This window comes from Lactuca sativa, chromosome 9 (assembly GCF_002870075.4).
Source record: "Lactuca sativa cultivar Salinas chromosome 9, Lsat_Salinas_v11, whole genome shotgun sequence".
Lineage (NCBI taxonomy): Eukaryota > Viridiplantae > Streptophyta > Magnoliopsida > Asterales > Asteraceae > Lactuca > Lactuca sativa.
Genome location: NC_056631.2, coordinates 81007976 through 81080064, shown reverse-complemented (window position 1 = coordinate 81080064; position 72089 = coordinate 81007976). Strand labels below are relative to the sequence as shown.

Genomic DNA, 72089 nt, shown 5'->3' with positions numbered 1-72089 from the left:
TTCTTAAGCTTGGGGTGGGGCATTTCCCTTATCTTTTACTTTTTCATGCACTTTTAGCTAGGTTGCATAACATTATAGTATTAAGCTAATTTTCATTCATTTTTTTATTTATTTAAAATTCCAAAAAGATTTTATTTTCTTCTTTTTCACCTTTTATATTTTTGCATAACATTTAGCCTAAGGCATTAGCATTCATGCATTTTTGTTGTCTGTTTATACTCACCTCTCTTGGATACCATGGAACAGGTTCACAGTTATTGTATCATTATTGGTCCAGGATCTTGTTGCTATCTCACCCATCGAACCGGGACCATTGGCTGCAGTTTGGGATTTCATACTTGGGATCAGATGTTGGTAGCTTAAAGGAGTAAGTGATCATGACCAGGTAGTTTCATGAAAAATTATGCATACAATACTAACAACTGTAGGATATACTATAGCAATGGATGTTCTTAGCCTTGCGGTCACTACCGCCGAGAGGATCACACTTGATCATGTTTGAACTGTTAGGATGAAGCATTGGTGCTTGTCCCAGAGTATAATCCATATCCGGTCTCTTTACATCACCATATCTTTTTGCGATTTTCTTAGAAATTTAGAGAGTCTTTTAGTCCACATTTGGACATTTTCATTATCTTTGAAAAAACCACAAGTGTGAAAAGGAGCTTACATTACATCTTTATGCTCCACACATGGTTATTTTCACACTTAGGCCATTCGGATTATATCATTACCCTTTCGGTTACACTTACACACCTTTGGGAACCAAATTTTGAGTCAAAGGGTTTCTTGTTAAAAATTTCGATAGTTAATACATTACCTTAAAAAAAACAAAAACAAAAAGAAGCATGCAAATTTTCAGTTGCAACTATCTTAGATAGGTGGCCGGTTCAATTATTGAACAAATTTCCCAACATCTTGGTCACCCGGCGTTTGATATTCATTTGTATAGGTCTGTTTTATTGTATATAGATCGAGTTGTTCTTTTTTTCGCAAATTGGTGATGTTAGGGAGACTGTCGAGTCGGATACTACGGGAGGTTTGGGCCAACACTAAGTGAACCGATTCCTACAACGGTGCCCGAGCGATTAAACCAAGTTACACATGAGAGAAACCGACAGACGTGAGATCAGAGTGTGCACTTAAAGAAGAGCTCCACCCGAGCCCATCCAGTTGCTTTCTCCCTACTACAGATGTTATTCATTGTATGCATGTTCCATTGAGGCTGCGACTGCTCATCCCTCCTTACTCACCTAAAGGAGTTATCCCGGCTGTGGTTTATGGTCCCATTGTCATCGGATGAAAAAGTTGTGAGACAGCAGCGAGATCAATTCTGACCATGTTGACTAACATCGAACAGGTTCCATGGTTCTATCCATTCTTTTTTATTTCTAGGGTAGTTCGTCCCAAGTTCATTTAGTCTTCTCTTACTTGAGGACAAGTAAGGTTTAAGCTTGGGGTGATTTGATAGCTTCATTTTATTTACTTCTTTTTATAGTTTATTTTAGTACATTTCATTCGCATTTTAGTTAACTTCCATGCATATTTTCCCTTTTGTTATTTTTATGACCATTTCGGGGTACTTTCTAGTTTCTTGAGCATGATTGCAGATTTTCTTGGAAACTAGCGGAGCGGCACTCTTGGGAGGCGATTGGGCTTGAAGGGAATTGGGGATTTCGTGCTTGATGGCTATGAAGTTGACTCATGGGGTGGACTTGTCAATTGCTTGAAGTCTTGGAAGAATTGAGCTTTAAATTTGAAAGACGCGGGAGAATTCTTGAGTGTGCAAGATCAATATTTGGGAGTTTGCGGAAGTTTAGAGTGATGTGGATAAACAAATTGGGTTTTAATTGAAGAAATATTGAAGAAAAATGGGCTAGGAGTTGATTGGATTCGAACTGGGCCAATGGATTAGCTGTGGGGGCCCAAAACTTGAAGAAGCCCAAAAATACCCGTCAGAGCCCGCGGCCCGCGTAAGATTCCCCGCGGCCCGTGTGGGTTCCTGACTAGGGCAATTTCAGGATTTTGCTAAGAGCTCTATTTTGGGAAGTTTGGTGTGCCTCTTTAGCCTTATCTTGAAGGTCCGATTTTGAGACTTTCTCTCTGGAGTTTGGAGCATTTTTGGAGGCCAAGAACATTTGAAGAATATCTTCTTTTCATCTCTTGAATCTTGTCAAATGTTTGGTACAATCTCATCTAACTTTGTTCATTTGAATTTAGCCATGCTTGGCTAAGCAAATCTTGGTTGACTTTTTGTTGAATCTTTTGAACTTTTGTTGGATGTTGAAGAATCCAAGAACTTGATCTTAAATCTTTATGGAATTGTTTTGTGTTTTATCATATTATCACTACTAGTATGTTTTTATTCATGAGTTTAAATATGTTTGTGGTGATTAGTTGGCTAATTTCTTGATTAAGTAAATGATCCTCAAATTAGCAAGCAACAAATGATTTTTGTGTTGTTTTTGCTTCACACAATCATAAAAACATTTCCTCCAACATGGTGGTGAAAGCATTTGACCCCTCTTGGATTTGGTGACTTTTTGGTTCTTAAAGCTAGTTGACTTTCACTAATTACATGTTATTTGAAATTAGTGACTTTGACTAAGGAAATTGTTATGAGCTTCTCTAGCCATTTCAACAATTAAGAAAAGTCTAGGTAATCTCAAGCTCCTTGGATTGCTATAGCCAAATTAAGGATTTAAATCAAAGTATTGCACCATTGGATTCTAATGATATGTTCATCAAAAGTCAAGGTGAGGAAACTTTAAGTCAACCATCTCTCCTTTATTGATTTTACATCAAACTCTTATTTTTGTTGCATTTGTCTATTTAAATCATAGTTAACTCTAGTTTGTTTCAAGTATTTCAAAACACCAAACCCCCCCCCCCCCCCCATTTTATTTTTATTGTCATTTTACAAGTATTTTTACAAAGAGATTTTTCATAGAGTTATAAATTGAACCAATCTCCGTGGATTCGATCCTTTTACCACTATACACTATTTTAGTGTGTAATATTTAGGGTTATTATTTGTGTTGGCCTCGACGACCACCACATGTGTTTTTGTTTTCTTTTGATTTCTCATTTATTTTCAAATTTAGTTTTCCCGGGTTTACAAATCCGTGATTGTATTTGAAGATGCAAGTCAAATTTCATTTGCTGATAGTTATGCATGTTCTTAGAATTTGAATCTGAAATGAGTGTTGATGATTCTAATCTTAAGCCAAATTATAAAATTACTTAAATCCAATTTTACTGCTCAAGTATTTATCTTAAATCTGATTTCGTCTTATAGGGTATATAGTTAATTAATAACCACAAGATTATACTTGCAGGTATTGGATATCTCTATACATGATTTTAATCGGTTCTAATTACATGTTTTAATTACCTTTACATACCCATATCACTAGGGATGTGCTTCAGGCCGGAACTGACCCGAATAGCCCGAAACCCGAATTGGATGAAAAGTGGGAACCGAAACCCGGACCAATTATACTAATTCAGGACCGGTTCGGTTAGGGTAATACGAGTTTCGATTCGGGTAATACAGGTTTCGGTTTTGTTATAAACCCGAAAGGACCGAAATAACCAAAATAAAAATTTACACTATGCTTTTGAACTGAATAACCCAAATAAACCGAAATTACCCGAGTAACCTAAATAAACCGAAATGACCCGAATAACCCAAATAAGGAAATTTTATATCTAGTTCAAGAAAAAAAAATATATTAATTTCTTTATTCCTGAACTAGATGTATAATTTCTTTATTTGGGTTATTCGGGTTATTTCAGTTTATTTGGATTATTCATATCATTTTGGTTTATTTGGGTTATTCGGTTCAAATGACTAGTCACTTTCCGGGTCGGCCTTTTTGCCCCGATTAAAACTTTATTCGGGTAACCCGAACCGAATAACCCAAAACACAAACTGAAAAAAATAAATATTTGAGAACTGACCCAAATAACTTATTCAGTCCTAATTCGGGTCGGTCCGGTCCGAATTACGGTTTTAGTTTTGGCATTAGGTCCGAAAAGCACATCCCTACAGATCACAATCTCAACCAAACACACTTGAATATTTATAATATCAACTTCTAACAAAATCGGTAATTTAATATTGTAAAAAACATGGCAAATTTAAATCAACACTAACATGGTTTAGAATATTCATATTTTGTGATACAATAATGCAAATCATAATATAAATAAAAAATAAGGATGGTGCTAAAAAACCTCTTTGAGGATTTTAAGTGTATTGTTTTTTCATCAAATCTAAGCTCGTCTGTTATATCCACTACTAACCACTATAATGATAGGTATTACATCATCGCCACAATACCTACACACTAACCATTGGATACCTATCAATATATCCTCTTATTTTTTTAAAAAGTAATATATATATATATATATATATATATATATATATATATATATATATATATATATATATAGGGCTAGGTTATAATATGGATAACATTTATTGTGTAGTCGTAAAGAAAATTCTAGACCAACGGATGAGTAGAATGAATGACTATGATCTAAGGGTCTATGGTATTATAATGGGATAACATATACCATATAATCATCTAAATTTCAGCACAATGATATTTTGGTCAATTTAACTATATTTAAAAAAAGGAAAATTTCGAATTTAAAGGGATAATTATCTCTTAATTTAAAAAATGTGAATTTTTAAATTAATTTTATTTTAATTCCAACGTAATTTTTTATATAAACCGATTTTGTTCTGTCGGAATGACAAAATGTTAGCCATGAACTAGTAATGATATTTTTGATTCATTAAGAGGGTGTTTGGGAGTGCTTTTTTAACTAGAAAAGTGCTTTTAGATAAAAGTGTTTATTTGCTTATAGTGGTGGTAAAAAGAGTTTTTTTAAAAGTGTTTGGATAAGCTTTTATAGTGAAAAAGTCAATAAATCAATAAGTTAAAAAGTGCTTTTTGAAGTTATTTTGGCTGAAAAGCCATAAACAGTTTCAAAAAGCCATGTTTTGCATGCTTATTAAAAAGTGCTTATTGAAGCTTATGGAAAAGCTATTTTGAAAAGTGCTTTTGAGTTTGCCAAACACTTTTTTTGGCTTATTAGCTTTTCAAAAAGCCAATAAGCAAATAAGCACTTTTCAAATGCAATCCCAAACACCCCCTAATTCTTAAAGAATAAAACTATAAACAATAATTATATTCATTCTGGAAAAAAATATGACAAGTAATGGTTAAAAATTACATTATTCTTAATGATTAAAACTAAGAATGGTTAAAAAAGAGAAAAAAAAAGAACATCAAATTCTAACAAAGACACTAATCCATTTTGAAAGAATATTTTTGCTATGATTTTTGAAATCTTTTGCAAAAGAATATCGCTATTCTTGAAAGAATCCACATTCTCCTTCTTGGTTCGTTCGTAGATGACATTCTGTGAGAATGACATTCTCTAAGAATTGTCTAGATAATCGACTTGATTCCAACCATTCTTATGAGAATAACATTATGTGAGAATACAATTCTATTAGAATGATAGGAAGTTTTGTAAGAATACTATTCTCTTCGTATGATATAGAAGCAAATTTCAACCATTCTTATGAGAATGACATTCTATAAGAATACCATTCTATTAGAATGATAGGAAGTTTTGTTGGACCTTCAAAAACATAAAAAAAATCCAAATTAGGGTTTTAATAAGATAAAATAAAATAAAAATGAAATTTGTTTCTATATCATACAAAGATACAAGAATTAGAAGCTTTTATATATTAATTATTAACGTATGATGATAACAAAGTCTAAAAATTAACCTTTGGATTAAAAGCTTTTATATATTAGTTTCATCTGTACGACTTCAACCTTAGAATTTTCTACATTATCATAATTTTTTAATAGTCAATGATCTTAATTATGTAACTTGACTTGATATATTGGTAATTTTATCACAGTAGCTCCAGACGTTTAGAAGGCCAAGTCGCATACTGAAGAATCTATATGATTATTTGTTTCAAATGTTTAAGAACCTATAACATTACATATACCAAATTGTGTTTATATAAGCATTTCATGAGCTCATAGCATCAACAATGTACATACACATTAACAGGATTCATGCAAATAACTGAGTTAGAATGTCGATCATGGATGTTGTTTCTCACTGTATGTTATAAGAGTTAGAATAAGAAATTACATGTGTTTCTTCATTGGGAGAGTTCACCCAAATCTTGTTTGATATCAAAAAAATCAAATCATGGAATGTTGATCGATCAATGGTTGTTGATATTACGTGGAAGGAAGTCTTTGAACATTGGGTACACACCGAGGTTTTATTTTGTAAACGTAATCAGGTTATGAACGAAACGACGGCAAAGGGTTTTGGAGATGATGGCAAAGGTGTGATGATATAAAGGGAGACTCAATTATTTATCCAAGATTATAGGCATCTAATTTGGAATGTCATTTAATCCATGTTTAATATTACTAAAGTACCCTTATATATTAATTATTAATTAAATTTTTATTAAAATCCTATTGGTTCTTACAACCACACAGTAGATATCAATCCACATATGAACCTAACTCTCTCTCTCTCTCTCTCTATATATATATATATATATATATATATATATATATATATATATATATGTATACCGTTTGGTGCGGTTAGGCGGTTATTTTTGTGATGCGTTTTTTTTCGGTTATTAACCACATTGATTTGGTGTGGTTATTTTGTGTGATTTTTAACCTCAGTGTAGGGTTCAAACGGTTTTAAAAGTTCAAACATATTACTTGTAATAATAATAATAATAACAAGAATAATGTATGAGACAATTAACTTAAATCACAAACAACTACTATCTTAAAAACGTGAAATCACTAGTAATTAACAATAAATATCTTAAAATTGTGAAATTTCACCATTTTCCAAAGTTAAACATAACAAAAAACAACACTTTTGTCTTCTAAAGTTTTGTCCTTCTTTCATATATGAAACTTATCTTATTTTTAATATTTAATATAGTAATAATTACTAAAAAAAACTGTATATAATATATGTGGTGCGGTGTGCTTTTTTTTGCTGTTTTTGAAAACTAATAACTGCACCGCACCGCAAATTTACGGTTTTTGAAAAACTGAAAACCTCACCATCTATTTTTATTGCGGTTGCGGTTTATTGGTTGCGATTTTTGCGGTTAATTTTAGTTGCGGTGCGGTTTTTGCTCACCTCTAGAAAGAATTAGAGATAGATAGAAAGAAAAAGAATGTAATTGCATGTGGTCTTTCGTGGTATACACAACAATGCACCACGACCACTACCAACAACTAACCAGACATTTATATAAAGAGACATAGTTTTTAATTAGTGATATAAATCTTTAATGTTTTAACCTAAAGTAAATATTGAAGGCTACGATCCAAAATACAATTCACAACAAAGAAAAGTGATGCCATAATCTAATTATGATTTTATCAGGTAGGTAATACAAATTTACCAACTTCTAACCTGAAATTGCTAGATCATCTGAGATTTATTGAATCTTATCAATACCATGTTTAATCTCAGATTATGTTCTTCAAATTTGTGACTGTGATACCGATGATCAAAAATAAGATGTGAATAACCATGCAAACGTGCTTGACAAGCTCGATGTCATTTATCATCTCGAATTAATGTGTCTGTAAACCACACACGCTCCCTTAAAAATGATAATTTTTGATTTGTCCATCACTCAACTTTATAGTCCCAAATTAGTGTGTTGGTTAACCACACACGCTCCACTACTGACCTATAAAGAGTGATGTGTGTTTTAATGGATTAACATACATTTCACATTTTGTTATAAAGTAACTAGAGTTGAGATTTATTAAAAGGTTTTGTTACTTTATGGTAGACAAAATTGCAAAAATGGTCCCTGTGGTTTTTCATTTTATGTGGCTACGGTCCAAACGTTGTGTTTTAATGGATTAACATACATTTCATATTTTGTCCTAAAGTAACTAGAGTTGAGATTTATTAAAAGGTTTTGTTACTTTATGGTAGACAAAATTGCAAAAATGGTCCCTGTGGTTTTTCATTTTATGTGGCTACGGTCCAAACGTTTGAAAAGTTAAAGATTTGGTCCTTTTCAACAAATTTTGTTGTGGTTTTGGTCCCTCATCCGTTAAGTTTAACTGGTTGGCTGTTAACTTCCTTAAAATGACAATTTTACCCCAGGGACCATTTTCACAGTTTTGTCTTTTACGGTTTTACCATACTATAACGACCATTTTTGCATACATTCTTTTTTATTTTATTGAAGTATTATATATTAATAGATATTATTTTTAATATATAATCTTATATATTAATAAATATTGTTTTATTATATTATTAATGTATTTTAGTTGATTTTTTTTTAATTTTTTTTTTGTTGAAATAAATTTTTTTATTGAATTGTTATATATCAATACATATAGTTTTTAATATATGATATTTATATCATAATAAATTTATATTATTGGATTATAAATTTTTTAGTTAATTTTTGTAATTCCTTTTTTTAATTATTTTTTATTAGATTATTACTTTTAATTTATTATTTTCTTCATATACTAAATATTGTTTTATTGGATTATTTATTTATTTTAGTTAATTCAATTTTTTTTATCGAATTAATTCTTTTTTATTGAATTATTATATATCGGTAGATATAGTTTTTAATATTTAATATTTATATAATAATAAATATTATATTATGAGATTATTATATATTACAAAACATTATTTTATTGAATTATTAATTTCTGCTAGTTGATTCTTTTTATAATTTTTTTTGTAGATCAATTCTTTTTTATTAGATTATTATATATCAATAAATATTATTTTTAATATATAAGTGGTGGTGGTGGTATTTTTCTTATGGTTTCTCATTATAAGCTACATGAAATGAAGGTGTTTGGCAATGATCCTAATGATTTCGATGATGTGAGACGATGATTTTGCGTATCTCACAACTTTGTCGTGGAACCAATAAAAATAACAAGAACTATTATTATAATTTAAAAATAAATTAATAATCCAGTGAAATAATATTTAGTATATGAAGAAAATAATAAATTAAAAGTAAATATCCAATAAAAAGCAGTTTAAAAATAAGAAATTACGAAAATTAACTAAAAGAAAATAGTAATCCAAAAATATAATATTTATTATGATATAAATATTATATATTAAAAACTATATGTATTGACATATAGCAATTCAATAAAAAAGAATTACTTCAACAAAGTTTTTTCTTTAAAAAGAATAACTAAAATAAATTAATAATCCAATAAAACAATATTTAGTATATACAGAAAATAATAAATTAAAAGTAATAATCCAATAAAAAATAAATTTAAAAACAGAATTATAAATATTTAATAAATAAATATAATAATCCAATAATATAATATTTATTATGATATAAATATTATATATTAAAAACTATATGTATTGATATATAATAACTCAATAAAAAGAATTACTCCAACAGAAAAAAATTACAAGAATCAACTAAAATAAATTAATAATCCAACAAAGCAATACTTATTAATATATAATATTATACATTAAAAATAATATTTATTAATATTAACTATAATAAATGAAGATCCATTTTGCCACATGTCAATCTCTCATGAGTTTTGACACTTGTTATTTTGTGATATTTTTGAAATAAATAATATCTACATGTCAATTCTTAGGTTTTTCAAATTTTAAAATTAAAAAGCACATAATATTTATATATTTATATATGTAAAGTATTAAATGTCATAAATATTATATTAAATTACAATTAATAAATTTTTTTATTTTTTATTTTAAAATTTTATTTTAAAAAATATTTTATTTTTTACACTTTAATATTTAATTTCTTTGTTATTCAACCCGTGTAATACACGAGTTTTACACGTAGTATATAATACTTCAATAAAATAAAAAAGAATGTATGCAAAAATGGTCCTTATAGTATGGTAAACGAACTGCGAAAATGGTCCCTGAGAGTAAAATTGTCATTTTAAAAAAAGTTAACAGCTAACCAGTTAAACTTAACAGATGAAAGACAAAAACCACAACAAACTTGTTGAAAAGGACCAAATCTGCAACTTTTCAAATGTTTGAACCATAACCACATAAAATGAGAAATTGCAGGGACCATTTTTGCAGTTTTGTCTTTATGGTATCATACTTTTAGAGGTTATGTCCATCAAATCCGTTCGGATAACGACCGTCCACCATATAAGGGAGCGGTGGGTGAGAGTGTACACCTATTCAACGATTATGTTATAGGCCGTTATCCTTATACTAACCTTAGAGTATAACTTCGTGAATGAGGCATACTATTGATTTGACTGACTTGCTTGTACATATAATATATTAAACATTATATATATATATATATATATATATATATATATATATATATATATATATATATATATATATATATATATATATATATATATATAAGGTGTATATTAAACTTTTCAAAATACTAGGGTTTAAAATCAATTTTCGAATTAAACAGTTAATAATTAATTAATTTTAAACTAAATGATGATTTAATCTTTTTATCTTAATTAAACAAATTTAAATCATATTATTTACCAATTAAACAATTAATTAAATAAATTTAAATCATATGGATTAAATAATTATTTACCAATTAAACATTTAATTAAATAATTCACATTTAATCCTAATCCCTTAGCCTTCTAATTTTTAAAAAGGATAGGGTTCATCAAGTTTTAATTATTCGAATTTAAGTCATATTAAAATAATAATCAAGGAAACTAGAAACCCTAGGGATATGCATATCAATTTTCGAAAATAAGGGTGTAACGACCCATTTTACAAAGAAAAATTTTCATTTTTGATTAATCAAAACCAAGTGCATTAACCGTGGGTTCTCAAACATTTGTTTTCAAATCAACATTTATTACATCATTGTTTCCCTTTTTAAAACACCAGAGGGTCCCAAACACCAAAAGAAAAGAGATAGAGTGCACACCACGTCATCACGCCTTGCCCTTGACCTTAGGCTCAGAAGTACCTGAAACAAATCAACAACCTGTAAGCGAATGCTTAGTGAGTTTCCCAGAGCATACCACACACAATCACATACACACAACCTGATAGCTAATAGAGCTATACACATACCACATAAATCAAGCAATACGATCCAGCAAAAGTGTCATGGGTTACCCGCATGGTCTTTACCTAGGACTGCCATGGGTTACCCCAATGGCCTTACGTCCAATGCCATGGGCTACCCCACATGGACTTTACTTAGGAACGCCATGGGCTACCCCACATGGTCTTATATCCAATGCCTCGGGCTCCCCCCGGGGTCTTCCATTCCAACATAACAACACATAACATATCAATCCACAAATGAATAACATACACATAACATTTTCACATAATGGGTCAGCCTTGGTGCCTTAGACCCATAGGTATGATGAGAAGACCCACCTCCGTCCGATGAATACTAGTACTGTCCTACTCTCTAAAATAATAACAATAGTAACACAATCAATGATAGGTCATTAATTACCACAAGGAAGGCCCACCCTTCAAACATTACCCCCTAATGCCCAATTACCCTAATATTGCAAATGGGCCCCAAAGTCCAAGTCCAATTCCCTCAATGGGTCCTTTGGCCCAATAAGACCCCACCAATATGTCCTAGGCCCAAATGGATGAAAAGGCCTCTAACTCATTGAATCCAATCAAACCCAACAGCCAAATGAGGTCCAAAGGCCCAAAACAGTTTAGGGTCCGACTGGGCTGCGTACGCTCAACATACCACCCTGGTACGCACAGCATAATGGGATTTCAGAGACTACATGCTGCGTACATCCAGTTGCGCCCGGCGTACACCCATGTTAAGCACTTTTTCCATTAAATGCTTAATGCTCGAGTCATTCACGTCCAAAAGCTAGATCTAAGTCTGAAAAGATGTCCTAAGGCATAAAGTTGGCAACTTTATGCCCTTGCATGCCTCAAAAATGCCCAACAACCCCATTAAGACCTTTCCAAGGTCCGTAATCCATGCATGAGACCAATACATCCATCAAGATCTCATTTTTATGTCTCTAAATGACTAAGGGACCTCAGATCTGACCTTCCCACCTCATGGAGTAGCTTATCTCATCAAATGAGGTTTAAAATCAACCAAAAAGGGACAAACTAGACACCCTAGCTAGATCTAAAGGTTTAAATGGCAAAGTGCAAACTTTTTACCTTTAGAAGCCTTGAAAGATGTCCACAATACACATTCTTGAAGAATTAAATCGTCCCAAGCTAGTCTAGCAAATCACCTTCTTGAAAGAACTCCTAAAATGCTCACCAAAAGCCTCTTCTTAAGCTCAAACACTCAAACTCAGCTAAAATTGTAGCACCTGGTTCCTGGTACGTAAATCTTATTTGAGTATTTCTCTTCTTTTAGCCTTGGACTCGGCGAGTCATAGGTCCGACTCGCCGAGTAGATACGAGACCCGGGACACGTTTAAGTTGGTGACTCGGCGAGTCCATATTCCGGACTCGACGAGTCACCGCTGTTGGATGAAACCCTAAGTTTCAGGGGTTTGCACCTTATTTAAACTCTCTTTCCGCCCCAATCTCGCCCCCATTCACCCTCAGAGCCCTGTATCTCTCTCTAGCCTTGTTTCCTTGTGAGTTTGAAGTGTTTTTGTGGTGTTCTTGAAGCTTTTGAGGAGAAAGAAGAGTGAATCAAGAAGAGGAGAAGGAGGCCAAGCATCTCTATGCCATTCCAACATTTCCCCTGAGGTATAACTCGTTTCCCCTCTGTTTGTAAGCTTATTGTCCCTTATAGCTCCATTAAAGTCCTCTTTGAACCCTTTCCAAGATTGTGTATGTTTGAGGGTTTGTAATAAGCTGATTGACCTTTAGATCTAGGCATGGTTGAGCTCCAAGAGCACAGATCTACTGTCTTTTTGGAACCATATTGCATGAAAGCCCTAGATCTACCCCTTTTGGTGCATTTTGGACCTTAAAACCCTCATGGTTGTCTATTTACACGTAAAGTTGGAAACTTTACGTGATAACCAGGCCCTAGGAGCCCATATCTATGTATGACATAAACTGGATTCAAGCAGAATCGACCATATAATAATTGCATGGTAACGACTCGGCGAGTCGTTCATCTGACTCGGCGAGTCGGTTCGCAAGTCTCCGAGTTTGTCCCCTTTTCGTAGTGTCGAGTGAGCAGTGACTCATGGGGTGTGACTCTGTAAAGATAAGAAAAGCGTATCGCCCTTTCCTCTATCAACTACCATCGGAAACGCAGAAAGAGCCTATCTCTTACTCTTAAATCCAGTAAAGCTTAAGAAGCAGTTGAGTAGAAGAAACTAAGAATAAAACTTTGCTAGCTTTTGTTTTTTTGACACTTTTTATTAGAAAGAGTCCAGAGATCGGAAGGAACCTCACATAGGCAACTCCGATAGGCTCGCTTTTTCACTTCTTTTCGTTTGATTCAGCTGTATTAGTAGCTGATGATTCCTTTTTTCCCCATTATCAAGCTTTATAGCTTCAATCCTATTTCTCTTCCGTCTTGCACTAGCTAAAGAGTGGAAATACCGGGTATTACGATCTCCATGTTTATACCAATTGCAACGAGAATTATTATCTATGGAGGAACTCGGCGAGTTCAAGGCAATCTCCTTAGATCAAGAACGGACTCGGCGAGCTGTTCATACAACTCGGCGAGTCGCAACATAAGTGTTCATCGGATGAAGATGAACTCGACGAGTTGTTCATACAACTCGGCGAGTAGGATGAAGGATTTAAATATCAGTTTAGAAGGAGAACTCGTCGAGTCATCGCCTAACTCGACGAGTAGAAACGAGATTCAGGTCAATCGTTTGGGTAGGGACTCGGCGAGTTGGAGAGCTAACTCGGCGAGTCGGGTCAACTGAAAGTTGACTCTGACTTTGACTTAGGGCATGATCAGGGGTAAAATGGTCATTTTACCCAAAGGGCAGTTAGCAGTGTTTGATTGAGTATGTTGTGGGAATTTCAGCCGGAGGATTTCCGGAGCAGCAGTAGCAACAGTAGACAGTCAGTTCCCGATCAGATCAGCAGCTACTTCGAGGTGAGTTACCTTCCAGTAGCGGTGGGTCTACGGCCACAACGCCGGTCCACCAGTAGGAGTCGTATGTTAGATGATTGTCTTTGTGATATCATCTAGGTTTACTACTACCCGATGTGTTATATGCTAGCATGATCTGTTATATGTGATAGGAGTAGATATCGGTTGTTAGGACCGAAGAGTAGTTCGGACACCCGAGAAATGTCTGACAGTACGTGATGATATTTTGCATGCTGGCCTGTTATGTTATATGCGATAGGGGTAGTAGGAGGGGAATAGTCCCCGAGGATCGGTTGTTAGGACCGACGGGTAGTCAGCACCCCAGAATGGCTTGAAATAGGTAGTCAGCACCCCCAGAATGGCTTGACACGGGTAGGACGGCACCCCAGAATGGCCGTACGGGTAGTCGGCACCCCAGAATGGCCGTACCGGGTAGTCAGGCACCCCAGAATAGCCTGACAGTATGTATGTTATGTGTTTGTATGATATGTGGTACGATGGGGGAACTCACTAAGCTTTGTGCTTACAGTTTACAGTTTTGGTTTCAGGTACCTCTTCTTCAAAGGGGAAGGAGCTGGCGCGGTAGCGGCACATCATGCACACACACTGGTTTCCGCATTTACGAGATTTCTCTGGGATTTATACTCTGATATTTTGATTGGTTGTATGATGTGGCTTTTAGACATGGTTTACGTTGTGTTATGGTTTGATCAAACAATGTTTTTAATTATTAATGTTTTCTAAAGTAATGTTTTAAAACGAATTTTTGGACGTGAAAATTGGGTCGTTACAAAAATATACGAAATGGGGCTAAGGAGGTTGATAGGGTTTGGTCCAAGAGGTCATAACTTGTTTAAATAGGGTCTCAAGTCCGGATTTAGGGTTTTAGTCTTCACTGGCATACGCCCGACGTACCCTTTCGTACGTCCCGCGTACGCGAGATGCCCTCGCGATTAAAATGCAGAGTATGCTAAGCGTACTCATAAGTACGCCCCGCGTACTCCAAGGGACCATTTAGGACAAACTTAAAATTCTTCAAGGGTTTCTAAGCCATACCTGATTTAGAGTGTTACAAAGGGGATGGTGGCTAGGGTTTCAGAAAACCCTGGCCAAGTCAAAATTTTAAGCCTTAGAGTTTAATTTTCATAAACCCTAATTTTGATCAAAAAGACACTTTAAGGTTATTTTTAAGGAAAATGACTTAAAATGGCAACCCATAACCTTATATTTGCTCTTCATATCACTATACTTTTATTTGTATTTAGTAAGCAAACCAACTTTCTATTTTTGTTTTGAAATAACAATGATTACGATTTTTATCGATTAAAAGACTGTCATTTCTTTGCTACGTCTAACTAATAGCCTATTATATTCATTTTTTCAAACTACAACTTCAACTACATAAATTTTTAGTGATTAAAATGGAAATGTCTCGAAACAATATGGTGTTGCTAATGGTTATCGGCTGTGGTTTGAGAAAAATGATTACAAGAGGCTTTTAGTTAGATGTGGCAAGGACAATGACAATGTTCTTTGTCATTTTAATTGATACAAACCATTATCGTTGGTATTTTAGAACCAACATAAAAAGTTTGTTTCCTTCTGGATCCTTGGATCCACTTGGTCCAGCACCATCCTTGTTCACATTGCGAAGACGACAATCTTTCTTGAAGTGAACTGGTTTGTTACAATTCCAACAAACCAACTTAGCTTTCTTGTTTGAAGACTTGTCATCATTTCCTTTAAACTTCCTTTTTCCATTAGACTTCTTGGGATTCTTTGAACTTTCTCCTTCCACCATGTTCACAGAAGAGGAACCAACTTGGTTCTTGCCTTTAGGATTGTTATCAAGTTTTTAAGTCCTTATGGACTCTTCAATCCTTAAATGGCTTCCAAGTTCAGTTAAAGTCAATTCCTCTTTGTTATGTTTCAGATTGTGTTTAAAATCATTCCAGGAAGGGGACAGTTTGTCAATGATCACAACCACATAAATGGCTTCATCCATTTTTAGATTGTGCTGAGCAAACTGTCCCAAAATCTTTAACATTTCATGGAATTGTTCCATAACAAGCCTGGAGTCAATCATCTTGTAACCTATAAAGTTACTAACAAGAAACTTCTTATTATAAGCATCTTTAGCCATGTACTTGGATTCAAGAGAATCCCACAGTTCTTTTGCAGATTCGAAATTTTGATAGATATAAAAAAGAGAGTCAAACATACCATTGAGAATATGACCACGACATATGTAATCATCATTTTCCCATTTTGATCTTCTTCTTGTTGCCTCCAAAGGTTCATCTTCAACAAATTCTGGTAAGAATGGAATAGGTGTACTCATAACATACACCACTTTCAGAGTGGTAAGGAGAAACTTCATCTTCTTCTGCCATCTACGAAAAGCTTACCCTTCAAACTTGTTCAGTTTTTCAAACTTACTTGTCATTTCCTTCACAGAATCACCACTTGTCATGATCACATAATTGCTTTAATCTTTGTTAGAAATTGGGGTATAGTAAGGCTTGGAATTCTGAGAATTGTGTAAAACACTTTCAGATTAAAGCATTTGAGTGGTACTCCCAATATTCTTTAATCGGATACGACTCAAAGAGACAAGAATTTAAAATGTTTTGATGATAGTTTCTTGTGTACCAGAAATGAGACCAAAACCGACTTTATGATCTTAGTCTGAAAACTGTCATATGACAGTTTCAAACTGTCATAAAACTATAAAAACTGACATAAAAACGGAAGTTTGGATAAGGGTCAAACAATGGTGACCTGGCAGCTCGACCCCAGCCAGGGGCTGCCGCCCCTTAGACCTCGCTCCCAGGGGCGCTGCCCCCGAACCCCGTTCGTTTAGGGGCTTCGCCCCTAAATGACAGTGTATTTTGAAAACTTGATCAAACTTAAACAAGTGTGTACTCCACACCTTCCTTACTTGTTTAATATTTATCAAGATCACTTTTGGTCAACAAAATAATCCCATTACACTTAAATAATATTGATGATAACAAATCACCAACATTCCATCCAATTGTGTTCTTTTAATTTCTTTTGTTACGATCCTATTTTGTTCTAGTGACCAAACACTACCTTAAATAACAAAAACTAAAAGAAAGCAAAAAGAAAAAACTGGATAGTCTTTCTTTATAAAAGGGCGCCTATTTGGAGAAATTGGAACTTTATAAGAAGTTAAGGGACAGAATTCGTAGTTACTCTAGCTTAGAGGGGGTAAATTATAACTGAGGACCTCCGTCTTAATTCGAAACAGAAACTGGAATCCGAAAATGTGGGGTTTAAAAGGTTCTGAAAACAACTTTAAACAAGTGAACGTGGAATGCGTGTAGGGGATAAACTACAGTACGGTAACAATGGCGACTCTCTTCGAAACACCATGGTCGACCTCTCTCTTCTCCAATAATTCATCATCATATTCACGATCTCCATCTCAAGTCAAGCTACTTCATCATAATTTCTCTCCTGCACCAAAATTTGAGCAAACAATTCTTCTTCTACACTACTCTACATCCAAACACACATATACAGTGTGTGGCGCAGCAGTTGATCCACCGCCTCCGCCTGAGCAGAACCAGTCACCTCCGGGAGACGCTAACGTTTCCCTGGAAGTTGCCAGCACCACCAGAGACCGTCGGAAAATTGTCAAAGTCGCGTGGGAGAAGCTCGTCCGGTGGTCTCGTTCTTTGCGTTCCAAGGCCAAAACCGATGTTCTCGAACGCACGAACAAAGTAACATTCATTTTCTGATTTCATAGCTAAATTAGATGATTGCTATCTCGTTAATTTTCACCTAAGTCGAGATATTAAATTATGAGCGATTACACAACATTGCTATTTCGTTAATCTGTTATATTGATTGTGAATGTAGTTTTTAAGGTTAAATTTGATGAGAGTAAGTGTATAGAATTTCTCATAACACTTCTATATTGCATCCAGTATTCAATAGTTCAGAAAGAAGCCTAATGTTGCTGCTAGAAAGGAGATGATCAGTAAATCGATTTACACTAGGAAGATTGAGAAAACTTATTTATGTTCTATAATCTATAAGATAAAGAGGAAGTTTTAGGCAATGGAGTAAATGACTTTTGATAAAACTGAATGAGTAAGATGTCTGAATTATTTAAGTGACAAAAAGTTATCATTTTACTCACTATCTTAGGACAAACATTGCTTAATAAGATTCTGTATTCAGTCTCAAACACATTCTAAATAAGCCATTCTCATAACAAATTCAAGTGGTTTTCACTTTTCACATTTATATGTTATATATCTACTTTCTGAATGGATTTTAGGTAGTAGTTCTAGGTGGAGGATCTTTTGGAACAGCAATGGCTTCCCATGTTGCAGGTAGAAAGATGCAAATGGAAGTCAATATGCTCGTACGTGATCCTCAAATTTGTCAATCTATTAACCAGAATCATTGTAATGGGTGAGAATTGTATTTTGATTCTTCACTACACATAACTTTTTTGTCTCTTTTTTACTTGCTTCCTCTTTTACAATGTTTAGCTTAATCATAATAATAATATAATTCTCTGTTTGCAGAAAGTATTTTCCAGACCACAAGCTACCAGAAAATGTGATAGCAACAACCGATGCAAAGACTGCTTTCACTGGAGCTGACTTTTGCCTCCATGCTGTACCAGTACAGGTTTCAATTAACTGAATTTATAATATCAAATTACATAAATGTGATGAGAAATTGGATCTTAATGATGAAAATATGAGAAAATGAATATATATGTTGCATTGCAGTTCAGTTCTTCCTTCTTGGAGGGTGTTGCTGAGTATGTAGAGCCAGGACTTCCTTTCATATCCCTTAGTAAAGGATTAGAATTAAACACATTGAGAATGATGTCTCAGATAATTCCACAAACACTCAGAAACTCTCGACAACCATTTGTTGCACTTTCTGGACCTTCATTTGCACTTGAGTTAATGAACAAATTGCCTACAGGTTTATCATTGCCTTTCATTAAATCATATTTCCATTTTCCTTCCTTGTCCATTATAAGATTTTGTGGGTCCCATTTACTTCAAGAAAAGGCGGATTCGCCTCCTCATGGGTCAGTGTCTGTCACGGGTTGCTAGAAGAATAACCTTTTTGCAGAACCTATATAAATGGGACCTACAGAATAAAAAATATTAAATAGCTAAAATTAATATACCTTGAATTTGTTTTTGTGTTTTTAATTTTTTTATAGCAATGGTGGTTGCATCAAAAGACAAAAAGTTAGCAAACTCAGTCCAACAACTTCTAGCTTCTAGGAACTTGAGAATCAGCACAACAAGGTAAAATTGGTTTATCCAAAACATATTTTAATCATGAACTTTAATGTAATATTATTTTAATAAACTTTTTTTATTTATTAGTCATGTATCCCAAATTTGTAACTCTCCTGATGGCACAGTGATGTGACAGGGGTGGAGATTGCGGGTGCACTGAAGAATGTACTTGCAATAGCAGCAGGGATTGTAGAAGGTTTAAATCTTGGTAATAATTCCATGGCTGCCCTTGTTGCACAAGGTTGTTCTGAGATTCGATGGTTATCAACCAAGGTGCAAATAAGTAAATCCTATCCCACATTATAAAATAAATATTTAGACTAAATTACAAATTCGGTCTTTGTGCTTTACTGAAAATCTCAGGTTTAGTCTTTGTAAGTTACAATTTTGGTTTTTGTAAATTACAATTTTGGTCCCTGTGTCATTAGATTTAACTATTAGGCTGTTAAATTTAAAAAAAAATTGACAATTTTGCCCTTGGACCAAACTCCAACCCCGAAAAGACAATATACCACAGGGACCAAAATTGTAATTTATTCTTACAACAAATTCAGTCCTGGTACATTATTTTATTAATCATGTATCCCAAATTTGTAATTTACAGTTTTGGCCCCTAAGTCATTAGATTCAACTATTCAGCTGTTAAATTTTTCATAATGCCATTTTGCTCTTGGATCAAACCCCCAAAAGACAATTTACCACAGGGACCAAAATTGTAATTTATTCTTAAAACAAATTTGGCTTTGGTACATTGTTTTTTTGGGGTTTGGTCCAAGGGCAAAATGGTCATTTGAAAAATCTGAAGAGTTGAATGTAATGACTCAGGGACCAAAACCGCAACGAAATAGGACCAACAAACGTGTGTTTTTAAGTAAAGCACAGGGACCAAATTTGTAATTTACTCAAAATATTATTATGTTTTATATAATTAATTAATTTTTATTTATTTAAGATGGGAGCGAAATCAACAACGATCTCGGGGTTATCAGGAACGGGGGACATAATGCTTACATGCTTTGTCAGCCTGTCAAGAAACAGAACAGTTGGAGTTCGTTTAGGTTCTGGAGAAACACTTGAGGACATACTCTGCTCCATGAACCAGGTTACAATCTTAACTTGATATTTGTAGTTTTTAAGGTTTTTCTGAAAATTTAAGGTTTCTATGAAATAATAAGGTGGCTGAAGGTGTGGCAACTGCGGGAGCTGTGATTGCATTGGCACAAAAGTACAATGTTAAAATGCCGGTTTTGACAGCTGTGGCACGGATTATAGACAATGAGTTGACCCCACAAAAGGCTGTTTTTGAGTTGATGAATCTCCCACAGGTATATTATTATTATTATATACGTCTAAATAATTATTTATTTATAATACTTATTCAAATATCAAAATTAATATAATTTTAGGTCGAAGAAGTGTAGATATGGGAAACAAATACTTGTCCTTTCCCAGTTAGTTAGTAAGAGGAAAGGAATGTCCAGTTGTCACTATGCCATTGGTCGACACCCTTCTTGTGTCCACGGTGGTAAGAACACAAACCGTAAAAAAAGTGACACAATTGGATAATATTGCTAAGAAATTTAAGATTGTGAAATATTACACAATGATTATGAAACCACAAAATTTTAAGAGCAACAATTCAAAAGAGGCCATTTTGGTCTATCAGATCATATGCAAAATTGCAAAGCATCACCATTGATGTTCTTAACATGTTGGCTTATTTTTTGTATTTTTTTAGTATTTTATCACCGATGGTTGGTTATTTCTGTAATTAATCATAAAAAAATAGGAATAAGTAAAATGGGTTACACGATAATAAGATTAGAGGCATAAATGAAAATGTGTAAATTGAAGTAGTTGCAAACCTTAGAGGTAGTCTAAATCATTCCCTAAGAATTAAGAGTTGTTTTCTCTAATCTCTTGTATTTGTATTCTTGTACATCTTTTTGATCAATATACAAAAATACAATTGTTCTCATGGTATCAGAGCCAAGGTTCTAAATGACGTGAGGCGTGGCGTGGCGGCAAGGCCAAGCCTCAAGCTTAAAGAGCCAAGGCGAGCCATGGCGTTTTTCAAGGCGTGATGTAAGGCGGCGATTTCGTATTAATTTAAAATTATATTACCACATAAATATAAATTTAGATTAAATATAACTACTTTTTAGAAGTGTTAGATCAATAACTAATAACAAAAAGTTAACAAAAACCACAATACTTGTATCTCCGATTAGAAAAGACGTAATAAAGAGCAAAAAACCGTGTCTCAAACGAAAAAACACGCGCCATAACACGCTATGACACGCGCCACGCCTAACAGCAACGTTATGAGGCTTTTCGTAATGGCGACGTCACGCCTCATGCCATGGCGCGCCTTTTAGAACACTGATCAGAGCTAATCATCTCCTAATGCTATCATCAATATACAAAAATACAATTGTTCTCTTGGAATAATTATGCTTTATGGCGCATCATAATTGTTTTCGCCCTTGAAACCTTTGATCTTGAAGATTTATTCTTGGATCCACATCCACCTCCCACCATGATTGGCATACCAATCTATGAAGCTTCTTTAGCCATTGCCATTGATATGTCTCCAACAATTCTTGTTGCTCCTGCCACTATCGGCCCTGGAAAAAGCGTGATCGATTTGTGCTTTTATGGCTCAAGTCTACTCGATCGAGCTCTAGCTCTAGTTGCACGAGGCAGACCATTGAAAAAACTTTTCAAACCCAAACTTGGGTGTATGATGCGATTAAAAGCACAACTTCAAACTCTTACCAAAGGGTCTATGTCAATGATGGAATATATTGAACGTAAGCGTTCAGTTGCAGACTTCTTAGCTGCAAACTCCCATATAGTGTCTGATGAAGATCTTATTGGTCATATTTTGACAGAACTTGATTTGTCCTATGGTGCTTTTACCACCGCTTTCATGATGAAAACCGAAAACTTATCTATTGATGATCTTGTAGGCTTCTTGCTTCAAGAAGAAACACGATTGGAGCAGGAACATGTCCGCTTAGCTTCGGTTCGACAAATAACAACTGCACTCACGGTTAACAGATTTCATGCTCGCCCCTCCATCTTCTCCATTGGTTAGAGATCTACTTCATCTTCGCTCTCTCGCAATTATGATCCTCAACGTCGGTGCCCTATTTGTCAACTATGCAATAAACAGGGACATAAGACAATTGATTGTTGGCAAAGGGTAAATCAAACAGACTTCCTCTCGTTGGCCCAATCCCCAAAATCAGCCACGTCAAACCTATATGGCCCAACACAACCACCCGTCGACTGTTATTGATCCATTATTGTATTTTGATACTGAAACTACATATCAATGTCTCCCCTAACATCGCCAAACTCAACATTGTTGATGAATACAAAGGAGACAACAAGCTATAAGTAGGTAACGGTAACCATCTGTCTATTTTTCATGCCGGTTCATCTTATTTGCCTAATCTAAAATTGTCAAGTGTGTTTATTGTTCCTGATCTCACTAAAAACCTACTTAGTGTGTCGAAATTAACAAAAAATAATAATGTTTATATGGAATTTTGGCCTAAACATTGTAATGTTAAGATTTTTCTGGGACAAACAATCCTCTAAGAGGACATTAATGAGGGTCTCTACTGATTGCCACACACTCAAACCAAACCATCTTCTATGACATTCACCGGTATCCGCACATTTCTTTATGGGTCCTTCCGTTATGTTTTCGTTAAATGAAAATCGGTACTTTATGGGTCCTTCCCCTATGTTTTCGTTAAATGATAATCGGTACTGTGCGCTTGAAAGACGAAATTGCAACATCGTTGAAAAAGGTTTAACCTTATTAGCACAATCCTCTCTACCTTTATCTATATTGGGAACATGCCTTTAAACCATCCACTTATCTACACAATCATACCATCACTCCCCATCTCCACTATGAATCGCCTTATCAAAGACTTTATCATAAAATTTTGGATTATGATTTTCTCAAAACCATTGCTTTGATTGTGTGGCAGCCGATAGAGACCCTCATTTACGTCCCCTTGGAGGATTGTTTGTCCCTGAAATGTCTTAACATTATAATCTTTAGGCAAGAACTCCATATAAACATTATTATCTTCTATTAATTTCGACACACTAAGTAGATTTTTAGTGAGATCATGAACAATAAGCACACATGACAATTTTAGACAAGGTAAATAAGACGAACCAACATGAGAAATAGACAGATGGTTATAATTGCGTACTTGCAGTTTGACGCCTCCTTTATATTCGTCAACAATGTTAAGTTTGGTGATGTCAGGTGAGACATGATTTGTAGCTCCAATATCAAAATATCAGGATGGAGGATGGATCAATAACAGTCAACAGACCGTTGTGTTGATCTAGATAAGTTTGACATGGCTGATTTCGAGGATTAGGTTTATGAGACGGGAAGTTTGTTTGATTTTACCTTTGCCAACAATCAATTGCCATCATGTCCCTGTTTATTGCACAATTGACAAAACACAATTGACAAACAGGACGCCTACGTTGAAGATCAAAATTTTGGGAGACCAGAGATTGGAGTAGATCTCGGACCAGTGGAGAAGTTGGAGGGACAAGCATCAGACCGGTTAACTGTTAGTACAACTGTTGTTTGTTGAATCGAAGCTAAGCGAACATGTTCCCGCTCCAATTGTGCATCTTCTTGAATAAAGAAACCTACAAGATCTTCAATAGACAAGTTTTCGGTTTCATCATGAAAGTGGTGGTAAAAAGACCATATGCCGAATCAACTCCTGTCAAAATATGACCGATAAGATCTTCATCAGACATTGGATGAAGGTTTGCGGTTAAGGAGTCTGCAGTTGAATGCTTTCGTTTAGTATATTCCATTATGGACATGGACCATTTGGTAAGAGTCAGAAGTTGCGCTTTTAATTGCATCCTACAAGCCTGAGTTTGGGCTTGAAAAGTGTTCTCAATGGCCTGCCAAGCCATTTGAGACGAGGTGGATCGTGTAACCAAAGCTAAAGCTCGATCGGATAGAGTAGACTTGAGCCATAAAAGCAAAAATCGGTTACGCTTCTTGTACATAGTGTAATCAGGATTAGGTAGACTTGAGCCATAAAAGCAAAAATCGATTACTCTTCTTCTACATAGTGTAATCAGGATTATGGCATGTAGTGGCAAGAAGCAACGAAAATTACTGGAGGCGTATTAGTGGCTGAAGAAAAACTTCAACAGCTGGTATGTCAATCATGGTTGAAGGTGGATGTGGATCCACGATATAATCTTCAAGATCAAGGATGGAAACATTTGTGGTGCGACATAAAGCATAATTATCCTGGTCTAATTTGATTGTAATAAACGGGATTTGAAAATTAAGGGTAGAAGCAAGGGTGACTGCAAGTTAAGAGGGCTAGGAGTGCCTGTTGCCATAGTAGAAATCGGAAGAAGAAGATAATTTTTTTTTTTGGTATTGATGATGAAATTAGGAGATGATTAGCTCTGATACCATGAGAACAATTGTATTTCTATATATTGATCAACAAGATTTACAAGAGTATAAATACATAAGATTAGAACAAAGATCTCCTAATTCTTAAGAACTGATTTAAAATACTTCTAAGATATACAACTACTTTAATCTACACGTTTTCATTTAAGGGTTTATAATTTTTTTTTTATTATAAATGTTTATAAAGTGTAAAATGTATATAAAAGTTGGAAAAGTCTTTATATCAGATCATTTGGATCTGATAGACCAATTATTCATTTTGATATTTTAACGAATAATTGTAAATCAAGTATCAAATGAAGATCTTGATCTCCGGTTCTTTTAATCCAAATACATCAAACACTAAAGAAACATATAGGGATGATGATCCGAATTATTCGAAAGTATGGAATACTGATTTTTAGGGGTGAGCAAACCCAAACCGAGAAACCGACTAAAACAGACGAAACCGAAACCGAAGCAAAACCGACGGTTAGGGTTTGAGTTTTTTCAAAACCGAAAAATCGGGTTCAGTTTCGGTTTTTAACCAGAAACCGACCCATCCAACCCGAGAAACCGACCCATACTTAAAACTGACAAACCGACCCATACTTGATTGTTTTTTGGTTGTAATAGCTATTTCGGGCTTTGGTTGTAACTTGTAATAAACTATTTGTTGTAAGATTCATTTTTTTTTGAAGTATTTAATTTAAATTTGGTGGTTTTTGAAGTATTTAACATGTTGTTTCATTTATGGAAAATGGGTTAAAACTCAAAATCCATGGGTTTAACCCTAGAACCCGTGAATGTATGGGTTGAACCCAAGAAACCGAAAAACCGCCCAAACCGACCTTAGAACCCGAGAAACCGAATCGACCAGAAACCGATCCTATTGGGTTTTGAAAATCAGAAACCGACCACTTATGGGTTGGGTTGGGTTTGGGTCCAAAACCGACCCATGCACAGCCCTACTGATTTTACGTGATACACGATTCTACATACGACCAGGGCCGACTCTATGTAGAAATTTTTTAAGGTAGGGCTTAGGGCCCCCAATTCTAAGGGGCCCCATATTCTCCAAAGTCTAAACGTTTAGTCCATTAAAAAATTCAATTCGGTAACCACAAAATAAATGAAGCAGAAAAGTAAATCAACGGTTGTTGCACTCAAGAAACTTAAAGGACTTTGCATTCTTCTACCGATTCTAATTTCTGCGAAATATTAATCTCATCCGTTTTCGATTTCCGAGTATAGTAAAGGCCAAAGAGCCTCAAACTTCTGGCTTGTTTAGAGCCCCCAAAATGATTGAGCCTCTCATGCATACGACTAGTATTTGATATGGTGTAATAGTTTGAGAGTCAAACAATAAAGGCCAAGTTTCTTTTGAACAAGTAAGTGCGATCAAAATGACATTAATTTACATATGGTTCTTTCATTCATTTTGAAGGGCCATGTGAAAAGTAAAACTAAGACCTTAAACATAATTTTTTATATATAAACAAAATTTACTAATACCACGATAAACTTTGACACATAATAGACCATTGTGATTATATTAGCAGTGATTATGATGAAAAACATAAAATGTTCATTTACAAATAATCAACGATGGAGCAGCGATAGAAGCCACCCGATTCCAAAATGTTTTGCAGACAAGTTAATACACCTCTAATTTCCTCGCTGGTTACGTCACTGATTTGTTGCTATTGGTCCTTAGCAATGAATTTTCCAACGAAAATTCTTGTTGCTGATTTCAATATTTCTAATACGTGAAAAAAAATTCAGGCCCTTCCATGACATGACTCCTGTGTGTGCAATATTATAATAAATAATCATTAATAAACCTTGTCCATATTTTGATTTCTTTTGGGAAAATACAAGGATATAATCATATAATAAGTACAACCAAAAACCACCATAAGAGCATGTATTTGTGAAATTTTAGCTGACAACTTTTTCTATGTATATTTTTTTTGGCCAGCAATAGACGCATAAAATTAAAATTTGGAAAGAAACTATAAGAAAAAAAATTTACAATATCAAATCTTCTTTATAGAGCCAAAGTAGGATTTGTAAGCCACAACTATTTTTGAGACATGTATCCAAGAAAAGGAAAACGTCACAATGTTGTTTTGCGACTTGTGAGAGAAAAGCGGAAGGCTTAGGGCTGAGCAGGAGTTCGATTGCAATATAACATACATATTTACATTATAGCCCTCTAGACTATTGAGGGTTACACACTTTATGTTACATCACGAATAATATAATTGACACTTACCGACACTTTACATAGAAATATCCTACCGACACTTTTATAAATAAAATAACACTCCTAATTATTCTACCGACACTTTACATAATAATAAATATAATAATCCCTTCCACATTGAAAGGACAGGTGTCTTCAATTATGGATTTTTTCGTCATTGCTTACGTCAGAGGAATGACATAAGCAATGACGAAAAAAAATCCATAATTGAAGACATTATTGAAGACACCTGTCCTTTCAATGTGGAAGAGATTATTATATTTATCATTATGTAAAGTGTCGGTAGGATATTTTTATGTAAAGTGTCGGTAAGTGTCAATTATATTATTCGTGATGTAACATAAAGTGTGTAACCCTCAATAGTCTAGGGGGCTATAATGTAAATATGTATGTTATATTGCAATCGAACGATTGCAACAGTAATTGTAATCGGCTCTCTTGAGCCTATAAATAGGGCCTTTGCCCAAATGAAATAGAGAAGCAAAGTTTGAGTGTTTAAGACTTGAGTTGATCTCAATTGTCTTCTCTGTTGAAATAGTTGTTCTATTTCTGAATAGCAGAGTCCTATCCAAACATATCCATATAATCATCTAATCATTCCACATAATCCATCATCAAACTAATCCAACGCATCATTCAGGTATAACCTTCTGCATCATTCATGTATAATCTTCTTTTAATCTTTATTAATTCCGTCATGTTGTTAAACTTATCAAAGCAATTAATCCGTCATCATGTTATTTTAAATTTGTCAAATTTAATATAACAAGATGACGGATTAATTGTTGTGATAAATTTAACAACATGACGGAATTAATAAAGATTAAGAGAAGGTTATACCTGAATGATGCGTTGGATTAGTTTGATGATGGATTGTGTGGAATGATTAGATGATTATATGGATATGTTTGGATATGACTCTGCTATTCAGAAATGGAACAACTATTTCAACAGAGAAGACAATTGAGATCAACTCAAGTCTTAAACACTCAAACTTCGCTTCCTCATTTCATTTGGGCAAAGACCCTATTTATAGGCTCAAGAGAGCCGGTTACAATTATTGTTGCAATCGTTCGATTGCAATATAACATACATATTTACATTATAGCCCCCTAGACTATTGAGGGTTACACACTTTATGTTACATCACGAATAATATAATCGACACTTACCGACACTTTATAAAAATATCCTACCAACACTTTTATAAATAAAATAACACTCCTAATTATTTTACCGACACTATAATAATCTCTTCCACATTGAAAGGACAGGTGTCTTCAATAATGTTTTCAATTATGGATTTTTTCGTCATTGCTTACGTCAATTCCTCCCGCCTTCGAAAAAGCAGATATATTTTTTAGTTCTTGTGTTAGTCTTCCATGAAGAATGACGTAAGCAATGACGGAAAAAAAATCCATAATTGAAGACATTATTAAAGACACCTGTCCTTTCAATGTGGAAGGGATTATTATATTTATCATTATGTAAAGTGTCGGTAGGATATTTTTATGTAAAGTGTCGGTAAGTGTCAATTATATTATTCGTGATGTAACATAAAGTGTGTAACCCTCAATAGTCTAGGGGGCTATAATATAAATATGTATGTTATATTGCAATCGAACGATTGCAACAATAATTGTAATCGACTCTCTTGAGCCTATAAATAGGGCCTTTGCCCAAATGAAATAGAGAAGCGAAGTCCCCCCCCCCCCCCCCCCCCCCCCCCAAGGTACATCTCGCACCTATGGGCCGCTATAATTATCCAAGAATACACTCGAAACTGGAAGGATAAACAAACCCACCCGGTGGACTGCCGAGCTTAAATGTCGTAAATTTGCCAATTGACCATTAGGCTAACTGGAATGGAATGAATTCCACGTGTGAGAATCCTAGGTGGCACCCTAGGAGATGCGTGAACACCGTCCCCATGATCGGTGGGTTGGGTGTGGCGTGAGTGCTAGGACATAGGAAAATGGGGGTTTTGATTAACTCTCTCTCTCTCTCTCTCTCTCTCTCTCTATATATATATATATATATATATATATATATATATATATATATATATATATATATATATATATATATATATATATATATATATATATATATATATATATATATATATATAGAGAAAGAGAGAGAGAGAGCTAGGTTTCAAATGTGGATTGACATCTATTGTGTAGACGTGTTGATAATGCTATTCTGTGAGAATTACAAAGAAAATATGTTTTTTGATAATATGAATACGTTCAATCTTATATAATTATTTTAATTATTAAGCATTTTCACTAATTAAATCGTCTATAAGGTTATTATATATATATATATATATATATATATATATATATATATATATATATATATATATATATATATATATATATATATTTTTAATTATTCTCATTCTGTCAGAATGTTATCAGGATGTTTATTGAGTCGTATTCTGTAATAATTAAAATAAATAAAAAAACTATGAATTAGAACAAAAATGAATTAGAATGAGTGAAAATCCATTAAAATAACAATAGTTCTGTGAGATTGAACGTATTCACATTACTAAACAACATATTCTCTTAGTAATTTTTATAAAATAGCATTATCCACACGTCCACACACCAGTTGTCCATCCACATTATAACCTAGTCCTATATATATATATACACACACACACACACACACATTCATTATACATATTTTTTCAAAACAAGATACACACGTTCTTTCAAAACAAACACACACATTCAACAAAAAAATGGATAATTTTTTCGGTTCAATTTCTCAATGTTTTTTTTTCTTAATGTTTTAAAATTTTATGTTTTTTTTTAGTAATTTAGGTTTTAAATTTCTATGTTTTTAATTCATGAAATGTGGTTTTATTTTTCTATGTTTTTCAAATGTTTATTTATGTTTTAAATTATGTTTTTTTTATTTAATTTAATCATAGAAAAATAAAAAATAAAAAAGGAATAAAAAATAAAAAAAAAAAGGAAGATTGTGGAGTGGTAACCACTTCCAATGTTTAGTGTGTTGTTGGTGGAGTTGACATGACAATGTTTTTTCGATGGTTTAGTTATGACCGCTGCCCACAACTTTACAATCAAAAGATCCAATAGTCAACCGAATACAATCTACACGGTCTTAATTGATAAAACCAATGCATATGTACAAATACATCAACAATACCATAAATAATTTAATAGTTTGTTTATAAAATTCATGAATGCGAATTCTATAAAAGTAATTACTCAAAAAAATAATTTATTGAATCAAATCACTAAAAACTTAAATTATCAACAATATTAATGGTTTTTGAAAGTTTGATTTCCAATAAATCCATTAAAATTGGGTTTCAGAAAAACATTTTTTTTTCAAAGATTGTAATTTAAAAAGATTAATTTGCTCTGATACAACTCTTGTGAATTAGTTGGTTGAATACAGAAACGATTTAAACAAACAATTTATTAACACAACGAAAATAACAATGTAACAAAACTCAATTCCTAAAAGTCGGAAAACTTCGAATCAAATAAATTAACCTAAACCAACCATAACTATTTTACAAGAAGGGTTTGATGTAGAAAGTTTTTGGTCAAAGGTTTGATCATCTTTATCGATATTCATACGAGTATAATATGAACAACCACACAACCTTCTTAAACGAATAAGCAAGAGTACATTGTTCTTCTTTTGTGGTTGGCAAAATTTAACCAAAACCCCAAGGAGAGGAGGTGTCATTGACTTAGAGAGGCAATGAAGGATTAGATAATAACCATTGTTCCTCTTAAGCCATTGATTAAATAATAACCCAACCCATAAATAATTCATTGAATTATTTACTTTAGTTACATAATTGTTTTAACTCTTTTGAATAATAAATAAATACGTATTTTATTTACTTTAATAAATAAAATATTCTATTCATTTTTATATTTAATAAATATTAAATACTTCTTTTAATTAAAATATTTATTTGATTGAACAATATAAATGATATTAAAAAGGGTATACATATTATTTTACATGCATAAAAAATTACAAACATGACATTTTAATAGTAGTACTCATCATGCAAGTTTTGACAAAACACAGGGACCAATTGTGTAATTTTGTCTTAATCCTTTTATCTCCCGTTCAAATCGATTTCCGTCTCCTCCGTCTCCTCCCCGTCCACCGGATCTCTTCCCAGGAATCACAATATCCAGATCGGTCCGATCGCTATTTTCTAGAGCGAGAAAGGGGAAGTTAGGAGAGAGAATGTTCAAATTCTTGAAAGATGTCGTCGCCGGATCTGTTGCCGGCGTCAAAGATCTTCCTTACAACATCGGGGAACCTTATTCTTCCGCTTGGGGATCTTGGATTCACTCTCGCGGCACCTCTAAGGTAACATAGAAACATAAATGCTTGTACATGTATGTATATATATCTGGACTGATGTCAATACAATAATATACTTATTGCTTGCACCTTCGTGTTTTTCATCCGTTTCATCTTATCAAATTGTATGATCAAATGCATTAAATTCAATTGGCGTTGTTGTGTGATACTGTTCCTAGATGGCCTGTGCAAAATTCGAAATCTAGTAGGATCAATTGACTGCAATTCCAATTCGTAAGGTTTAGTGAATCATCTTGCTTCAGTATCATGAATTTTCGTTGAGGATCTAAGTTGATGCTCTATTTAGCTGGATTCTACATTCGTACATCAATCAAAAGTTCATATTAGTGTGAGATTTATAAATTATTGCATAATGTAGTCTAGAGTAGCTTGAGAAAGAGCTTGACATGGTTGGATTAGGATCAAAAGGATGCTATCTACAAACAGTATCGCATCATGTAGTTAAGTAGATATTCAGTGTACATGAAATGCTTGAAGGGATTGAGTATAACTGTGATTTTGTTTCTCCAGGTGGATGGATCCCCTGTATCAATATTTTCACTTACAGGAAGTAATTCTGGTGATGGACGCTTAGCTGCTGGACGCAATGGTGTCAAAAGGCTTCGAACAGTGAGTTATTTTATCAAGATCTAGATTTCTTGAGCTTCTTGTTAGTATACATATATTTGTTGGAAGTGAAATAAAAACATTAAATTTGTTTATTTCAGGTGAGGCATCCAAACATTTTATCATTTCTTCATAGCACAGAGGATGAAATAATTGATGGATCATCAACAAAAGTCACCATATATATAGTCACAGAACCTGTTATGCCACTAGCAGAAAAAATGAAGGAATTAGCATTACAAGGTACACAAAGGTACATAGGCTCATTTCCAGTCAATCTTTTTGTCCTTTTTATTCTGAAATGACAACAAGAAACATGAAACTTTCTCTTTTTTAATCCATCAATGCTATTGTTATATGTTATGTAATTTTTCAATTCATTATAACATCAGGGATGAATACTATGCGTGGGGCCTACACCGGATTGCAAAAGCTGTGAGCTTCCTGAACAATGATTGTGGACTTGTGAGTAGTACTAGTGTTTACATTTGTTATTTTAACAATTATAACCAATTCCAATTGAGAAATAACATTTCTCTCTTTTTTTTTTGGGTAAAGGTCCATGGTAATGTTTGTTTGGAAAGTGTGGTTGTTACTCAAACTTTGGACTGGAAATTACATGCTTTTGATGTTCTTTCTGAGTTTGATGGGAACAATGAAACAGCTTCAGGACCAATGCTGGTAGTTACATCATGACTTTTTTATATTTATTTATTTTCCATTTCCAATTTAAATGAAGTTTTAAATTCTTTTATTCATTCATCCAGCTATATGATTGGCTTGTTGGCACACAATACAAACCAGTGGAGTTGGCAAAATCAGACTGGACATCTATCAGAAAATCTCCACCATGGGCCATTGATTCTTGGGGCTTAGGTCAGCTTTTAATTTTATGCCTCATTTTCTTAAACCATGATATTTTGTTTTGGGTTAAATTTCATAAATGGGTTACAAAAGAAATCATTTGTTATGAAAAAAATACAAAGTTCCAGTTACTTTTTTGTAAAACAATGATGTTTTGTTTTGTAAAAAACAAATAATTCGTTACCCATTCATGATTTATTATATCAACCCATTTTTTTTTACTATAACTAATTTTAAAACAAATCTGATACTTTTTTTTCTCATTAGGGTGTCTGATTTATGAGATATTTTCGGGTTTAAAAATAAGCAAAACCGAAGAGCTACGCAATACATCATCATTACCAAAGGTCAGCATGCCTTTATAGCTGATGTGGCGGTAACTTCTTGATGTTTTATTCAATTAATTTTATTATTTAATGTTTTTAAAGTCATTTCCACAGAAAATTCATTTTTGATTTTCTTTCCTTTTTGTAGTCTCTTCTTCCAGATTATCAACGCCTCTTAAGTTCTACACCTTCCCGTAGATTAAATTCATCAAAGCTTGTGGAGAATTGTGGTTTGTTCTATTCCCATAAATTTTAATCCTATATTTTTTATGCAACTTGTTTTTACCTTTTTGTCCTTGTTATGTTTCAGAATATTTTCAAAACAAGCTGTTGGACACTATCCATTTTATGGAAATACTTAATTTGAAAGACAGTGTTGAGAAGGATACATTCTTCCGGAAGCTTCCAACTCTAACAGAGCAGTTGCCTCGTGAAATTGTTCTAAAAAAGGTATTATATTATTTTCAACTATTTTAATTTTTTTATTTAATTTATATTTGGATTTGCAGATACTTCCTTTACTTGGTTCTGCATTAGAATTTGGTTCAGCTGCTGCTCCTGCTTTGATTCCATTTTTGAAAATTGGTTCTTGGCTTTCACCAGAAGAGTTCAACATTAAGGTAATAAATAATTAAATATAAAATACTCTTCCATTATACATATCCTTTTTTTATATGTCTTATTTTATTTATTTAAAATTTAGGTTCTACCAACATTAGTGAAACTTTTTGCCTCCACTGATCGAGCTATTAGAGTTGGTCTCTTGCAACATATTGATCAATTTGGAGAATCATTTACTGCCCAAATTGTTGATGAGCAAGTAAGAATCAAATACTCTACTTTTTTAGAATGACCATTTTACCCTCATATTCTTTGTTCTGTTTATTCCCAGGTTTACCCTCATATCGCCACTGGATTTTCAGACACTTCTGCCTTTCTTCGTGAATTGACTCTTAAGTCCATGCTTGTTCTTGCTCCAAAGGTATCTTTTATTTCTCCTTTTTTCCATTTTATTTATTTGTTCAAAATTTTTTTATTTGTTTTATTATTTTAAATTGCAGTTATCTCAGCGCACTATATCAGGGTCACTTCTGAAATATCTTTCAAAGCTCCAGGTAATGAATTTTTCTTAGTTTTTATACCATTTAACTATTTGAATTTATTTTAATTATTTACTTACACAGGTGGATGAAGAACCAGCAATCAGAACAAACACCACCATACTACTTGGAAATTTGGCTACTCATCTTAATGAAGGGGTTAGTAAAGCTTTCCATAAATAGAAAATTTTGACTACATATACAAGAAATATAAATAATTAAAACTGATACATTCATTGGCTTATATTTATATTACATTGCAGACACGAAAAAGAGTTTTGATTAATGCATTCACTGTTCGTGCTTTGCGGGATACATTTCCTCCTGCTAGAGGAGCAGGTAAAATCATATATACATTTTTAAAAATTTCCTTGAAAGTGATTAAAATTTGTTAATTGTTTTATTTTCAAAACATTTTATTAAGTTTGATAAATTAAATATTTTGATTGGTGGCAGGTGTAATGGCTTTATCTGCTACTAGTTCTTATTATGATGCACAGGAGATTGCTGTTCGTATTTTGCCCAATGTTGTTGTACTTACCATAGATCCTGACAGGTCATTATTATTATTATTATTACTTTCCATAACCCAGTTATTTTTAATTTTATCAACTTTGACCGATATTTGACTTATTTTTTGCTACAGTGATGTTCGATCAAAGGCTTTTCAAGCAGTTGAACAGTTTTTGCAAATAGTGAAGCAGTATCATGAAAAGGTATGTGTGTGTGTTTTGCTACATTTCTTAAGAGATTTAAATAAACTTGAAATGGTTAATGTGTTAAGTTGTTGGATAAATCCAGAATTATAGTAATTGTAACAATGGTTGCTTTTTTAATATATATATATATATATATTTTTTTTGTAGGTAAGTAATGGAGATAACAGTGAGCTTACAGGCTCAGGAATTTCATCACTTCCAGGAAATTCAAGTATACTAGGGTATGTAGAATGCAACTTGTATTTGTATTGTATGATAGAAAAAAGAAAAGAAAAATAATTATATAGTCTTAAATAATTGACATGCATGCAGATGGGCTATGAGCTCTTTATCCATGAAAGGAAAACCATCTGAACATACTCATACCCCACATCTGTCTGCAAGTTCCAGTGCTCCTAACATTTCCAACATGCCCAATGCCACCTCAGGTACACGTACACCCACCATCTTCCACTTCCACCCTTTTATTATTATTATTACGACATTTTTCTTTTAACAATTAAACAAAATTTGTATGTTGGTATTTATTTACAATAGTGGTAGCGGATGTGCAAAGTGCAACAATGGTGAGGGCATGTTCAACCGCTGACATAGCAGATCATCATCATCATAATCATGAAGCTGCTGCACCTGTGTCAACTATGTCCATTAATGATGGATGGGGTGAAATTGAAAATGGAAATGAAAATGAAAATGGTGTTGTTAATAATGTTATTGAAAATGAAGAGAAAAACGGTTGGGATGATTTTTTACCACTTGAAGACATAAATCCTCCCCCTGCTCTTTCCTCCATCCAAGCTGCTCAAAAACGACCCCTTCATACAAAACCACAAGGTATTTTTTTTGTATATATTTAAATTTAAATTGTAAATGTTAATGAATGTGTGTGTGTAAACATAAGCAGTTCCAAATATGAGAGGGAAACATGCTACGAGTGTGAGCAAAAATGAAGATGAAGAGTTATGGGGTTCCGTTTCTGGGCATCCTCCAAAAGCAGCAGCTTCTACAAAGAAAGCAGCGGTTGATAATGATGACGACCCATGGGCGGCAATTGCAGCACCACCACCAACCACCAGAGCAAAGCCTTTAGCCGCCTCTTCTGGAAGAGGCCGGCCATCTAAACCTGCTTTACCAAAACTCGGTGCTCAAAGGATAAACAGAACATCTTCGTCTGGAGTATAGGGAAAACAGAAAGGTATATCATATATGTATATTAGACTATTATTAGTCTTATAATTTACTAATTCTTTGGTTTTGGTTTTGATTATGTTTTAGAATAATTAGATGAGTGCAGTTTTTTAAGTTTTATTTTACTATTTTACTTAAACACTTGATTTTGTAAAACTGTTTTTTCTCCATTCTTTTCAACCAAACTGTGTGCCATTATTTTATATACTATTTACAAAGCATCTGTATAAATATTACTCAATTCTCTGCTTCGTTGTTTTAATGAGCTTTGTGAGTTGAGGCTTGAGCGTGTAATTTAGATTAAGGTCCGTTAGATAGTTTCTGTCTGTGAAAGTGCTGTCTGGGAAAATTTTCTGATTGGGAAAGAAACCATGTTTTTGATTGTACATCTGATTGACTGTGCTGAATGATGAAAAAAAGTAATAATTCAATAAAAGATAATTTAAAAAAAGTTATTTAAAAAAATTAATAATTCAATAAAGAAAGAAAAAGGCGGGGTTTGGTGTAGAATTGTCTTTCCAGCCCATTCAACCAAAAAGATATAATTTTGGAGCTTTCTGGGAAAGACATATCTTATCGGGAAAGACCCTTTCTTTTGTGCAAATCAAACAGTCTTTCCAGTCCATTAAGTCAGAAAGATCTGTTTGGACCTAGAAAGATACGTATCAAACGGGGCCTAACTATACGTGGTTGTTTTTTTCTGACTAAATATGCACAAAATGACTTATTGCATTAAGACATCGACCTTTTTTAACTATTTGTCTTTCTTTTATTTTTCAACCCAACTCCTCTCATGTTAACATTTAACATTGATAAATTATATTAAAATTGATGAATATTGTGAAAATTATTTATTGGAGTGTAAAACTAAAAAAATGATAGTTTGAGCATCTACAACAGGAGCTTTTTTTTTTGTTCAAACCATAAAGTTTTTAAAAATAAAAAATAGACAACTTATACAAACAACAATAAAATGATAAAAATTAAATTAACGGGTCCCATAAGTAATCCAGTTGGAAAAACCTTCCTCTTGTAGAGGCAAAATAAGCTTTTAATTAAAAAATAAAAATCGTGAAAAAAGCTGTACTATTGTGAATGATCTTTTAGTCCATTCAGAAAACTTATCCAATGTATAAAAGAAATTAGACCTTTTAAGTACATAGCATTTTATCCACACAGGTTCTGTAACCCATTAAACAAAAAGTTTTTCAATAATCTTATATATTGGCAACTAATTAAACTAATATGTCTATAATAACCAATAATACTCGATGGATATTAATTGGGTCCTTAGAATTAAAAGCAGAATAAAATGTTCCCTTATGGAAACGCAATACCACCTTAATAATATCTTGTTCCAGAAAATCCCAAATTTTTTAACAAACATATTCCAAAATGTCCCAAAATCTTTTGATAAATCCAAAAGTAAAACTGTGACGACACGACACATTATCCACCCCACAATTCCATATGGCCTTCAAGATAACATTCTATAATTCCTTATATATGTATTTTTTTAAATTACATTGAATAAATTAAATAGTAAATCGTATTTACTCAATAAATAATCTTTTTTTTTAAACGATATGTCACTCTAATATTGCAGCCTGTAAGATTATCGAATCCTGGACAACTTCATTTTAAAATGCTTAATTTACAAAAATGATCACAGCTATGTCATTTTAATGTTGGTACTTAATAAATCAATTATAACATCAAATTCATATTTTAATTATTTTAGACAATAGTTATGAGTAAATCCAAATCCCCATTAAGAAATTGCATTTATTGTACTACAATATGCACTATGATACAGTGATGAGTAAATACATTTATTGTACTACAATATGCAATAAGGTTATGTGACTACATTCATTGACACATAACCAATTACTTACATTAGAGTAACATTACTAACTACATTCATGTACCCATTAACCCTTAATAAGATACAATCATACAACCATCTAAAATCTATTCACTACCTACAAACCATAGTTCCTACAAAGCTTGTTCATTTAAACAAACTCATAACAACATTTATTTTACATTTTTTAATAATCAAACTTGCAAAACACAGCATCATCAAACTTTAAATCATCCATCGAAGAACCATGATCGAAAATGTCATTCCACGAAGCAATGGATGATTGGCCATAATTGCTAGAGGAAATATGTTCATCACTCTGTACATTAGAATCATCTTCTTGCTCCAATGAGGGGGTGTTATGAACGTTTGTGATAGTTGAGGGGCTGCTTGGTAAATTGTTGGTGTTCGAGTCCTTAAAGTTATGTAGAAAAAAACTTAGAGCCCCAGAGTCCGAAAACATGTGTGTGTTTTTGTTCGTATTTTGGCACGTGTGATTCCCATAATATGTAATATGAAACATTTGTGATCCATCTTCCAATTTTTGAACTTGTCTTAACGCTTTGCACCCCTCGGTTTTGTGTGTGCATCTAAAATAGCACCTGCATAAAAAGGTTTTCATATAAGGACAAAACAGATAAAATTTTATTTGATTTTAGAGCATCTCAACTCTCAAGTGTAGCTTTTTTTGTAGGCTTTATTATTTGAGTAAAATTTTGTATAGTTTTTCATCAGTGGAGAAGAAAGTTTTTTTTAGAGGTTTATTTATGAGATCTATTAATTTTACTTAATTATTTTATTGTTGTTTGTATAAATTATTTATTTATAATCGATTAAATATATATACGTTTTCAATTTTCAATAAGATTTTGGTTTAAAAAACAAAACTTATAGTATAATGGATGTTCTTGATCAAAAGCTTACTCAAAAAAAAAAATTGTTTTCTTTAAATATAAACATTATATTTAGTTTTAAAAGTAATCCAAATTATACACAAGAGTCCAAGACTACCTTTCGGATTCAAGTCAGACACATAAATATACATGATGTACAACTGTCTGATGGGCCACGTTGTCCTTTTATTAGTTTCTTTTTAACAATTATTATAAGACAAAAATATAAGTAAAAATTATTTAATGTCATTTTTTATTTAGAAAAACAATCATTTATTCAGTTATAAATTTCTAAGCTCTTAGAAGTAAATATAAATTAAGTTTTTAAAAATAAAATTAACACAAAGAAAATTATGATATACAGATTTTAAAAAATATGAACCCAAATTCCCTCAAAGTTTCACTATCATTTCTTATTTTTCTTGGTTTTTAGAATATAATTAAAAATAAATTATGTAATGTAATAAATATAAATGAGTGGGACCTTGGAAATTTAGCATTGAGAATCTCTTTCTGTCCATATTTCCTCCATGCATAACCATCTTCAATGGTGTCAACAATTTTAACTCTTGAATCTTCGGTTTTTCTGCAATTTCATAATCAAATCTTTCAAAAGTTGTACCTCATGCAACCACGTATGTACGTTTGTGCAATACAACTTGTACACTTCTTCCAAATATCCGATAAAATTGTTCATCGAGTGAAATATTATTGTTTAATTACTCACGTCTCATTTAAAATAAATAGATTTTGTATCTACTATCCTTTTATTAAAACCTCAAAAAGGTTGTAGCAATTTGTATTATAAAAAAGTTAAAATATAGTGTAATATATTAATAAAAAAATTTACGTATAAGTTTCAAAACACGTTTTGCATAAAATATGTACCACTAAATGAATTAAAAATGTAGGATTAATTACATAAACTAATTAGTTAAAATTCAGAAAATCGGTGGTAAAAGAAACTATATACCGTCTCTTGTAACATCCTCTCCGATCCTTCACAGCCGGCGCCGGCTTCTTCTCACTTTCGCCTGAGTCACACGTACGGTCGCCGGAACAAGAGGAGCCGACGTACATACTCACCGGAACTGGACATAACACGGCGGATCCGCAAGAACTCAACACCGAAAGGCTGTCGGAGAAAGATCCCAGTATTTTCATCACAAGATCATCAGCTGAAACCGACCCATCATCATCGTCAACTTTCCGGCGAAGCAGATTCTGAAGCTTTTTGGTAGAATCTCTGCCTTTAATCAGCTCTGCGATCAATCTTTTCTTGTTGGGTGATGATGTTTCCTCCATTTGAGATGAAGATTGAGCTGCAGATGTGAATTATTGGTGCTTAAAGATGAAGGATTTTATGAGTTCTTGATTCCAATTTCCACACAGTTAAAGTCGGTGTGTGAGTGAGTAAGTATTATAGTTGGGTTAGGATGTGGATGTGTGTGATAAAAGGAAGGTGAGGAGAAGCAGCTTCATAATTTCTGAGAAATTTCAAAGGTAAAAAAAAGGAAACAAGGGAATTCGAGGATGACGTCATTGGAAGTGACGTCATCTTCCATGCTTATCATGAGACCCTACTCTACTTGAGGTAATGTTTTCTTAACTGTATTTTAATGAATAGAACAAACCCTATCGTGGCGTCTGGTCGGTTTTTTGTTCAATTTCTTAAAAATTAACTACTTATTAGTATGTAAAGTGTAAACCCTATGATCTTAGGGAGCTGATTATTCCACACAAAATTTTGATTTTTCCACTGAAATTAATAATTTAATGACAACTATGCCATTATTATATAGACGGTGGATTTTAAATTGAATAATTGATTTTACTACAGGAAATCTTTCAAGATTTGAGCTTGTGAAATGATCACAAATACCAAAAACTTCAAGTTATACCCATGTCTTCCAAATGCACAATGAAACTACTTATTTGATTTAAATGCATAATCCAACTTTTTCAAATGATGATACATATCATATTGTTAGTGGTTACACATTAAGTGGTTGATTGTGTAATGTGTCTATAACTTCTTTAAAATAATCGGTTAAGAATGAAAAAAAAAATACAGTATTGAATATTAGTGAGGGATTTATCATAAAAAAATGGTGGTGTAACAATAAAGGTTGAGCAAATGATAAAAATGGTGGGGGTATAACTTTACGAAAATGCAGCAACCCAAAGGAATTAAAATCCACTATATAATTAAATAGGGATATAGTTTAATCATCATTAATATTAGTGGATAATCAAATTCTTTTGTAGAATAACCAGGGCCCATTATATAAGGGTTAATTATGTAAAACACGTGTAAAAATACTAATATTTTTTCAAAATAGCTACATGAAATCCTTTAATGGTGCTTGTCCTAGCATATTTGAGGGCAAAAAACAAGGCCTCCATATCACCAAAATATATAGTTAAATCTACTCTAATAAATAAAGGTTTTTTTTGTCACATGTCTTTTTCTTTTTCATTTGGACACATGATATTTTCTAAAAATTTTAAATTTTTTATTTTCCACTTGTCATTTTATTGTATTTTTCATTTTATTAAATTAAAATTCCACATTTAATATGTAAAATAATATATATGTAAGGTATTTATTAGAAAGAGTTTATATATGTAATGTATTCAATACATTAAAACCTCGTTAATTTTAATAATTCAAAAAATTTCTTATTTTTCTTATAAATTCAAACTTTTCAAATTGTTAAAATTTATATTTAATTTTTTTTAAAATAAACTCATGTAATACACGGTGTCACACCTAGTTATCAATATTTTAACATGGACAAAAGGCCTCATAACTTAAAAAGTACATATAGATACTTAATGAGTAAGGGAACTTGTTCATCCAATAAAACAGAGTAATCTTGAGTATGTTTAAATTTTAATGCAGCTCAAAACCTGATAGTAATTTGTTTTAGTCAATTTTATTAAAAAAATTATAAACATATACAAAATGTAACTCATTTTCTTTTTGCATGTAGAGGGTCATGTAAAAGGGTACTTCATAAAACACATATAATAAAACACATTGTATATGTGTATAAATGTGTATAGTGCACATTTTGTTACGTTTATGTCAATTTCTCAGTTTTATATAATTTGTCATTTGCAACTCTCTATTTTGTAAAATATTATTTTCATCATTTATTTTTCTAAACTTTTTTATAAAATGCATTTTTATCACTCTATTTTTTAAAATATTACTTTGACTTTCTTAACTTTAAATTTTGTAAATGTCATTCTTACCATCTTCATTTCTAAATTTTCGTGTTTATTTTCAATAATATATACAATCTGATTTTCTTTAATAATTTTCATTCGTTAAATGTAGCTTTTTTTATGTACGTGACGATATAAATTTGAGTTTGTTTACGTTTCGATATAAATTTTGTATATATTTACGTGTTTTTATTAACTAAGTTGTAGTGGCGGCACACTTCTTTTTGTCGAACTTTAGTCCTTGCATTTTGGCTGTTGTCAATTTTAGTCTTTGCTTTTATACCATTCTTTTTTGGTCTATGTAGTTAGAGGTGACAATCGTATCGTGTCGGGTTCATGCCGGGTTCGTGTCGTGTCGAAACACTAAACAGGTTGAAAGTGCACGACCCTAACCCGACCCATTTAATTAACGTGTCGTGTCGTGTCAACCCATTTATTTTCGTGTTGAGTTCGTGTCGGATTTCGGGTTAGGGCTATACCTTGAAATATGACGTGTCATGTGAGATTAAAAGATTGAGCATGTTGAAAGAGTAGGAGTTGGGTAGGCGGAAAGGAAAAACTAATAGTTTGGAGGCAGTATAGATGAAATCATAGCAAGTTCAAATGACAAAACTAAAAAAGTGAGAGTTGGGGAGACGGATGTCAAGGTCGTGAGGATGTGAGAGTGGTGAAAGAGACTGGATAGTTTGGGAGAGAATGGAAAAAACTGAAATGAAGTCTTGATCTAGACGGCTAAGTCATTTCAACATTACAAAACAATTCAATTCGAAAGTTTTCTTTTGCTTACAGTTTTGGTTTTGTATCTTTCTAGATTATTTAAATAATTCAAAAAAAAATGCATATAAATAAACGGGTCATTTTCGAGTCATATTCAAGTTGAAATTCTCAACCCTAACCACACCTATTTAATTTTCATGTCGTGTCGTGTCAACCCGTTTATTTAAAGGGGTTGAAATATCTTATCCAAACCCGTTTATTTCGTGTCGGGTTCGTGTCGGGTTTCGTATCGTGTCAATTTTTGCCACCTCTATATGTTGTGCTCCAGGGATTATTCCAAAACCATTAAACTTACAAAAATAGTCCACAAACTCTTCTCAACTTTTGATAAATCACCCAACACTCATTTCTTTTAAACTTTTGGTGTTTTTGGAAGCTGTGATATGCTATATTGGTTTAATCAGTTATCATGTCAAATACGCCTGAAAAAACACGTAACAACATGCAGCAAAGCACACACTCAAATACTAGTAGTATTGTTAATATTTAGTAGCAACTAATTATATCATATTGATGGTGTTTGATAGTCATTTCTTTAAGGTACGAGCTCTTTTTCCAAATGGTCTTCCAAAGATAGTATGCAAAGCTTTATCATTTTATCATATTTATCAAACTAGTCGAATGCCCGCGCGTTGTGCAGAAACATTTATATAGCTTAAATCTTTACAAATATATGTTTTTTTAAATATAACAATAATGTCGTTGTTAAATTTGGTATAATAATTCATATACTAAGTTGATATAGTATACTGATTATTTTGAATTATATGATAATATATACATCTATTAAAACTGAATAATCTCAATCTTTTGAATGACCTCTACATGCGGGTTACACATGAATAAAAATAAATATAATATATGGTTTAATATTATTTATAGTTGTTGTTATTGTTAATTCATTTTTAAAATTTATTTGCTTAACGTTTTAATTTCTATCAGTGTAATTATTTAAAACATCAAACAATTTTTTTTTTTATTTTAAAGGTAACAATATAATCATTTATATAGAGTTATTTTTAACTATTGTTATTGTAAGTTATTTTAAGCTACTTATTTCAAAACTTTTAACGATTATAAAAATATCTTTAGGAAATATTTTAGTAAATTGATATTACAATTTTGTTTTTTGCATTTAGCACTACAATTTATCACTTTTCACTATTCATAAAATATTCTTTGGGTTTTTTAAGTGAAACTGAAATTTATATTGAAGTTGACCCTGTAATGTTATATTTAAATTAACAATTTAAGTATTTTATCCATACGGTTCAAAAGTTGTAGCTTTAAACTGATAATGATTGAAATTTAGTTATTTTTTAGTACATTTTAGGTTTGATACTTATTTATCCTTATTAACCAATTTATAATCATTATTAGAAAGACACTACAATTTATCACTTTTAACTATTTACAAAATATTCATTGGGTTGTTCAAGTTGAACTAAATTTTATATTTAAGTTGATATTGTAAAATTATATTTAAATTAACAATTTAAGTATTTTACACAAATTGATCAAAAGTTGTAGCTTTAAAATGATAATGGTTTACATACAACATATTAGACCTAATAAATTAAGTATAATATGTTAAAAGTTAAAAACAAACTTTATAAGTAGAATAAAATATATTTCTTTTAATATTGAAATTTAGTTTATATATGATTACACTTTAGGTTTGATATTTATTAACCTTATTAACCAACTTATAATAATTATTAGAAAGAAATTGAAAAGTCATGGGAGTTTCAAAAGAATGTGGTGAAAGAAAAAAATACATAGGAGTTTCAAATGAATGTGGTTCAAGAAAAAATGCAAGCTTTATAAGTATATAATGATAATGATGATAACTTACAAATAGAAAGCGAGATAAAATTTCATGAAGAATTAAACATTTTATTATTGATTTGTTTTACAATTAGAATTTACAAAAAATGGTATGGCTCCTGTTAAAAAATTTAGTTTAACTTATGTTAACAAAATGTAAATACAATTTAACTTATAATTTGGAATATAGTCGTACCATATGTTTTTCGAATCGTCCCTTGTGGTCAATTTGGAAATTCAAAATTCTAAATCTACGTGCACATAGCTTTACCTACACCACACGTAGGTCTACGATGCGTGTGGGTTTAGTTACGCCACATATAGTCGTTGTTTACATGAAAACCCTAATTTCGAGGTTTAGGCAATAACATCCATAAAAATTGAGCCAAATTTAAACTTTTTAAAACATTTCAAAACTAATAATTGTTACAAAACTTGTTTTCAAAATAGTATAGCGTCGGAGTATCCCAGAAAACAAAATCATAAGATGTGAGGAGTTGTACAATCACGTCTTCCCCTTCTCGCAATCATGTGATGTACCTGAAATCAAAACTGAAACTGTAAGCCTGAAGCTTAATGAGTTCCCCCAAAATACTGATACATAAAAAATAGCACACATAATAACAACATGTAATGGGTCCACAGCTCTACAGACTGGATTACCCCTTAGCCCACAGTATGAGTTTGGCTTGCCCTACAGTCCTACAGCTCATATATGGCTTGCTCCCTCAGTCCTTGGACTGTACGAAATTACTAGCGAGTCTGGTATGCTCTCCTGGCCCTCAGCTCGCATCTGGAATGCTTAGGAGTCCTCAATATGAGTTTAGCATGCTTTCACAGGCCCGCAACTCATATATGGCATACTCCAGGGTTTGTTGGTCACCGCACGGAGCAGTGCACCTCACCCTACCCACATAACATGTAGGCATATAATACTAATTATGCATATAGATAATCAGACCATATCACAGGTAGTCCTACAGATCTACCAACTATCACAACAACTAGGATGCATAACCACTCTCAGACTATCACAACATCTAGCATGCAATACTAATTCATACCCGACATATCAACAACTACTAGGATATCAAATCCAATGGGTCAGTCTTGGTGCCTTAGACCTCTTAGTATAGTGAAGAGAACTCACATCACAAATGTCGACTGAAGTGATAAGCTCAAACTCTCGAATCATAGCAACGAACTCCACCACCTATATTTACCATAAGACCACTTCCATAAATTTCCAATTTACTAAAATACCCCCAGAAGTCAAATTGGTTAACCCTTGGTCAAATTCAAGTCAACGGTCAAGGTCATCAGTCCATATTGACCCAAATCATCGAGTGCGGCTTACTGACTCGTCTAGTCCCTCCAGAACTTGAGAAATCTTGAAAACCCCAGTTGACTCATCGAGTTTCCTAACAACTCGTCGAGTCCATGCGTGTCCAATGTCGGGAAAACTGTCACACCTCGAAACCAGGATGGCGGAATCATTCCGGGGTGGAGGACGTCATGTTTAGCATCACAACCATTATACAATAGCAATCATAGTAACACAACCGTTACAATGAATATACATATGAAAAATGTTTACATCAGTATGAGACTTGTTTTAATTACACCAAAAAGTATGTAGAATATAAAAACATGACTCTTATTGCTCCGACTCCTCTAAATCCAAGAAGTACTTGTCTACTGATTTCCTGAGAATACAAACAGTTTGAAAGAATATCAGCATAAAGCTGGTGAGTTCATAAGCATTTAGTTTTGGTGGAAAAATGTTCTTTGATTCTTTTGAAAAGTGTTCCTCAATAAAATCTCATATTTTGTTATGAAAAGTAGTGTTGAAATAGTATCTATTAGTAGAAAATAAACCATCAATTTTAGAAATTTTGGTGTTATCCTGGGAAAAATCCCCTATTTTCCCTAAAAACAGGTTATCCGTCCTAGAGGTAAAGATGCAAGTTTAGAAATCCCTTATTACTATTAGTGTATTTATGAAAGTAGTTTTATTACTCAGAATAAAACAATGAAGAGTAGAGTCCGTAAACCAAAATTAGTTTATACTTATTTGCGAGTCATATAACCATGCTTGATATGACCAAGAGACCTTTACAACGTTCTTCAGGCGTTAAGCTAAATGACATTTGTTCACCCCAAGCATGCCTGCCTAACTGTAGCTAGCAGTTCGGGTGTGGGATTGTCAGTCCCGAATAGATCTATTCACAAATCTCACGCTCTCCCTCCATGAGACTCTGGTTATACTAAAAATATTTATCCCTATACACCTAAGGGTACAGTATTGAAGTAGAGCCTCACAATTATGTATAATCTAGTTTACAAGCTAGAGATAGTATAAAACAGTAATTATCCTTGAATAAATGTACTTTATACTCCTGAGAAAATATATAACATAAACTAAATCTGCCATAGTTTATACATATTCATCCATGAAATCTGATTTGGTAGAAACTACCTAAAGGGTTATCCCAAACTATACCCATTATATTTTATTAGATTTGATATGGCAAATGCTTTGTAAAAACCTTTCTGAAAGCTATGAAGTTAGATTTCCAAATTAAAAGTTTCCCTTATGCTCAACATATTACAAAAAGGGATAAAATATCCAAATAGGTTATTAAACATGGAAATCCTTGGACTGTATTAATAAGTTTAAAACTTAATAAAATACTTTGAGTTTGACTTGTATCCCCCTGAAAACATTAAAAACACGGAAAATGTAGGGGTATGAACTCACCTTGAGCGAGTGGTTTGAACGAAAGACCGGTACGGGATGTTGAGTATCAAGTGAAACCTCGAACTCAACTTGACCCTAATAACATGTAATGACACACATAGGAGTCAAATGAAGGTATTTCACCGCTAGGTACGATAGATAATCACTCTAGGGACTTGGAACTACTTGTACCAAGTGATAGAACCTTGTAGGATTGAGTAAAGGGAGTGTATGGCCACCTTGAGTGTGTGTGCAGCCATGGGTATGCGGCCCAATGGGTATGCAGCCGTACACTCATGAAAGAGGGTGCCTTCGAAGTGTTATTAAGGTCCATGTGTGCATCCACGAAGTGTTCTAGGTCTTTACTCAATTGTAGTGCAAGTTAAGGGTCCTAGAAGTGGGTTTGCGGCCCTAGGATGTGTATGTGGTCGCACACTAGGGTGTGTGGTCACACAAGGGTTTGTGCGGCCGTACACAGGTGTGTGCGACCGTACACCCCACAAGATGATGTCCAAAATGTCCATTCCAAGGTGCAACAAGGCTAGGGGCATGTCTATCTCGATGATGGAAGTCAAATTCTCACTTTGGAGGGTGTTTTATGAGTGTGCTGCCACCTTAAGGGGGTGTGCGGCCGCACTCACTTCCAAACACGAAGAACGTGTCGATTATTGCACACTTATGGCTTAGATAGAGTGGTCTTTCATGGTTTGCAAGTTAGAGGATGAAGTACTCACGTTCTTGAAGCTTTTGATGGTTCAAGGTTGGAGAAACTTGAGATAATAATGTAGTGTGCTGCCCAGGAGTGAAAAAAATGAAGGGGAAAGGAGTCTATCCTTTATATAGGGGAGAGAGTGTTTTCAAAAAGTGAGTGTGTGGCCAAGGAGTGGGTGTGCGGCCGCCCACCCATGTGTATGGCCGTACACTCCTCCTAGAGGTGTGTATGGCCCGATTTTCTCACTATACGACACTCTGACTCATTCCTAACCTCAACCTTGGTCATACTCAAGCTTAGAACACTTAAATGAACCCTTAAACAATACAAGAAATCAACAAAACGAGTTGAATATTGATTGATTTGGCTAAGTGTACAAGAGAGAAGTTTCGGGTTGTCACAAAAACCCTAAGTGACTCGTCAAGTCGTCTTACTGACTTGCCGAGTCCATGTAGAAACCAAAAACAGAAACCCTCTTTCGAATCGTCGAGTTGACTTATGCACTCGTCGATTCCCTTCAGTCTTTTTCTCATATAGACGTTTTTAAGCCACCCTAAAGTCCCAAAATGTTGATCTAACCTCATAAGGCATGGTTTCCACGTAAAGTTGCAAACTTTACGTGCATACATGGTACTATATGTCAAAACCAAGTGAAAGGGAAGGTTTAACCCAAAAGGAAGGACCTTAGCTTGCCAAATCGCATAACTTTATAGCTATAGGGACCCAGGTGTGACGTTCTCAATTTCACGGCCAGAAAAGACCGATTTGTTTATGCTTTGTTTTAAAATCAGAATAACCTTTTAAAAAAACAATTGCGGAATTTGTTCCCAAAAATATGAAAAAACTTTATCAAAACATTTCTCAAAGAGAATGTACTTTTCATTAATAATAAAATCTCGGGATGTCATGTTCCGATACACACCAAAAACATAAACAGTATAAAATAGACCTTACAACAGTTATTTACAACTACTGGTCTATAATCCAAAATCTCTCGCCGAGTCAACCAACTTATACTCTTGTGCCATTACCTGTAATGCAAAGAAAACTGAGTGGGTCAGACTTGGGAGTCTGGTGAGCATATAGGGTTTTCGACCCACAATAATATAATTATTATATTCAATCATCAATCAATCCAAATTACCCATCCCCATTATCTCCTTTATTTCTTAAGGATTTACCCTAAGAATCAACTATCATTTATTCATTTATTCCTAAGGATTGACCTAAGGAATTGACAAAAAGTCCACCACTGCCCAGGTCCTCAAATTACAACCGGTAAACACTTAGTTCAACATACTTAACGAACACCTAGTTCTAACACTCCTAGTGAACACTTAATTCAAAACATCTGGTGAATACTTAGTTCTAAAACACTTAGTGAACACACTCAGTTCAACAACACCAAGTGAACACTTGTAGTTCAAAAATACTTAATGAACACAATCCTCTAATGAACACATAGTTCAAAAACACATGATAAACACATAGTTCAAAACATCTATTAAACACTCAGTTCGAAAATACCTGATGAATACATAAGTTCGAAACATCTAGTGAACACTTAGTTCAATTATACCTGATGAATACGTAAGTTCAAAATACTTAATGAACACCTAGTTCAAAAACACCTAGTGAACACTTAGTTCAAAATACTTAATGAACACCTAGTTCAAAAACAATGTGATAATAATGTATATCTAAATCCGGCAAGGCCACTATTATTAATTAACACATATATATCATATTTCTAAAACAATCTATCCCATCCCGTTGATCCCCACATACTGACCCTACACAATGATCTTACGAGATCTAGTCTAAGGAATCGATATGAAGAACGAATTGACGAAGCTGCTTCGGAAATTCTCTGGCAGCAAATGAGGATCAATAAAGACATAAAATGAGGGGAATGGAATAAGTTTCACCATGAACCTCCGTTCGTAAATAGAACCACAAGACAATTAAGTTAGGGGTAGTTATCTAGATAAAAATGCCTAGCTGTGGTCCGAATATTGTGAGGTATTTTACCCCCAGACTCACCCTATCCAGCATCGAACTTTTCCTAGCAGTGGTCAGAATATCGTGAGGTATGTTGCCCACAGACTCACCCTATCCAACAATATAACACCAGACATACCGAATAGTGGTCTATTACCGACACACTTTATTAGGCAGTCTACGAAGTTCCCTCAATTACTTCGTGAAAAGAAACGCTGACATATGAAGCTCGTCCGATCACTTCATAAAAGAAACGATGACTCCAAAGATCTTTCAAGATAAAAAGTATGGGGAAATACTAATAGAGTACTCTCGTACGCTCCCATAACCGACACACAATAGTGTGAACAAGACTTTGTACATGATAGTACTTCTGGCACATTATAGTACTCTGGTATGCGTAGGACCCGTACCCGAGAACATAATAATACCTCGGCGCAAGCAGCACCCAAGACACACAGCTTTGAAAAGGACTTCGTACATAAAATGTACTTCTGTATGTAGGACGTACTCCACCGATCATCGATCTCACCACACACATACTCTTAATAAGAGGCTACCCAATGTCCAAACTTAATTGAACTAAACATCCCTTTTTAAGTCTTAACCCATCACTAGGCAAACCTACAAACTTTATAATCAATTTCAATACTATCTCCGTTTAGGCAACGCTAACTAATGTATACTTAATACCGAGTTTTAAGTAAAATATCATATATATACATATCTTAACACATATTGAACCATAACTGGTTTGCACATTTTATATCATCAAATATATATATATATATATATATATATATATATATATATATATATATATATATATATATATATATATATATATATCTAATGCATGTTTTGGGCAATAACAAATATTTCACATACATATATATTTAATACTTTAATCAATACTTGTATTAGAATCATGTTCATGAAAGGGACTATGCACATGATACCTTATCGGATGAACACATAGTTCAATAATATCTGACGAACATATAGTTCAAAATCACCTAATGAACACATAGTTCAAAAATACGTAATCCTTACTCCCGGATCTAAAACTTACCTCCTTACCTAATCCATATTCTGGGATCGGGTATGTCTAATCAATCTTAATACACAAACAATATATATACACATAGTACATATTTTATAAGATACTTCATATCTATGTGTAAGATGAAACTGACTATACACTCACTTGATAGGACGATTATCGAACAACACTATGGCTCTTCAAGCAGTATTCTTTGGTGAAAATGTGATCTCTTCACACACCGAGCTTCTCATGGGCAGAGCTTTGGCTCGAAACTCTTTTCTTCTTGGGAACTTTGGTGCTTTGGGACTCGCTTCGGGTCTTGGGATGATACCGGGGCTTCGGGGTATAACTTGCACGTAAATTGAGGTAATATAGGGTGAGAGGAAAGAAATTGAGCAACAAAACTCAGTTGGCCTTGCTTTCTATTTATATGAGGCTGAAAATCCCATGCTCACGTGGTGAGCCACTGTGCTCACGTCGTGAGCTCGATAGGTCACTGCATTCGTCATGGAAACTTGCCCTGGAAGATCTATATCACCTGCTCACGTCGTGAGACACTGTGCTCACATCGTGAGCTGTGACACAGGGGTTGAAGTTCGTGCCCTGAACTTCAGAAATTCATATCTTTCGCATACGAGCTCCGTTTTGACGTTCTTTATATCCACACGTAGGTGAGATTATGCTCTACAACTCTCTTTTAGACTCCGCCGGCTAATTTTGACTTTAACTTTTATTATATTATTTTTAGTAGGTCGGGACAGGAAAAATCTGTTAGGAATTCACAACTCCTTCATCTGACGTCCGTTTTCGTCTGTCTTTTTACTGTTTGACTACAATCGACGAGATCTTCGATTCTTATTTAGATTGTTTCAGCTAGAAACTACTCGATCTCATATTCGAACTTTGGGTTGCATACCGCTAAGTTGAAACTTCGAAAAATCATAACTTCCTCATACGAAGTCAGATTTAGACGTTCTTTTTATTCACGCTCTCGGTTAACGTATTTTATGACTTTTGTTTAGATCAATAAGGCCAGATATCGCTCTATCGTAAATTCACTATTTACGTTGCGCTATGTTGTGCCGGTTCTGTCGCGAAACTTCGACAGGTCATAACTTCTTCGTTATAACTCGGATTTTGACATTATTTATATTTTCAGAATCCTTGTCACGACCACTACAACTTAGTTAAGATTATTCATTCTAAATAATATTCTATAAAAAAGTCATTTTTGACGCTCATTGTCCTTAAATTGACTAGCCGAATCTACGGGAGTTACACAAGGGGAGTTTAGATCTGAAGTTGCAACTTCAGATCTTTCCCCAATACTCGAAGTGACTCCCAAATGTGCTAAAGATAACCCTAAGCCCAAACATGTAGAGATTTATCTAAGGATAAGTCAAGGTATCGACTTGATACCTTCAAAATGATGCCAAGATGAAGTTGAGTCAGATCTACGAGCTCCTCTATGCCTCAAGCTTCTTATACTTTGCACCTCCTTCACAAAATGCACCAAAATCACTCTTTAAACCTCACAAACACTCAAGAACAAGGTAATATCAATTAGGGTTTCTCTTAGCCGTCAAGGGGGTGGTAAGGGACTGGGGGAAGAGATTTAAGGTCCTTTAAATAGGGTGCAAACCCTAAAAATTAGGGTTTCATCTCCCAGCTCCTACTCGTCGAGTAGATCCAAAAATCCACGCGGACTAACCCACCTCTACACGACAAGTTGGGGGCAACCGACTCATCGAGTAGGTCCATAAATATGTCATAATATGCTTAAAACTTGTACCTGGGAGTCAGGGTGTTACATAGGCCCTATTTAATGGTGTAACATCCCAAAAATTTCATGCAAAATTTTTACTTTTAAATCATTTCAAACATCCAATAATCATATCAAAACAACTGAAAGTGTATCATGGTGATAATAATAATATCAGAGTACAAATCCTAAAATCACATAGTGCGGAAAACATGGGCGGATGCAATATGATCAAGCTGGATGCTTCCTTTTTGAGTTAAAAGTACCTGAAACATATACTGAAAACTGTAAGCACAAAGTGTAGTGAACTCCCCCAAAATACCATATACCATACATACATAATAGTCAAAAACATGTTGGGTCTAGTTCACCCGTTTCGGTATCTTTCAACCGGTTTTGGGTCTATTTCACCCATTCGGTATCTTTCAAATGGTACTGGGTCTATTTCACCCCTTACGGTATCTTTCAACCAGTACTGGCTCTATTTCACCCTCTTTGGTATCTTTCAACCGATACTAGGTCTATTTCACCCCCTTCGGTATCTTTCAACCAGTATTGGGTCTATTTCACCCCTACAACTAGCATATAATCATACCAACAAGAATTATAAAGACAATAGGCATATACAGGTATAACAGGTAATTGTCATGAAGACAATCATCATCCTACAAACATAATCTAGTGGGTCGACATTGGTGCCTTCGAGCCACGTATACAATTGAGGAAACTTACCTCTCGATCGATAATCAACTACTGCTGCTCTCACGGTCAGCTACACCGGTGCTACACCACACATAGATAATCATACAAGGTAAACCTTTAGTCTACCCTTCAAAACCAAGAGTTGACCAAAAGTTAACTTTGATGAAAAGTCAACGCTTAAGGTCAACAGTCAACATTCCCATCAACTCATCCTCACGTCGTGACCTGTTCTCCGGTCACATCGTGAGAATGAACTCGACCCAACCCCATTCAACGAGTCAAATCAATCACAACTCATCCAACCAAATTCCTTATATCGAGACAACCTCATTTCTCACGTCGTGAGATTCCCATTTCTCACATCGCGAGATCTGCTCTGACCAACTTTGAGTATTAAGCTCTTAAACCTTTAAGACATTCTTTGAGACCTTCCAGAGGACCTTCCTTGACCGTAAGGACTATAAAAATCATAGCTTTTCAATCATGCATGTCTGATGCATGACTTAGATACTAACTAGGTCAAAAGAAAGGTAATAAGATCAAGACTCATGCTTGGAGTCTAAAACCAACACCAAAACTCAGATCCAAAGCCTCATATACAGAAGATGTCTCAATGATCCATAAAGTTGCCAACTTTATGGATCCCATGCATGCTACACAACCCAACCATGCAAAGAAAGCTCTCAAAACCTAGATCTAGCATGAAAGAGGCAAAAAGGTACGAACTTTATGACTTACACAGGTGCAAAAGCTCAGCAAGACCAAGAAATAGAAGCTATATTGCCAAAATGAAGCACTACAAGAGACCTCTTCCACTTCAATGGATCATAAACCACTAAATAAGCTCTTTAAGGTCACCAAAAATGGCCAAAGGTCTCAAGGAGGACGAATTTAGGGTTTTCAGGAGGCTAGAGAGTGATAGAGGTTGCAAATGGGCAACCCTAGCTCTCTCATCCCATTAAATACTTGAAAATTAGGGTTTTAGGTCATTAGGCCTTGTTCACATTGTGAGGCCTCATGCTCACGTCGTGAGATTCATGAATGCAGGTCAAATAGTCAATGGCCACTCACGTCGTGACCACTATGGCTCACGCCGTGACTCTCCTACAAAATGCAATAATTCAATAAATTAAGTACCTCAAGGATTCAGATGCAACAATTCTCCCCCACTTGAATCAGACATAGTCCTCGAAGTCCTCCATTTCAAATCACTATGGATAATGCTCCCTCATCTCATCCTCATGATCTCATGTCCATTATGAACCCTTTTGGTGCTGCCACTGCACCTTCACCAAGCCCACAACCTTGTTCCTCAAGGCCTTCGTCTTTCGATCAAGGATTTTCACGGACTCTCGATATAATTCAGGTGTTCATCCACCTGAATATCCTCCAATGGAACCACCGCAGAATCATCAACCAAACATTTCCTCAATTGATAGACGTGAAACATGCTATGGATCTGACTAAGATCTTTGCATAGATCCAGGCAATAAGCAACCATGCCCACTCAGGCCAAAACCCTAAAATGACCAATATGCCTGGGGCCCAACTTGTCCCTCTTCCTGAATCAGATGACACCTTTAGGAGAACTATGTCCCCAACCTGGAACTCTAGATCTGATCGGTGCTTGTCGACATAGCTTTTCTTCCGACTCGGTGTTGTCTGAAGCCTACCACATACCTGCTGAATCATCTCGGGCATCTTGAGTACCACTTCGGAACTCCCCATAACCCGCTGACTGACCTCACCCAAATATATCATGGTTCTACACTTCCTCCCATAGAGCATCTCAAAATGAGGTCGATCGATGTTAGCGTGATAATTGTTGTTATACGAAAACTCCGCTAATGGGAGGTACGTATCCGAACCGTCGTGAAAATCCAGAACGCACGCCCGTAGCATATCCTTAAAAGTTTGGATAGTTCACTCACTCTAACCATCAGGCTGTGGGTGAAAAGTTGTGTTGAAGTGCAGACGAGTACCCAACTCCTTGTGGTACCTCTTACAGAATCTGGAAGTGAACCGGACATCCGTATCGGAGACCACAAAATTAGCACCACATGATGTGCCATAACCTCCCGAATGTAGATGTCTGCTAACTTCTCCGCAGGGATAATCTCCTGAATTGGGATAAAATACGCGCTCTTGGTCAGTCAATCCTCGATGACCCATATCGAATCCACCCTGCGCGCCGTCCGAGGCAATTTGGTGATAAAGTTTATCGTAATCTTTTCCCATTTCCAAATGGGAATATACAAGAACTCCATTTTGTTGTGGGGTCGCTGGTGCTCGGCCTTGACTTTCCTGCAAGTTAAGCACCTCACCACATACCATGCCACATCACGCTTCATACATGGCTACCAATAATCAGGTCGGAGATATCTATACAATTTTGTGGCTTCGGGATGAATATAGAATATCGACTTGTGAACCTCTTCCATCAAAACTTGTTGTGCACCACCCCAGTACGGAACCCACACCCTCTGGTATAGGTTTAATAATCCCCGACTATCATAATCAGTGGAAGTCACTTGTCCCACAATACGCTCACTCTTCCGATGCTCTTCCTTCATAGCCTCAATTTGAGCCTCTCGAATTTGCTCTAAAAGTGGGGTAATCACTGTCATCCTCAAACATAAATCCCTGATCGAAGTCACGACCGCCTTGTGGCTAAGAGCATCAACTACCACGTTGGTCTTCCTCGGACGATAAAAGATCTCACAATCATAATCCTTCACCACGTCTAACCATCTGCGCTGCCTTATGTTCAAATTTGGCTGCTCCATCAAATACGTCAGGCTCTTGTGATACGGATCATTTGTTGGATCATTGGTGAGCTCAAAAGGCATCACCACGAACTCGTAATGACCATAACGAGTCTGGAAGGTCGTCTTATGCATGTCCTCCCCTATGACCACCATCTGGTGATAACCCGAATGAAAATCAATCTTGGTGAACCAAGATGTGCCCTGAAGCTGATCAAATAAATCATCAATCCTCGGGAGCGGGTAACGGTTCTTGACAGTTAACTTATTCAATTCCCAGTAGTTAATACACATTTGATGCGTCCTATCCTTTTTCTTCACAAATAAGATCGGTGCTCTCCATGGTGAACTACTCAGTCGAATAAATCCCTTGGCTATCAGCTCTTGCAGCTGCGTAGACAACCCCTACATCTCTGGAGGTGTTAACCGATAAGGTGCCTTGGCTATCTGAGCCACACCTGGAACCAAATCAATCTGAAGCTCCACCTGTCTCTCTGGAGGCACTCTTGGCAAGTCCTACGGGAACACATCTGGGTACTCCCGAACAATCAGTACATCACTTATGGTCATCTCACCTTTTTCCTGGGTATCCGTCACATAGGCCACAAACCCGAAACATCCCTACTAAAGATAATGATTGGCTATGGCTGCCAAACATAGAGCCGACCCATGCTGAGCACCCCCACTATGGATTACCAACTCTTCCCCACTTAGGGTTCGAACACGTACCAACTGAAGCCCGCAATCAATCATCTCCCCATTGGGGCTCAACCAATCCATCCCCATAATGACTGCTTTTACTCAGGGGAATTAGAACCTAGTCAATCAGATACTGCTCATTGAATAAGTTCAAAGTGCATCCCTGGTGAACCCTCAACACTTGCACCGAACGTTCATCCACAATCTCAACCTCTAGTGGATAATCCAACTCTTCGGGGAAATCGTCGAACCTCCTGCTAAGCGCAAGGGATATAAAAGATTGGGTAGCCCCTGAATCGAACGAGACCAATGCATGAATATTGTGTTGGATTAGTGTCTAAGTCCATAACTATTTTGGTATGTACTTGACCCGATTATGAGCATGGTCCTTTTGGGTTGCCTTCACCATAGCAATATGTAGGATGAATTAAGGAGAGAAAGGTTTAAATATGATTTATTAATATATTATGAGAATAATATATTAAAGGATAAATCATATTGTTTAATTAGTATTAGTCAAGAATTAATTGATAATTAATTTTGTGGCTAAAAGAGATTAATTAAATTTAGGGGACTGGACTGCAATTATTGGATAATTGAGTTATTGGGCTAAGGAATGCTAAAGGAATAAGGGGTGAACGAAATTATAATGGAAGCCCATCATGTACAATAGAGAAGCCTAGATCCAAGCATTAGGGTTTGTATGAGCACATAGGATTGTTCTTATGCCTAAAACCCATCAGTGGTATCAGAGCCTTGATTGGTTTCAGTTGTATGTGATGCTATGTTGAATTATTTACTGAAAAACGATTTTTGGCCTCTGCCCGACCTGACTTGGCGAGTCAGTGGATGAACTCGACGAGTCTGTCTGACTCGGCGAGTTCAGTCCCTGACTCGGCGAGTCCAGGGGTCAGACAGAGGGGATTTCGTGATTTAACTGCTGTTTTGACTTGGATTTGATGCCTAATTTGTTTTTTGAAGTTAAAATCCAAATTTTATCTTAATTATATGTTTATCCTTGCCAAAACAATAGATAATTTCAAATCTTTTAAATATTGGTTGTTTATATGATAAATATGGATTATTTAAAGTTATTTGGTAATTATCTAATGACTAAAATAAGATTAGGTCAAATGTAGATAACTATGAAATTAATTGTTTAATTTGAATTATTTGTTATTTGATCCCTAATGTTTTGAAATGTTTCAAAACTTGCCCTCAAGTTTTGGAATTTAAAAGTTGATTATAAGTTTAATTTTGAAATGTTAAATTCTAAAACCCTAGTAATTTGAAAAGTTCAAATCACACCCTTATGGTTTTGTTAATTAATTAAAGTGTATAACTAAAAGTGATTTAATAAACCCATAAAGTTTTTGGTTTACATTTAATTAAATTAAAAGTATAATTTACTAAGTTAAACCACCTAGTATTTTAAAAGTGTAAAATACACCCTATACTATATATAACATTAAAACTCTAGTATTATATATGAGTAAACAGTCAGTCTTACCGTTAGTAGGTCTCATTCACGAAGCTGGTCTATAAGGGGTGTTTAAGGAAATTGCCTATAAAATGGCGATTGAATGGGTATCCACTCTTACCCACCGCACTCTTGACTAGTGGAGGGTCGTTAGCCGAACGGGTAGGATAGGACAGAAACCTTCCATTATAAGTATAATGAAGTACAAAGTAACTAAATGCTTTTTCAAATTCCCAAATCATAGTTACTTTAGGAAAAATGTGAAATTGTATGCTAATCCATAGAATTACACTTCGTACCCCTGTCAAACGTTAGTGGAGCGTGTGCGGTTAATCGGCACACTAATTTGGGGATGACATTGGTAGCAAAGGGTGACTCGATGTTTGTCATAGATCAATGGAGCGTGTGTGGCTAACCGGCACATTGATTAGGTGATTGTAGCATTGGGTGCACCACGTGATTCGTATGGTTATTCACACCTTATTTGTGATCCTCGGCATCCCAGTCACAAATAGTAGGGCATAATTGAGATTAAACATGCCATTGAAAAGTTCAATAAATCTCAAAAGATCTAGGAGTTTCAATTCATTTAAAACTTAATCTTCCTTTTCGTTTTTCATGGTGGAAATTGGTAAATCGTCATTTACCTACCTTCAAATATTTTGCAACTAGATTACGACATCCCTTTTCTAGGTTGTAGAATATTGTGTTGGATCCTAGCCTTAATAACTCATTTAGGTGTTTTATTAAGGACTCAATCAACTTAACTTGAATTTTCTCCCGTTTTGTAGATGTCTGACTCTAACCGTGGTATTCCCGAATCCCAAGGAAAAGGTGTTCCTAATGAAAGTGAAAGCTTGATTCAAAGTGAAGGATCACTGTGGACTAGCTTGATTTCACTTCCTCCTCTTCCTCCCGTTGTTCTCCCTAACCCTAATGATCAAAGATTTGAAAGGTTCAAGATCACCGAGTCCCTATTGGAAATGGAACATCAAGATGGCAAACCCGTGTGTGCTCACATCCTAGGGATGAAATCACACATTGATAGGTTGATTATGTTGGGTGCGTCTATCTCAAATAAGTTGGCTGTGGACTGGGTTCTTCAGTCACTCCCTGAATCATATGATAAGTTCATAGGAGAGTATTATATGATGAAACTTGACGCAACCCTCATTGACTTGACTTGCATGCTTATTGCTGCTGAATCAGAAATGATTTGGCGAAGTAATGGAGCATATTTGTCTGATAACTCAACCAACCATGCTTCCATGGACACCACCTGTTCCTGCTGCCAAGAGAAGGGGCAATGGATACGAAGCTGCCCGAAGGACCTGAAGAATCTAAGAGATAGGAGAGTCGATAAGTATGGCTCTACTTTAGGTATAAAATCCACTATCTAACTCCATTTAAATTCCTATTCTTTATTCATAATGTGATAAAATTACATTTGCATGTTTTGCAGGATTAGAGAAAAGAGAGGAAGTTTGATGGAAGAGCAAGATGAGTCTGATCACGAAGAAATGGATTTCGATCGCATGAATTCGAAGATCAGATTTTGAGCTTAGGAAGTTATGATAGATTTGTTAGGAGTATATGATTACATAGTTTTTCATTTGAATTTTGCATTGTAAGGACATGTTTTCCGTTGTTTTTTATGAATAAAATAAATTTTGGTTTTTATCTTATTTGTTTATCCTTGCAATGAAATATATGAAAAGTTGATGTTTGTGTACTTCTATTAGCAAAATGGATTTGATTCTTAATTATGTTATTTGTGGAAATGTCAAAAGTTTACCAAATAGGGAGAGTTTCTCATCGCCCAAATTTCAATTGGACAGAAACTTGGAATCATGCAATGTGTATTGTATGATGAATGAAAAACTTTCACATTTAGGAAACTTAGACTAATTCTTTGACAAAGTGTCAATTGAAGGACTAGGAGATCAAGTACACTATGTTGTGCGTTGATCAAGTCTACCACAAGAGTGAAAAAGATATTCATCATGATTTACTAAAGTTTAGTAAATATGGTTATACTTATAAGATTGAGTATAATTCTAAGTTAACTGAAATAGTTTCAATCAATAGCAGAACGAATAAGAAGAATCAAGAAGGCAGAAAGATAAAAGTTTCTCCATTCTAAGAAGAAGGGAGAGTACCTTTTATTGTGTTTTATGATGAAGTCTTAATGATTAAGAACCATATCTCAATTGATCCTCTAAGTGAGTCTTAGTGCATTTGCATGTCTAAGAAGAGGAATCGAGAATTGTAGAAATGGTTAAATCAAAGAGTCAATCATACTTCGTTCCAATATCAAGTCTTAGAGTCATACTCCAAGATTGTGACATTGAGTGACAAGTCTTAAGTAGGTTTATAACACTCATCAAAAGTGGAATTTGGAAAATTTTTCTTATTCTTGCACATTAGAAATTGTTAAGTTGTGATGTCTTGGATAAGACAAAGACCAACTAGGACCAATTTGTGAAGTGTTTTGTCTTGATAAGAACTACACTAACTCTTGAATATTTGCTTTGTCAAGAAATGTTTCTTGACAAGAGAATCTTATATGTCAAGGAGTCAGTGGGAGTCTTAATGGTCTTGAAAGGTTTCAAGAACAAATCAAGAATATACCTTATCGATCATCACTAGCACACGACTTGAGGTTTGCAACCTATCGTGCTGACATTATTTTGTTTTTGTGCCATTCCAATTGAGTTAATTGCGTATGTGAGTTCTATGAGTTCTCATTTGAATACATACTAGAGCCTTAGTCGACGGAAAGTAAATTGATATGTAAGGACAAGTTACTAAACTACTTGGAAGACATGGTGGGCACTCGTGTTACAATAAGGCAAGAAATCAAGATTAAGAAAGTTCAGTCCATATGAGTTTGGATTTGTCGCAAACCTTGGTTTTGGCAAATTCACATGGATAGGAACTCATACACCATAAAATCTAAGTGTCATAAGATTCCCTTCTTCATGAAAATGACTGTGAGGAAATGCTTTCACTAAAAGAGATTTTAAGAAGATAGCGATTGTGAAAATTGTATTCTCAAAATTCGATTATGGTTACGGCATCCCTTTCCATAGTTCGAATTATGAGATTTGGCAATTAGTTTCAATATTTGGAACTTAGTAACATAAGTTCTGAATTGTTTAAACACACATATGAGCTATCTAAGACAAATGTGTATAAGGTTAAGAAGCCTAGATAAAGGCTTATCGAAGCATCTGGTATTAGAAATATGAATTTCAGAAATTCAATAGGCATTGTTTTCTGAAAGTTCATTTGTTTTCTAAATACATGTCAAAGCTAATGGGAGCATAAGTGTTATGCTTATATGATAATAATCATCATGATAGTGGGAGCATAAGTGTTATGCTTGTATGATTATTATGGTGAGTATTGCAAGTTAGCAATATTAATTATAGAAAAACAAAGATTCAATTTGCAAAGTTGCATGGGTTGAAAAGTTGTTTTAATATAATTAAGGGAGAGAATATTATACTTCTTTTCAAAAATCTAAAGCTTAGATTGAGAAATTTTAATATTTTCAGTCAAAGGATACATTGTGTGTTCTTAAAATTCGATTATGATTACGACATCCCTCTTCATAGTTCGAATGGTGAGAACATGACACATAAAATATTATGGAAAAAGATTGGTAAAGTATCATATCTTTATGTAAGACATTATGCATCGTGTCCCATACGCTTCGGGTATAGGATCGATTGCAAATGTTATAATATTTTACCATTCTAAAATTTTCTAAATGTCTAGCGCATTACGAGGGAAAAAAGGACTAGAATTGGTTTTGACTAAAATAATTAAACAACTATCAAAGGATGATCCAAAGTTCGCTGAGGATTGGTCGCTTGTGAGTAGTTGGAAGTATGGTATTGGATGGACCATATCGACATTATTATGAATAGATAAGATTCTATTAAGAATGAGTTGTCATATGGAAAATGTGGAAATGTTTCCATATTGAGAGTTGGATATTGAGATTCTATGTCTAGATTAGAAATTTTTATGCAAGAAAGATGTTCAAAGGAATGTACTTTGAATGTGAGACTTCATGTCTATAGAATTGTCTTGTAACAATTTGCGATAGAGTACTTTGTAATTTCATTGGCCAAGTCTTGGTGACTTTTGTGCTATGACTTTGCGAAAGGATCGTTGCATAAAATGTTAGAATCTAGCATATTCTAGTAGTGGCAAGAACCTTGTGTGCTTACACTGACAATGGGGATTAAGGAATTGTGAAATGAGCATCATTGAAATGGTTTTTCAATTAATCTAATTCACAAAGTAAGGACCATAGGAAACATAGTGTGCATGCTTTATGCATGGGATAACTATTGTTGTAGTTTGAGTAATAAGTTGATTTTCTGAAACAGTAAACAATAATAATGAGTAATCAATATGGTGGTTAAATAGAAGTGTTTTATTTACTCTCATAAGTTTGAGGCCATATATGATTAAGTATTATTGTTATGTTTCAATTTGCATGTTTTGACTTCCAGAATAACTAGGTTATTCAAACATCCACAGTCAGTCATACGTTGGGAGTAGGTATGAATAAAGACTGTCATGAATCTGTCTGTAGATTGTCTAAAGTGTTTAGACATAGCACAAGTTTGCTGCAGAATTCATGAGTGCTTTGATAAGATTAGAGTATTGGATTAAACCCACGCTCACTTGGATCACTTCATGGTTTTATCACGAGTGATTAGTGAGATGATAATATTGTATATTCTTGAAACCGAGACGTGTGAGTTGTTATTTGTTGGTCGGTTGCACATTGATAATAAGTAACCGCACCAGTAACTTGGTGTTATAAAACTTATTGTTGTGTGTGATTCGATCAGTAAATTCAAGCGAGCATTTGAGTCGAAGTTTATCCATTCCTTTCATCTAAAGTGGGATAAAAGCGATATATTTGGGCCTCTCGATGATTTAGTGATGACACCTAAGCGCTTGGCCAAGCCGGGACTAAGTTGATGTGTTCAATTGTAGTCTGTTATCAGTCATCATAAATCAGAAGTCAGGAAACAGTATAGAGAGAATGATTGAAATTCATGTCTTTTGTCTATACGATATCTTGAGAATGGAGGAATATATGATCCCTTATCTAGAGGACATGCTATCTGGTAAGATCAGAGTTGACAGCGGCTTTTGAAAGCTACGATTGCTGATCAGGTTCTGAAGTCATACGGAAAATAGTTATTAGACTTATCCAAGTGGGAGACTGTTGGATTAGTGTCTAAGTCCATAACTATTTTGGTATGTACTTGACCCGATTATGAGCATGGTCCTTTTGGGTTGCCTTCACCATAGCAATATGTAGGATGAATTAAGGAGAGAAAGGTTTAAATATGATTTATTAATATATTATGAGAATAATATATTAAAGGATAAATCATATTGTTTAATTAGTATTAGTCAAGAATTAATTGATAATTAATTTTGTGGCTAAAAGAGATTAATTAAATTTAGGGGACTGGACTGCAATTATTGGATAATTGAGTTATTGGGCTAAGGAATGCTAAAGGAATAAGGGGTGAATGAAATTATGATGGAAGCCCATCATATTTTCGTCTATAGCCTTATCCAGAAGGTTCCATGGGTTGCTTAGAGTTTAAGCTGTCCATTAGGGTTTTGACTGAAACCCTAGCAGCCCACACAAGTATATAAAGGACCCCTTAGGCCCCAAAAACATCGACAACTAATTCTCTAGGGTTTCTAGTCGTTTTTGGGCAGCCTTTCTTCTTCTCCTCTTCATCCAAGTTGCATAAGGTGTTTGTGACTCCATTAGAGGTGCAACACTTGAGGCACTAAGCTTTTGAAGCCAATCCAAGCAAGGAATTGATTGTTATTGCTATATAACAATCAAAGGTAATTCTATAAACCCTAATTCATTTTATAATATGTTAGATCTAAGTTTATTAGTCTTGGATTCAAAGCATGTACAATAAAGAAACCTAGATCCAAGCATTAGGGTTTGTATGAGCACATAGGATTGTTCTTATGCCTAAAACCCATCATATTGTTCATAAGGAACGACCCTAATCAACAATACAAACATATAAGCAGGACAAATAACATGAATAAAAAGATAGAGAGAAAATACATACCAGTGACCACATTGAGTGCTGCACGAACCTCCTCGGCTGTCAGCTGAAATGCCCTATTCTGAACAACTGGAGCCTCCGCCTTTCCCTGACAGCCATCATTGATCCTTATAGTTGCCAGAGAAGGTGCTGCTACTGGTCCTCCTGATGCTAAAATCGTGCATTTGGCCTTCTCGTGCCCCTTCTGATTGCAATGGAAGAAATGATCTGATGTCTGGATGGTGGTGGTAGTGGCAGTATAATCCCTGGTGAAATTCCTCGTGTTGCCTCACTTGTAGCAACCCGAACCACCCGCTCTATAGATCCCGTCATGTGTCATGCCACACTTGCCACAACAGCTATGGCCTTCCTGTCCCTTCGATCTAGAATCGAAGCCCTTGGGTTTCTTTGCTGAAATCCCCGTCATCTGCCCGTTCTCTGAATTCCTCTTCCCTATATGCTCCAAATCAATCTCCCATTCCCAAGCCCTGGATATCATGTCATCTAGTGTCGAGCAAGCGGAAAAACTGACAAACTGCCGAATATTTGATCTCAACATGTCATGATATTGAGTCTTATGCATCTCCTCGTCTGCGACATACTTAGGGAACAATAAGACTCTCTCTCTGAACTTGGCGATTGGAAGAACTCTTGAGCTTTTGAATGATGTTTGGGATGTTATATTGTCGTTTGATGGAGTAAAGAGTGCATGCAAGAGTTCTCTTTACTCCATGCATAAAAAAGATGGGTTTTTGGTCATTTCTCAACTTAGGGTTTTAGATCTTAGAAGTTTGTGGCTTTATAATGGATAAAGTTGGAAATTTTATCCATTTAGACATCATGTTGATTCAGATCTGAAAGTAGAAGGCTTGGACTTATTAGATTAAGTCGGGAAAGATGCATTCTTGGACTTTTTAAGACTTAAATTTTAGATCTTTCTTGATTGGAGTGTCTTAATGGGTAAAGTTGGAAACTTTATCCAATAAGACATTGTTGAGGACCAGATCTTGAAGTTTGGGATTTTGACTTAATGGGTTAAGTCTTTTTAATTTATGAAGAAGGCATGAACGTGGCGCGCCCTTTCCTGGCGCGACATACTTTTTGGGGTTTTTTGAGTCAGGTCTGTTTTAGTTGAGATACCCGATTATTTTGTCGTGTAGTGGGCGCAAGGCGCGCAAAAGTTGACTTTTTGACCGGATTGACTTTTGGTCAAACTTCGGTAGGATTGAGTATATGATTAAGGACCGGCTTCGGTTTGGCATTAGGTACCTGTGTTAGTTGTTTTGTTGATGGGATTGTCGATGAGCTTCTGATGTTTAGATTAGGTGAGCATTCTCACTGTATTATGTATATTATGTATTGTATTTGAGTTGTTGATAACTCAAGGTTGCTGATAACTCAGGGTCGCTGATAGCCCACAGGGTTGTCGATAACCTATAGGGTTGCTGATAACCCATATCTATTATATATCTTTACCTGTGTTGCGCTATACGTGATATTTTGGGGAACTCATTAAACTTCTTGATTATATTTGTGGATTAAATGTTTTTTAGGTACTTATCGGTTCGTAGGAAGGCGAAGGCGGGACTGTACACACACGTTAGCAGATTTAGGATTCGAGATTTCGCATTGCTTTTCTTTATAACTCTGATTTTGAATCTATGCTGTGAAACAAATAATTTGATGAAATTGGCTCTTATGAAAATGACTTTTATTTCCTTTAAAATTTGAAAAAAAAAATTGTTATGGTTTTTGGGACATTACATTCCCTTTTTAGGTTTTCCATAGATTTAACCACAGAACTACGATAGAAATCATGCCTAAAGCTTCTAAACACATAATTAAACATTAATAACAAGATACTCATGGCTAAACTCACATGCCAAGCTCAAACACACAAAACACCATTAAATCCCTAAAATGCTTAAAAATGGAGAAGATGGTTACCTTATGAGCTTCTGGTGTTCAAGTCTTGCCTTAAACAACCTTGATCAACAATAGCTCCTTCCTCAAGCTCGAAATCACAAGAGCTTTGCTCTAGAGGGTTTGGGTGTGCGTTTGAGAGCAAATGAGCCCTAAACGATCATTTAATCTGCTCGAAACCGCGTCACAGTCTTACCTTCACTACATTGTGGTTCGGTTAATAAACCCCCGGTTAGTCCTTCTATGTGTTGTGGTGTCCTTTTCCCCATAGCAACCTACTTTAGCCACCACGCTGCGACAAACCTCTCACCGCGCCGTGATGGAGTTGCATTCAAAAATCCCATTTCTTTTCAATGGATTTAATACCCAAACTTATATCTATAAATTCCAATTCCATTCCTCAATAACATAACACATTTTCATTACTTCTAAACATCAAATAACTGCATAATATGCATCATTTAACATTCTACAAATCCAATTTTACCAAAAGGACCAAAATGCCTCTTACCACAAATTATAACATTCTACAATTCTAAAGGCCCAAAAATCTTGGTTCTTACAAAACTAAAAAACAAAAACAAGCAATACTAAAATATGTATTACAATGAGTCGATTTACAAGAAACGTAATTGTAGTCCTAAGACAAAAAATTCTCGCAAAAGATTTGTATCAATGAAAAACTATCAATTCAAGAATTGATCTTGAATATGAGGAATATCAGTATCACCATGCCCCCATGTAAGTAAAAACGAATTTAGAAGAGAATATATGTTTGCTTGTGTGTGTATTCTATGCTTTAAAATTTGGTCACAGTACGTCAATATATAGCCTTCTGATTTAGGTTATCAACCACCAATCGAAATTAACCACCGGAAAAACGACCAACCAATTAATTCAATAATTAACAAAATTTCATAATTATAAATTAATGTTTTAGATTGAAAATTAATATATACTCATTTTAGCAGTGGAATACCACAATCCAAGCTCAAAATGTTTCACTCATTACTTTATCAATTTAAAATTTTACATGTGAAAAACGTTATAAGATAAAAAAAATGGTTTTCTCTTTCTATTTGGGACAAATCCCAGATGCTTATTTCTAATAACAAAGTTCCAACACAAACACAATAATATTACAAAAAAAAAAGTGTAGGAAAAAAAGAAAACAAAGTGGATATGAAAGTGATTCCACCAATTTGGCCAGGCTACTTTATTTGAGCCCACTCGAGACGACAACACATTAAATGAAGCTTTTGTGGTCCAAAACTCAAACCTTCATGTGGAGTGTCATAGTGATCCTGTCTTTGCTTTCAGGTAAAGAACAATGTAAATCAAACACAAACAATTAATTAACACTTAATTTACTCATGACATTCAGACAGTTTTTGTTTTTTAACTTTAAATATAGTTGGCGAATAACTAAAAAGTTTTCAGTAGCTCAAGCTCCAAACAACGAATTCAAAGTCTAGTTTGATAAGAACTTGAATTTGTTACAATCTAGTACAATACGATGAAATTGTTATATTATAAATCAAATTATATGTTTTCGTTAATCATCTAAATAACGAAATTATCAAATGTGTTACACTCAAGAATAATAATATTGTCATACAATTCCGTGCAATAATTGAGCCTTTTGTGCTCATTAAGCTTCTAGGTGAAGCTTGGGTAATAATTTGATGTTAGAGGTTTATTTAAAGGAAATGAACCATTAGGATCCTTATTAATTTCATTTGGAGCGTTAAAACTTCCATTTTGAAGTCTTCCACAACACGAAAAATGATTTACGAGGTACCAAAGTATCAATATTGTTCAAAAAATATCATCCAAAGTATCAATATTGTTCAAAAAATATCATTCAAGTTTAGTACATGTAAAAAAATGTCATTAAATTAATGTCTTTCTACCGATAATACCATCAAAATTCATTGTTTGTTCAAAAATGACATAATGGTTATCGATTGTTGTATGTTAGAGTCCTACAGTAAAAAAAATAAGAGGGGAGAGGAAGGGGGTGGATTAGGGATGAACATGTGACGGAACTGGTACCAACCGGTACCATTCCCAGTTTTATGAATACCGAATTTAATCGAAAGTCAATCCCAAGTACCGTACCAAATTAACGCTATCGGTACCGGGAATGGTATCGGTTCTTAGTACTATTACAGGAATACAGGTACCAATAGTACCGAATCCCAAATTTTATGATTTTAGAGTACTGAGTACCGTCTCATATTTTTAAATTTGGTCCGGTTCGGTACCGGTTCCGGTACGGTATGACTTAGTGGTGTTTGATTTGGCTTCTAACTGAGTCCAAAGTTGGATTGGGTTCTCAATTTTCAATCGGTATGTTTGATTTCCCTTTAAAACCTTAGACTCGACCCAATGTGGAACTCGGTCCATTAAAAATCTACACTTAAGAAATATGTGAAGGACCGGGAACAAATGACATAATCTATGTTTTGCCCAACTTGCTCTCGCTCTATTCAACCATCGACCATTGTATGCCAATGTTCACACTCTCGATCAAGAATCTGCTACAACACCATCGTATTCTTCCCCAACGACGAGTACTCCGTTTAGGTTTTCTTCAGTCCCCATATGCGTCTATTTGTTCATCAATTTCCTTACTCCATGTGTGGTAGATAGTCATGGATGAATAATTGATTGTAATTTGAGAATGAAAATTCATTTTGTTTCTTATCTATCACTCCATGTGTAGTGTGGAATTTGATTTTATCTTAGTCAAATTGAATCATGATGCTAATCAGAGTTTTTAATCTATTTGTTCTTAGATTTTATCTATGAATTTTTGTGCTTCCGTCAAGACATATTCATCGTCGTTGGCAACGACGACGAGTTTGGGGTCTAGTGAGATAACGTATGAAGATGTTGAAGTTGGATCGATAACCATTACTAAATTTAACAACAAATACCACAAGTGGTTATCGATCCACGTTATCTCAGTAGACCCTAAACCCGTTGCCATTACCAACGGCGATGAATCAGAAACAACATTTTGGTGATTCTGAAGTAGAGGATCCACATCGACAGAAGCACAAAAAATTTAATAACAAATATGGTAAATGGTTATCAATCTAACTTCAACATCTTCATATGTTATCTCAGGAGACCCAAACCCGCCGCCATTGCCAACGACGATGAACGAGACAGAAGCAATATTTTGGTGATTTTGAAGTAGAGGATCCGTATTGACGAAAGCACAAAAAATTCCCAGATAAAATCGAAGAACAAATAGATTAAAAACTCCAATTAGCATCATGATTCAATTTGACTAAGATAAAATCGAATTCCACACTACATATGGAGTGACAAATTAGAAACATAGTGAATTTCCATTATCAAATTACAATCAATTGCTCATCCTTGATTATCTACCACGTATGGATTAAGGAAACTGATGAACAAATAGATGCAAATAGTGATTGAAGAAAACCTGAACGAAGTACTCGTCATTGGAGAAAAAGACGATGATGTTGTGGCAAGTTCTTAATCGAGAGTGTGAACATAGGTATACAACGGTCGGTGGTTGAATAGAGCGAGAGAGCGAGAGCATATTGGGAAAAACAGAGATTATGGTCTTTTTTCCCAGTCCTTCACATATTTCTTGAGGACCGAATCAATAGATTTTTAATGGATCGAGTCCCACATTGGACCAAATCCAAGGTTTTAGAAAGGAAATCAAACATGTTGATTGAAAATTGATGACCCAATCCAACTTTGGGCCCGGTTAGAAGCCAAATCAAACACCCCAAACTTATTCAGCAACTATCAAACGATCCCTTAGGAAGATAACAAAATATCAAAACGTTTTAGGGTTTGGGGTAATTTGCATGACTGGTCATTATTTTTTTTTAAACTCAGATCATCCTTATAATTTGATTTTGTTTCGGATTTAATCACTACTAGATATGAATTGACATTTATACCCTTTCTTGTTATGCTCTCAAAAATATAAACTAGATCATTTTACGTGCACTTTGTCCCTTCAAGTACTATATTCTTTTCTATATCCAAAAAATGACATTATAAGTATAATCTAGGGGGTAAAATGTAAACTGTTGATATGAAACCAAGAATATGATAATTACAGAGAAGCCCCTGATTAGTTCACATGTTTCAATGCAATCCTTTCCGGTGCTTAGCTGCTGTCAAAGAAGAACTCCTCTGGCCTTTCTGCCGCTGAGGATGTTATCGTCGTCTTCATCAAACCCTAACCCTAGCTCTAACTCACTCTACGCCACCATGAACCCTAATCCCGATTCTTCATCACCATCATCTTCGATGAAAAACCCTAATCTTGTTCCACTATTTACTAGTCCACGGATCCCTCACATCAACTGTAAAGGTATATCTCAAGGCGTTACATTCTCCAATGGCTTTTCTTCCTCTTCGTCCTCCGTCGCGGCCAATCCAGCTTCCGTTTCCGGAATCGATGAATCAGGAGACGCGGAGGAGCTTCAACTTGTGGTGGTGTCCTTTTACAAGTTTGCTGATTTTCCTGACCATGCCGATCTCCGTAAACCCTTGAAAGACCTATGCGAAAATCTGGTAAATGCTCACTATATATTGTTGTCGAATTAAGTCCAATTGATATGTTAACGTTGGTAATTGATTGAATGTGAATGATTCAATGCCTATTTCCATTACAACCTTTTCGATCCATGTCACCGATACCCTCACCAAACTTATACCTTTCAGTACATTTCAGGTGGTATCATTCTCGCTCCAGAAGGAATCAATGGCAGCATATGTGGCATCCGAAAATCAGTTGAAAAAGTTCTTGAGTTCATTCAGTCTGATGATCGCTTAAAAGGTCTTCGACAAATAGAGTCACCTGTAAGTCCTGAAGAAGAAGCTATCCACCATGGACACACAAGCAGTTCTCCACTAGCTGCAGGAGAAGATGCTCCATTCAGATGGGATCATGTGAGAGTAAAGCTCAAAAAAGAGGTAATTACAAATTACTAATTTACTATTACTAATCACACTAACAAGATCAGTGAATCATGTGTTTGATGATGATTTTAGTAAGCTAAGCTATTCCTTAATGTTTTTCCAGATCGTTTCTCTTGGAATGCCATCAGTATCACCTACTGAAAAAGTTGGGAAATATGTCAGCCC

General features: G+C 34.5%; 5 protein-coding genes across 8 annotated transcripts in view; 3 read left to right on the top strand and 2 right to left on the bottom strand.

The window, feature by feature from the left end:
- Positions 1–15998: 15998 nt before the first annotated feature.
- Positions 15999–16523, bottom strand: LOC128129029 (uncharacterized). Its single transcript, XM_052767742.1, has one exon. The coding sequence runs from the start codon at positions 16521–16523 to the stop codon at positions 15999–16001; it is 525 nt and encodes a 174-aa protein (XP_052623702.1).
- A 909-nt stretch (positions 16524–17432) lies between these two features.
- Positions 17433–21119, top strand: LOC111885355 (glycerol-3-phosphate dehydrogenase [NAD(+)] 2, chloroplastic). 4 transcript variants are annotated; one of them, XR_006186785.2, is made up of 9 exons: positions 17437–17892; positions 18456–18592; positions 18709–18814; positions 18919–19120; positions 19368–19455; positions 19575–19722; positions 20402–20551; positions 20635–20774; positions 20856–21119. XR_006186785.2 is itself a non-coding variant. In XM_023881615.3 (9 exons), exons 1-9 carry the CDS (start codon positions 17518–17520, stop codon positions 20868–20870), a joined length of 1371 nt encoding a protein of 456 aa, XP_023737383.1. In that variant the 5' UTR covers positions 17441–17517; the 3' UTR covers positions 20871–21119. The 4 variants fall into 4 exon arrangements, 3 of the variants coding, with proteins under 3 accessions (XP_042754002.1, XP_052623279.1, XP_023737383.1); XM_023881615.3 differs by having other exon boundaries at positions 17441–17892; positions 20625–20774; XM_042898068.2 differs by lacking the exon at positions 20856–21119 and having other exon boundaries at positions 17433–17892; positions 19575–19732; positions 20635–20772.
- A 10214-nt stretch (positions 21120–31333) lies between these two features.
- Positions 31334–36636, top strand: LOC111885360 (uncharacterized). The gene is made up of 21 exons (XM_023881620.3): positions 31334–31577; positions 32103–32201; positions 32300–32451; positions 32591–32663; positions 32757–32879; positions 32966–33074; positions 33330–33409; positions 33537–33618; positions 33699–33838; positions 33898–34008; positions 34092–34208; positions 34281–34370; positions 34450–34503; positions 34573–34647; positions 34752–34827; positions 34945–35044; positions 35135–35204; positions 35355–35428; positions 35520–35635; positions 35745–36041; positions 36112–36636. The coding sequence occupies exons 1-21, from the start codon at positions 31452–31454 to the stop codon at positions 36387–36389; spliced, it is 2442 nt and encodes an 813-aa protein (XP_023737388.1). The 5' UTR covers positions 31334–31451; the 3' UTR covers positions 36390–36636.
- Positions 36637–38166: 1530 nt separating this feature from the next.
- Positions 38167–40609, bottom strand: LOC111885363 (probable WRKY transcription factor 70). Its single transcript, XM_023881624.3, has 3 exons — positions 40129–40609; positions 39640–39741; positions 38167–38864 (listed from the first exon to the last, which is right to left on the bottom strand). Exons 1-3 carry the CDS (start codon positions 40458–40460, stop codon positions 38450–38452), a joined length of 849 nt encoding a protein of 282 aa, XP_023737392.1. The 5' UTR covers positions 40461–40609; the 3' UTR covers positions 38167–38449.
- A 30421-nt stretch (positions 40610–71030) lies between these two features.
- The window catches only part of LOC111885352 (rhodanese-like domain-containing protein 7), a 2011-nt gene continuing 952 nt past the window's right edge, over positions 71031–72089 (top strand). Inside the window, exons 1-3 of the mRNA XM_023881612.2 lie at positions 71031–71516; positions 71667–71918; positions 72028–72089. The exon at positions 72028–72089 is cut by the window's right edge and continues 37 nt beyond it. Coding sequence (XP_023737380.1) covers positions 71046–71516; positions 71667–71918; positions 72028–72089 — 785 coding nt within the window. The 5' untranslated portion in view covers positions 71031–71045. The remainder of the gene's footprint in view (positions 71517–71666; positions 71919–72027) is intronic.

Coding starts and splice junctions, on each gene's coding strand:
- LOC128129029 (XM_052767742.1), bottom strand. CDS start 16,523: ATGAAGTTTCTCCTTACCACTCTGAAAGTGGTGTATGTTATGAGTACA.
- LOC111885355 (XM_023881615.3), top strand. CDS start 17,518: ATGGCGACTCTCTTCGAAACACCATGGTCGACCTCTCTCTTCTCCAAT. Junction 17,893..18,455: donor TTCTCGAACGCACGAACAAA/GTAACATTCATT, acceptor AATGGATTTTAG/GTAGTAGTTCTAGGTGGAGG. Junction 19,456..19,574: donor TTGAGAATCAGCACAACAAG/GTAAAATTGGTT, acceptor CTGATGGCACAG/TGATGTGACAGGGGTGGAGA.
- LOC111885360 (XM_023881620.3), top strand. CDS start 31,452: ATGTTCAAATTCTTGAAAGATGTCGTCGCCGGATCTGTTGCCGGCGTC. Junction 33,410..33,536: donor ATACATCATCATTACCAAAG/GTCAGCATGCCT, acceptor TCCTTTTTGTAG/TCTCTTCTTCCAGATTATCA. Junction 34,009..34,091: donor CAGAAGAGTTCAACATTAAG/GTAATAAATAAT, acceptor TTTAAAATTTAG/GTTCTACCAACATTAGTGAA.
- LOC111885363 (XM_023881624.3), bottom strand. CDS start 40,460: ATGGAGGAAACATCATCACCCAACAAGAAAAGATTGATCGCAGAGCTG. Junction 39,742..40,128: donor AGAGGATGTTACAAGAGACG/GTATATAGTTTC, acceptor ATGAAATTGCAG/AAAAACCGAAGATTCAAGAG. Junction 38,865..39,639: donor CTCAATGCTAAATTTCCAAG/GTCCCACTCATT, acceptor CTTTTTATGCAG/GTGCTATTTTAGATGCACAC.